Source organism: Miscanthus floridulus, chromosome 5, assembly GCF_019320115.1.
Source record: "Miscanthus floridulus cultivar M001 chromosome 5, ASM1932011v1, whole genome shotgun sequence".
Classification (NCBI taxonomy): domain Eukaryota; kingdom Viridiplantae; phylum Streptophyta; class Magnoliopsida; order Poales; family Poaceae; genus Miscanthus; species Miscanthus floridulus.
In genome coordinates, this window is record NC_089584.1 from 79,513,541 (window position 1) to 79,585,629 (window position 72,089).

Consider the following 72,089-nt stretch of genomic DNA (forward strand, 5'->3'; position numbering starts at 1 on the left):
CAAGGTTGGCAGAGCCGGCGACGCGGAGAGCAGCTCCGAGATCACCGGAACCGAAGCCGGAAGAGCGGGAATGCTGCCGTAGCCGGGCATGCCGTACTGCAGGAGCAGTGGCGCGGAGGACGAGAGGCGGCTCTCGACGGCCGCCAGGCGCATGGAGATGTCCCCCATCTGGCGCTGCATGCCGTAGATGGACGCCGTGAGCGCATTGAGGGCATCGGTGGGAATCGCAGTGAGCGTGGGCGGCGGCGGCGCGGTGAGCGAGGGTTGCGGAGCAGAAAGCGGCGCGGTGGTGACGATGGCGGCGTTGGTGAACGTGGGAGCGGATGGAAACACGGATGGGGCAGCGGCGGTGGTGGGAACGACGATGGCGGCGGTAGATCCAAAACCTGACATGTCTGATACCAGATTGTTGGAGCTTAGGGAACGTAGGGCGTAGGAATGGGAGATGGCTGGCCTGGGCTTGAATCCCCGGCGACGGGCTGGCGGCGCCGTGCTCGGCGCCTGGTGGTGGACGTGAACTGGAGAGGAACAGAGAGCGCAACGCCAAAGAGTGAGAGATAAACTCAATCTCTGGCTAAACTTCTATTAATGAATAGTGTTCCATACTTATAACAAAGTGCTAACAAACCTCTCCTTACTCTAAGGGATAACAAATCCAATGAAACAAACTCCTAAATATTCTGATGGCTAACAACCGAAATGAAACAAACTCCTCATGCGTCGCTGCCCTCCGACTACGACGCCGCACCTGGTCACCGCGCACTGCCGCGTTCCAGCCGCAGTGCACTCGTAGCCACTGGTCTTGTTGCAGCGCCGGTATACCTTGCCCACCATAACAGTAGTAGAGATATAGAATGTGCCTATTGTTGTCTAAACTTGGCCTCAAGTAAATCCTGGATTGATTGGGTTGTTTAAAGTTTGGATTGTACTACTTCTGATCCAAGAAGTATGCTTGGGTGAATGGTCTTGCATAATTAGCTTATATGCTTGGGTGGTTGTCTTCCTTGGTCTCCCACTTCTTATATGAAGCATCTATATGTCGCGATGATTGATAGTCACTCCATAACTTATGTCATGATACCTCAAACAGTATCCAACAAAGGCTTTAGCTCCATTTATGCTCGAGGATTATCGGAAAGTAACGATGGATCAGAGAGGGGAGGAAGAGCAATATAGCTATGAAGATATTCTTAGATGTATGAAGAAAGGTAATCTTTAGTTCTGTTTGGAACTTCTAGTACCTGTCTACTTAGACACTGATGCTGGCGCAGAAGTAAGCTGGTGTCATAATCCTCTTTACTTGTAATACTTGACCTTTCAGTCATACCAATGGACTTGAAGCAGACTGTTCAAGTAGATAAAGACCTAGTGATCCGTGCCTATTATGCTGGACATGTAAGTTTCTTACACTGTTGTTCATTCAACATTCTGCTCAGTGTTCTTAAAGTAATTTGAAGTCAAGTATTGATTTAGTTCTCTACTTTCTAATCTAGTAAAACCGTTGCCAAACTCAAGGTTATAGGGGCTGCCATGATTTATGCAAAAGTTGGGGATGCTGCTATGGTATACACCGGGGATTACAATATGACACCAGATAGACATCTTGGGGCCGCACAAATTGATCGCCTGAAGTTGGATCTCTTGATAACAGAGTATGGTCTAACCTCAAACTCTAAACATATTTTTCTGTTTTGTGGTTGCCTTTACTTGGATTTGTAACCAAGTGTTGTTGTGATTTATGCTACAATGTATCCATAGGTTATTTCTTATGTCTTCACACCACAGGTTTTTATGGTGTGTAGGAGGACCCCGACTATGTAGATGGTAGTCATAATCAGTAGAGGGGCAAGCGTGTTCACCTTGGCACCCTATATTGGGAAGAGAGGGAGGGAGGGAGGGAGGGACGGTGGGTATTTTGCTGCCTAAGTTCCACTGATTACATCTGCTCAGTTGATATTCACCAAGTTCAACAACCTCCTACTTCTAAGCACTAACAAAGCAATCGCTAACAAGTCAAAGCAATCCTGGGACTGACCAAACTAACTGAAACTGAAGACCTTGTAACTTGTCAAGTAGTTGTTGCAGTACTCTTTGGCATGTTACCTCTATGCTCATACCACGCCTGCACCGCTCTTCTTGGAGCATCTGTTGTAGTGCTTGCCCTACATAAAAACAAGGGGCTATTGCGTTCCTTGCCCCCTATTTTGAACCACAATTGTGATTCACCCCCATTTTCTTCCACTTTGTGTTTTTACCCCTGCTTTTCTAAAACGAAGGTTCAATTTACCCCTACTCCGTGAACAGCAGGTAACGGTGTTAAAAAATTTGAAAGATGACGAGTTTGCCCTTCTGAATATTGTGTTTTTGCCCCTATTTCAAACCCCAATTGTGATTTTACCCCCACTTTCTTCCATTTTGTGTTTTTACCCCTACTTTTCCAAAACGAAGGCTCCGTTTACCCCAATTCTTTAACTCAGTTATCTACATCCGGATCAACAGCAATTAAAAATTAACAAAAGCCCTGTGAAAAGATAAACTTACCCCTTATCTCTCGGTCGTCTCTCTCAGGGTCGTCCCTTTCAACGCTAGCAGGCAGCGGGCAGCTGGGTGTGGCGGCCGGTGGCGGCGGAAAGAGCAGAGTCAGGCCTGTCCGGGCGGGCGCGGCGACGTGGGAGCGTGGCGCGGAGGCCAGTGCGGAGGAAGCGGCGCGGGCGCGCGCGGCTTAGCCTGACGTGGGCGCGCAGCCAGGCATGCGGCTCTGCTTGGCACGGGCGCGCGTGGCTTGGCCGGCGTCGCGAGCGCGCGTCTCGTGAAAGCAGACGAGCATGGAGATCTTGTCGGTGAGAGGCGACGGATCCCTGCTCACGAACATCTTGCATATGTTCTCGAACGTCACCTGCAAGCGCATGCGTTAGTTATTCGATTTATGGCTTCAAATAAACGCATTAGCATGCATCACTGTGCGCCGGAATATATAGCTAATTAAGGAGCATGCATGCGTACTTTCTTGATCTCAGTGGCGGCGGAGATGGTGCCCTTTTCTACCCATGACTGCAGCGCCGCCACGAGACGCGGCTGGACGACCTCGGCGATGGCCCGGAGTGAGCCGGGGCGGTTGATGGTGGCGAGGATGAACCCGCGGAGCCTGGCGTGCTGGCTACCCTCGACGTTGACCACGCAGGAGAGGCCCACGAGCTCCGGCGCGGGCCAGCGGATGCCGAAGGTGCCGTCCTGAGAGGACTTGAGGACGAACTTGTTGGCCGCCGGCGAGCAGACGAGGACGGTCGGCGAGCCAAAGAGGTGCGTCCGGTACACGCCACGTCGCCCGCGCGGCCCCCGGCGTAGTAGCGCCTCCTCCTGGCGTGGACGAAGCCGTCGGGGCGGTGCGCGAGCTTTGTAGTACCAGAGCAGCCAGAGGCTCTCACCCACAAATGGGAGGCCCATGTGGCCCGGCGGGAGCCTCGCACGACGGCGCCAACGCTTCAGTGCGAAGAAGGCGCAGTGGCAGACGTCGTTGCTGTGCCACACAGCGAGCGCGAGCAGCGGAACGGGGCCGAGGAGGAGGCCGATCCACCGCGCCCAGTCCACTGCCGTCACCTGTGCGTGCATCGACATTAAGTGGACTCTATCACTCAGCACACTCCATGGTCGGCTGCTTTCACGAGACGCACGCTCGCAACGCCGGCCAAGCCGCGCGCGCCCGCGCCAAGCAGAGCCGCGTGCCTGGCGGCGCGCCCATGTCAGGCTAAGCCGTGCGCGCCCGCTCGCCGCGCCCGCCCGATGGCCCGACGCTGCTCTTCCGCCGCCACCGCCGCCGCACCCAGCCGCCCGCTGCCTGCTAGCGTTGAGAGGGACGACCCTGAGAGAGACGACCGAGAGATAAGGGGTAAGTTTGTCTTTTCACAGGGCTTTTGTTAATTTTTAATTGCTTTGATCCGGATGTAGATAACTGAGTTAAGAATTGGGGTAAACGGAGCCTTCGTTTTGGAAAAGTAGGGGTAAAAACACAAAGTGGAAGAAAGTGGGGGTAAAATCACAATTGGGGTTTGAAATAGGGGCAAAAACGCAATATTCGGAAGGGCAAACTCGTCATCTTTCAACTTTTTTAACACCGTTGCCTGCTGTTCACGGAGTAGGGGTAAACTGAACCTTCGTTTTGGAAAAGCAGGGGTAAAAACACAAAGTGGAAGAAAATGGGGGTGAAATCACAATTGGGGTTCAAAATAGGGGCAAGAACGCAATAGCCCCTAAAAACAAGGTCTAGAGGGTATGTTTTACCTATTTTAATTTTCATTTGTGTGATCCTCTTGGTTGATATCAGATTTTGGGAATATGTTCCAGACCACCTGTGGACCATTGCTTAGCTCTTGTTGTTAGCCAATCTGTTCTCCTGGACATCGTTTGGGTTATATTTGTAAATTATCTATATAGTTTGTTATTACAAATGTACTAGTTTCTAAAGCTGCGATAGTCAATGAACCTGCATTTGTTTTATGGTTGCAGTGGCTTAACATTTTACTGTTATATTTGAATCAAGAGCATCAATTGTTGTGGATGATTTTTTTCCTGTGTACATAACCAATTAACTAATTTTCTTTATGCAGATCAACATACGCTAAAACTATACGTGACTCAAAGCATGCCCGAGAGAGGGAATTCTTAAAAGCGGTATGAAAAAATTGAACTTCCCTGCGGTGTATAGATTTGTAGATTTTCATTGCATGTGTAAACCAATGGTTTTCCAATGGTGCACTACTCTATTTTCTAGGTTTTGGATTGTATGTTCTTAAGATTATTTGGGCACAACACAGTCCACGAAGTGTGTCTACGTTTTTTTTTTTATTCCTGACGTTTTGGTACAAGAAGATGCATTCTGACTGTATTAAACCAAAATCTTGTGAAGTGTACACAGTTGATTTTGCTTCCAAGGCATAACTGAGTATATGTTTCCTAGGTACATAAATGTGTTTCTGGTGGAGGTAAAGTTCTAATTCCAACGTTTGCTCTGGGAAGAGCTCAGGTATTCTTCGTCTCCCTTAATTCTACTTTATGAGACATAAGTGATGATTAAGTGTGATAACTATATAGACTTAAATGAGTAAGTTTCCCTGTGAAGTACCATCACGAAGGCACACTGTTCAAAGGTTTCATAATTTGAGTATCCATTTATGACGCCTGTATTTCAGGAACTATGCATGTTACTGGATGACTATTGGGAGAGGATGGACTTGAAAGTTCCTATTTATTTTTCAGCTGGTATGGGTGGTTTCTTGAATGTTGAAACCTTCTTGTACTTTTCTGCTGCATGTGAAGTTTTACTTGTTGATTTGTGCTATAGGTTTAACCATTCAAGCTAACGTGTACTACAAAATGTTGATTGGATGGACTAGCCAAAAGATCAAGGACAGCCATGCAGTGCATAACCCATTTGACTTCAAGCATGGTATGGTTCAGTTCTTCAAAAGCTAATTGTCCAATCCTACTTTGGGTGAAGACGAAGTGCATATGATTGAGTTCAAAATCTAAATATTCAGTAGAATTTTAACTAAGTAACTAACCCTCCAATTTATCCTTTTATTTTTGCTATATTTTGTAACTGTATGACACCAATTGTTTTTTTTTATATTTCTTTAATGAAAGATTTGTTTATTTAATCAAAATATTGATAATAATTGTTGCTATTTCACTTTTTATGTGGTAACCACAATTGAGATATGAGGTGTTCTGTGTTTTATTTTCAAATATTGAAATAACAGAGACAGTATTTTTCACATTTCAGTTTGCCACTTTGAGCGTTACTTCATTAACAACCCTGGTCCCTGTGTACTTTTTGCAACACCTGGTATGATTAGTGGGGGATTTTCTCTTGAGGCATTTAAGAAATGGGCACCATCAGAGAAGAATTTGATTACACTTCCAGGGTATGCTCCTTACCTTTTTTGTTTATTCCATTTTTTCTAATCTTTTAAATCACTCTTATTCATATAGGCAAGCTTTACCAAACCTTTTATTCTACAGTTATTCTGATGCCGCCTTCTATTTTTCCTGCACAGATATTGTGTTTCTGGAACCATTGGTCATAAGTTAATGTGTGGGAAACCTACAAGGATTGATTACAAGGACACTCATATTGATGTCAGATGTCAGGTCGATTTTCACCTCATTTCATATTTTGCTAAAAAATGTACAATTTTAAATAGTAATGACAAGAACATGGTCAACCAGAAGGAAGCCTTGTAAATCACTAGTGTTTATCTTTACCATATGCTTATATATTGTTGAAGTCTGGCTTTTAAATTCGATCCATATCAATCATTCAATCCCCACTTATTGTTCTGCACGATTAAATTTTACTCACTAAAGGTCGCTTGCTCAAGGCACTTAGTTGTCAGTGTGGTTGGCTGGTTGTGGTCGTTTTTGTTTCTTTTTTTGAGTTTTTTTTTTTTTTGTGAGTAGTATGTGTTGAGGGGCTTTCCTAGTCTCCTCCCTGTTTTTGTACATTTTGTACTTTATCTTGATGAAATGGCACGGAGTTCTCCTGCGTTGTTTGATAGAAAAATAAAAAAAAATCTACTCATTACTATTCATGAAGCATATATGAATGTTAGCACTCAACACAATAGCTCTCACAGGAAACATGTAGTCTATGAATTGGAGCTTTCTCTGAGATTAATCATGATGTTTGAAGTTTCTGACAGAATGCTGCTGTCAGTGTCTAATATCTTACATTTCAGTTTTATCTCTTTTGGCACTCTAGATTTAATCAATCCCTTGCATTTTTTTTTCATTTCTGATATTTTTTGCCCCCTCACACTAAGTTTTTTCTGCCCCCTTTATTTATTTATTTTTTACCAGATTCATCAGCTAGCATTCAGTCCTCATACAGACTCCAAAGGGATTATGGATCTGACAGAATTCCTGTCACCCAAACATGTAATTCTCGTTCATGGTGAAAAGCCTCAGATGGCTTTTCTGAAGGAGAGGATCGAATCTGAATTGGAGATGCCTTGCTATTTCCCAGGGAATAATGAATCCGTCTCCATTCCGACAACCCTGAACCTTAAAATGAGTGCCACAGAAAGGTTCATTACAAGCTGTGCTGTGGAGCAAGGTAAGCGTAGCCTGCACAAGCGGAACCTGATTTGTGGTACAGGTTTGTCAGAAGTGATTGGCAGTGATGAGGAGGCGGCGGAGGGCGTTCTTCTGATGGAGAAACACAAGTCTCCGAAAATTCTTTGCGAGGATGAGGTCGTTGAGGTGCTGGGCATGGAGCGGCATCTTGTCCAGTTTGAACCAATGGTCTCCAGAATTGTAGCCGCTGTTGAATCGGAGTTGCACCGGGCTAAGGCAGCGGATTTAGATAGCGATGGGAAATGAATGCAACAGTATAAGTGTACATTGCCATAATTTGGCCCATTATTCTTTCACCTTTCTTTCCCGAAAATGCGGGGAATGTCACACACACACACCATTTCAGTATTACGGACAAGCCTTTTTTTGGTTCCTTGGGAGTTACCACCAAGTTATATCTAGACTAGAGAGCAGTTACCAAATTTGGTACCTCCGTAGGTACGATTTCCTTGTGCCTTTTAATGAGTAATCCTCTCCGTCCCTAAAAGAATGCAATTCTAGCATATCATCACGTTTTAATACCTTAAATTTGACCAATTATAGATAAAAAATATACATGTTTATGATACTAAATAAATACTATTAGATTAATTACGAAATATATTTTTATAATAAATTAATTTAAAGACATAATTGAGAATATTATTTACTAAAAACTTGATCAAACATTAACCACTTTTCATGGCACGTAACTCATAGTTGCATTCTTTTCAGGACGGATGTAGTACATCCCAAGGGTGTGTATTATATTATTCATTAAAATTCCATGATTACACAGAGTAAAATCTACCGATGGTTGAACTTGTTTGAGTTTTTATTCCCGGTTTAGGTATTTACAATCGTACACACAACTCTAAACTCTCTGGGCTACTTTGGCCGCCCAAATTCCTAGAGGGATCCCTGCGAATTCCTTGGGCCAATCTCCCCCGGGCCAATCTCCCCCGGGGCAAATTTTGGTGCTCTTTGGAAGCCCACCAACCCGAGGTTCGCAGACTGTTTCCCTTCGTTTTTCACGTGGAAATAATCCACGAGCGAGGAGGCCGGGAGGGTTTCCCCGTGCACTCGTGAGTCGCACGTGGCTTCTTCCTCCGCTCGCGACGCCGCCTAATCGCGAGGCCGCCGCCACCACAGCATCCGATCGCTGTCGTGCCGGTATCTAGTCTCTGCCGCCCCTCCGCCTCGCGCCAACGGTTAGCCCGTCTCCGCCGCCGTGACTTCCCTGGTCGGCGTACCCCAGCTCCACTTCGCTCCACCACTGTCATTATCGCCGGTCAGTCCACCTCCATCCACATCTCCTTCCCCACAGAAGCTTCTCGATCTGCTAGGGTTTCATCCACATCTGTTTCTAGTTGATCTTGGAGTTACCAGTCCGCGAGCTCGGACGCCTCTACCGCTAGCCATTGTGCCGTCCGCGAGCAACACCGACATCGCCAGCAACACGACACAACCTCTGCCTCTACAGGTTAGTCTTTTGTCCGCATCTCACACCCCTACTTGTAGATCTAGGCAAAACAGCTACTAGGAAGATCCACCGTGGTGTACCAAGGTTGTTTCAGATCCAATTGCTTCATATAGCTTAAAGAACTTTACTATTCATTAGCAGAGTGATTCTATGATTTCTTGTTTGTGATGTGAAAATAGATGTCATGAATTATGATTCTTCAATAATCGGTAGAGATTGTAATATTCATTGGCGAGCTAACACCATTGCAATAGAATAGGATGGCATACTGTGATGGATTTTTTTCTAGCATTGCACAACAACTATATGCATACTTATAACGGTCCAGACATACACTGGTTGGGACGTTTGATAGTCTTGCTATTTTATAGCATGCAGACTAGTATAGTAACCGGTCACTAAGGTGACTGATGCATTTCTTTTATTCCATTCTGACTTGTTGTGCTTTTTAGTACAGCCTTGCTATTCTCTAGATGTTAATATATTTTTTTTCTAAAAACTGAGCTAGCCAAACTTGACCAATTGGTTTGGAAAAGAGGGAGTAGCGCAATTAAACCTGCAAAGCCAACACTGCACCTAGGTTCTAAATTAGAAGGATCTAAAGGATTATTGTCTACTTTGTGCCATGTTTGTTAACTTTTACTCTCGCTGACACTCACACGAGATCTTAAGCAGAGTGTGCCTTTTTAATTTGATGGCAGCGTGGGATCTTAAGCAGAGTTTGTTTTTTAATTCCAGTGGCATCCATACTCGTCAATTACTCAATCTAATAATCTGCGTTCTAAATCTTGACAAGTGCTTCTGCTACAGTCTCTAATAGCACAAGTCTATTTGCTACTTTTGATGGGCTAGACGTCAAGTGCACACGATGAAGCTCAATCTGCACCTTCCAATCAAGATTCTATGCAAGGAGCTAGTGGTGGGAGAAAGCGTAAGCAAAGTCATATTGGTTCTGCTATTGAGGATTTGTGCAGTATAAAAAGATGCAAACAAGCAAAACCATGGAAGCTCTCAATGAAAAGAAGAAACAAGTGTCTCGATAAAGTGGATGCAATGAATATCTTCAAATCTCATATAGACAGGGAGGTATTCATGAAAATAAAAAACAAAAGTGCTCGCTTGATTTGGCTCAAACAACAGATTAGGTATATTATTTGAATCTGCCCTTCTAATATCTGGGGTATATATGAACTGTAGTCATTAGTTTAGGTACTTCCATTTTTCTTGTCTGAACTGCAGCTCGATTCTAGTCCTGTGTTCTGTTTCAGTTCAGAGCCAGCAACCTACTATTGTTCGTTCAACAATAGCTTGTTCTGCACAAATGCACTTCTTTTTTTTGTGTGTTCTGATCTGAATTCTTGATAGCAACAATGCCTTCCATTATCATTTACATATTACATATTAGTGTAGACTTATTTTGAACATAGTTTTGCTGTTGCACAACTTTTGAACATATTTTTGTTGTTGCACAACGATGGCCAGGTGGTTAAAATACACTTTTGGTCATCATTGTTGGAACAGATTAGTGTACACTTATTTTAGTATTGTTTAAGTTAGTAACTTAGTATGAAGTATAGCATTCCTCTTTTTTTCCTATGCCAGCAGTCTAGCCATGGTTGGTTTCCTAAAGCTGTCCAGACAAGTAGTTGAACCAACTATTTTCACCCTGTTTTGTAGCAAGTTTTAACCGAATATTTCCACCCATACTAACAGAACCTCACAGACGTTGTGTTTTGTTTGTGGCACTTGTATGAATACAGTGGAAGTAATAAGTCAATCCAAGATGTTAGATGGCACTTTGTTGTTTCAATCATATTTCTTTCTTTTTCTTTTGAGAAAGCTAAACTGTCCTTTTTGTACCTAGTGATTCATTATATCGTATAATCATTGAAATAAGCATGGTTCTTTCTTTTTTTTGTGAGAGAGCATGGTCACAATTGAGCTGCAAAATGAACTTGTTCTTGACCATCTTTCTTTGAGCTGCAAATGATAGTCATCAGCACATAGTCCAGGTGGAATGGCTCCCAGCTTGTCTGCAGGCTGCCTCTAGCAGAGCGAGTGCATCCGTCCTTGCCCTAAGCACGAATTCCTAGTTTCTCAGATCATTGATTTTGATTTTGTCTAGTTGTAAATTTGTGTAAGCTATTATACTTTTTCTTTGTGTTACTTGCAGAGGGATCGGTGGAAGCAATACATGATCTGAGAAAAGTGATGCAGACTTGCTCAATATTTGTGTTGTCATCTTGTCTGCAGTCAATCAATGCATGATCTGAGAATTGTCAGTCCATAGTGATCCTATTTTATTTTTCATTACCTCATTAGGTATGTTGATGGAGATGATAGTAGGAAGGCCGTATATTAGCTTTGTTGGAAAAGATGATACTTGAGTAGAGCTTCTGTGTGAATTTAACCTGTTGTGCTTTAATTTATTTATATTATGTTTTCTGCTATTTTGTGTATATATCTTTGTTGGAAAAGTGTGGTATAGTGATAATCTGTAGATCTGTACGCATAGCTTACGTGACAACAGCAAATAGAGAGGCTCCATACATATTTTCTTGTGACCGAAGCAGAGAAATTTCCTTCCGCTTCCAAACGACAGCAGGGAAATTGCCTATGCGTGGATATCTTCCCTGGGATTTGGATGGGGATTCTACTGTCCAAGAAAATCCCTCCCTTCCTATTTGTTCCCAGGGTTAGTCACCCTATGGCTGCCAAAGTAGCCCTAAACTTATCGCACACTTGGCTCTCTGAACCTGCACGCTCAACGGCCACTACTACAGAAGTTAAGTGTAGGGGCGGTTCTAGAGCCTCTGTAGAGGCGGCTGCGCCAGCCGCCCTTCCCAGGATGTTCCTACAGAGGGTGCCTCTGTAGGGGCGGTTTTCTGACCGCCCCTGCAGTGCCCTCTATAGGGGCGGCTGGTGTTTTCAGCTGTCCCTACAGTGCCATCTGTAAGGGCGGCTGATAATATCAGCCGCCCTTGTAGTGGACTTCTGTAAGGGTGGCCGTTTCACCAGCCGCCCCTGCTGTGTATATTTGTATATATATATATATATATATATATATATATATATAATTCAAATTCAAATCTGACCGCCACAAATATACATATATACATCCAAAGTCTGATCCAAACCATACCACAAGTCCACATTGTCATCAACGGCCTAGGGCTAGCCTATCAGTCTCCTGAAGGTGTTGGTATAGAGGATTACTACCTAAGTCGAAAAGAAGATGATGGTAAGTGCCTTTATGGTACACAATCTGGTCCATTATGAAGTTGCAAAGGTCACCGACCATCTCTAAGAGCTCGTCATCCTTGTATGGGTTCCTTCTCGTGTCTTTATCTTTCTCTAACTACAAGAGAACAAATTTATGTTTACTATATCACAACATATGCGAACTCTTCATACTACGAGCGAAGAGGTTCAAACTTACCAGATTAGGGTTTCTGTTGTAGCCACCGATGGTACTCATCATAATACATGTGTAGTATCCACAATGTAGACTCCCAGGCTTCTGCTTGGGGCACTGTGTGTTTTGCATATGGAGATGTTAAGTAATGCTATTGACAGACACGTAATATATGGAGTACCAAAGTAAATGACATTTACCACACATAGAGTTTTGACATACAACTTTTCCTTCCTATTTGGATGATGCCTCCCCTTATGTTCCTAGACATAGTGCCTGAATGCCCTGTTCCAATGGTTTTAGCAAATACAACTTGTTAGTATCCCACATTGAACCTTACAAGTATGTATACAAACATAGTAGCTAAAATGAGGATTGTCAATATGTATACGTCTTGACAATCGCTATGAAGTCTTTGTATGTCTCGACTGGGAAATCTGCTGAATCAAAGACCCATGCCATGCTATGTGAGAGCCAGACGCCTATGCAAATCCAGTGATCGCTGCATGAATTTAGTCATAGAAGGAACACATAAGCTCTTTTGCATCGAACAAAGTATATTGAACAAAGCTAAGTATACAGTCGAACTTACTTGAAGTGGCATGGTATCCATATATTATCATGTTGTTGGAGATTTTTAAAACATAGGGCAATGTATGCCGCAACCTTGAGGGACTCTTCCAATATTTTCTTGTTCCTGATGTCCTCTTTCTCCTTAAGTGTCTTTCCAGCTTCCTAGTTCTTTGCAATCTAGTTTCCACTCTTTAGGGTAATTAAAATTTGTTGATGCTATAGGTGAAGGGTCTATATACCCGTGTTTCAGAGCTGACCTCTTTTTCACAAAGTCCGCTTGCATTCTACAAATCGCGGTGCGGGTTAGTTACAACAAAATTAAAAGATTACATTCATATCATATCGAGAGGGCAAGGACTTACAGGCACCAAATGCGAATTAGATTCATTTCCATTCGTCCGAGGTGGAAGCATGCCTGGATATCCCTAAACTCAACGGCAATTTGCCCACCTGGGGCTCCAAATGTGCCGACAGGGATCCATGCTTGTAAGATTTCTAGTTCTGTTATCTGAGCACGCAAGTACCAATCGTGGAACATTCTCGTTCCACGTGGCAAGCATTGTATGACTCGGTTTGGTAGGAAGTTCTTGCCTTTTTCATATTTATCCGGGCAATCATTTGACCATTTGAGATTATCAACAGCTAGATACATGTTAAACCCTTTGTGCAGTTTGCTAGTGGTGCCCTCCTCAGAAGCTGGTGCTCTGAATTCTTTTACTTGGTTCTTAGGCTTGAACTGGTCATGGGCCATCCACTTGTGCACCGATGAGACGTCATTAATGCCCAGATACAATGGCCTTATCTTGATTGGGATTTTGTTTCGAGCTTCCCATTCAGGCACGTCCTTGTCAACTTGTGCATCACCTGCTCCAGGGGCCACTTGTTCTTCACGTATCGGCTGTTCACGAGGCAATTGCTGTTCATGAGACACTTGTTGTTCATGTATCGGCTACGTTTGTTCAGAAGGATGTTGCATCTCATCATGCCTTTGCTCGATACGAGCTGGAGAAGGACGTGGCATGTCATCATGCCCATGCTCGGTACGAGGTGGAGAAGGACGTGGCATGTCATCATGCCCTTGCTCGGTATGAGGTGGAGAAGTCTCTAGCGTGTGGTGGTCATGGTCATGGGTCGGTGAGTATACCTCCCCGTCCTCGACAGGTCGCTCCAGAGGATGAACTTCAGTCAGAGTTGGCGAAGACTCGGTCAATACAATGTCCCGTCTATGCCAGAGGATGAACTAGTTCATGACGTCTCCGAGTAACACGAGCCCCTCGGGAGTAGGGTGTTCTATCTTCCAAGTCATGAACTCGGGCTTCACGGTATGCACCTCGACCCAAGTGTAGTCCTACGGGATGTCCCTATTGTGCCACGTGTCGCCCGGAGGATGTGCCACGCCCGTTGCCACCTCAATGATCATGTTTTGCCTGCCCATCGGAACCACCAATTTGCAACTGGTTGGCGCCCGTATGCGATCGACGGGGGTTTCGGGTGCATTGGAACCTTGACTGCTGGGAACATCCGGAGGGCTGCCAACTACCGCCAGTTCTCCAAACGGCCCCATTGGTGTCTGTGGTTCCATCGTAGACAGTCCTTTCTCCACCAACATCTTTTCAACTAGAGCCTTCACTTGGCGCTCAAGATTAGACTCTCGGTCTCTGCCATGTTTCTTGTACATGTGCCTCTCCTCTACGAATCCGTGCTTCTAGGACATCCTCTTCCCTAGCCCTCTGGTGCGTCATGTGTGCTCGGGGTTTCCCAAGGCAACGGTAAGCTCATCCCTCTCTCTGGAAGGGTTGAATGCATCCTTCTCCTTGTCTTCAGCAAGTTTTAGTATCTTTGATACTACCTCTCCGGTCTCCGGCTTAGCAAACTTGAGGCTACTACCGGATGAATCGACACTCCTTACGTATATCCACTATTTAAGGCGTGGCTTCAACTTCGGCACTTTCGTATTCCCAGTAGCTTCGGCCTCTATGTCCATCTTCCTAAAGGCCTCTTGCTTGCCAGCGTAGCCACCGGGGCCTAGACGAGGGTAGTGTTGGTTCTTCTTCGCCTGCTCGTTGTTACGGGCACTGAGGGCCAATGATGCCTCTGAAGTCTTCTCAGCCACGAGCTTCTCCCATTGACTAGGAGTTATGTTGCCATACTCGTAGAAAGGAGTTAACTTCTGTTGGATAAAGTTCTTGTTCAGATCCGACCGCCAACGTCGGAAGCTCTGCCCCATTATCTTAAAAGCATTTTGTTGTACCAACTCGTGCGTTCCCTCCGGAAACCTGAAGTTCTGCTTCAGCTTCTCCCATAGGTCTACCTTTTGGCTCATAGGTACAAGATTCCAGCCATGGATGGCTGGGTTCAACTTATCTCTAACTACAAACCCGATGTGATTACGGAATTTCGCCTTGTATGTATATGGCTCAAGGATCTGCCAGTCTGGCCCGACCTCCATTATCACATAACATGCCTTGTCGTGATATTGGTTTGGCTTTCGAATCCTCCCTCATTTCCTCTTTGGCTGGGCAGTCTCAGTCATGGTTGTGTCCTGAGGTTGTGGAGTGGAGGCCTCATTGTGAGTATCTGTGGCTCCTTCCTCTGATCTCCTTTGCCCCGCTACGTATTGTCCACCAAGACGAGCCAGAGGCCGATGTTGTCTTTTCAGAGGTTGAGTAGGGACGACCTGTGTATCCGGTAGGTCAAAAGTGTTAGCAGAGGTAACATAAAGCTATAGCATTAGCCAAATTTACAAGCTACTAAGGCTTTATCCGTACCTCGTCGTTCGGATCAAAATCCTTGTCCAACTCGTCCTCCGTTGGCCTCCGTCTGGGTTCTTGTGGGAAAGGATCCTCAGGACTTACATATCCCCCTGATGAGGTGTCATCATCATCATCCCCTTCTTCGCCTTGGGCATCCTCTCCGCCTTCTCTTCCCTGGGCTCCCCCCACTGGATCCTCATCATCGACAAGGTCCTCCTGAGTAAGCATCACTTCTAGACCCTTTTCTAACTCGTTATCGAACTGCTCCTGAGTAAGCTGGTCATCTAGTTCTTGCTCTCTATGGGATGACTGCTCATCATTCACGGGGCATCGGGATGCACTCTTTGATGTTCGCGACATTTCGTGCCTTGTTCTAAGAGATGCAAGAAAAAAAGTAGTTTAAGTAGTAGAAGTAGTAGTACTAGTGGTAGAAGTAGTAGTACTAGTAGTACAAGTAGTAGTACTAGTAGTAGTAGTACTTGTAGTAGTACTAGTAGTAGTAGTACTCGTAGTAGTAGCACTTGGTGAAGAGACAGAGATGCTTGTCACAAGGGACCTTAGTCTCACCCACTCACAATATATGCCACTGACACATTCCAGCACACACAGTTAAGAATACGCATGTACTATACGTGTACTGTCATGCATGGAATAATAACTACAAACGAGGTGCGCCCACTGCAGCTCTACTGCATGTGTCCATCTTATGATGCGTATATGGATACCTTCAGGAAAGCCAGGCGCAATCATTCTGTAAGCAGTAAGTACGTAGTCACACTATCTAATCTGGGCTCCAGTTGGGACCAAATTAGAGATAACTATATTTACTGGATCACAGAATAGTTGATGACAACATAGTTACATAAGGAAAATCTATAGAGCAAACCACATCTATATTCAGAACACACACCAGCATCTTGTCAATACATTATAACTTTTAAAACAAAGACCGGTTGAGATCTAACTGAACCCCTGCATGCATCTACTATCCATCCAATGAAAGAGGTGTTTGTGGATTACAGAAACAACAAATTAGATGACAAGTTAACGATAATATTGGGGAGATCTATAGGTCAAATCCACAGGTACAGTCACAACACCAACATTTAAGCTTTAAGTTTTCTGTCATATATCAGGTCAAGTCTATACAGTGTCGCTACAAGAAAACCTCTTCAGGTCTAATTGTAATTGGACCTCTACATCACTTATATCTAATATCCATCCAATTCAGAGGTGTTTGGGTCACAGAAACAGCAAATTAGATGACGAGTACTTTACACGGTCAAAAAATTTCAGGTCAAATTGTAATCGGACCTCTAGATCACTTGTATCTAATATCCATCCAATTTACAGGTGTTTGGGTCACAGAAATTGCAAATTCGATGACAAGTACCATACTGGGTCAGAAAACAGTTAATGATAACATAGAGAAGATCTATAGGGCAAATCCACATCTAAAGTAATACTGTCAGAACAAACACCAGCATTTAAGCTATTAATTTCCTTTGTCATACATCTGGTCATTGTCACATCAAGACAAAGGTCATTTGAGATCTTACTGTTAACGGAGCATTTGTTCCAATACCTTGGCAGCACTTGCGGCAGCTTCATCCCCTAAATTAGGGATATTAGTGTTAATTTAAAATTACATAGAGTTAGTAAATCAAAAGGGATATAGGAATCTGAAATAGAAAATTTTCTTGGAAGGTTGAACCCGGTTTCCTAAATTGCTGAATCATTCTCTAATTCCAAGAGTCCATTATGATTAAAGATAAGAGTTCTTATTAATTAGGGTTGAACAAAACTTCCAGCAAATAACCTTTTAGAGATATAAGTTCTTATTAATTAGGGTTAAACAGAACTGCTAGCAAATAACCCTTAGATACAGCCAAGAAAGGTTTGTGTACAGGGCACGGGCAAGAACACGAATGATCCATTTGTAAACATCACGGAAGATCTCATAAGTACATTAAGGCAAAACAATTCAAAGGAGGGAGGCACGCCAACAGGGTCAATAGCACCAATCGAACTGTATTGTTGCATGAGGATGACTCCTACCGGAGAATAGGTGCCAGATTGACATGATTTGACAGAAGTGCAAAGTGCTATTATCAACTAAACACATATGGCCTCATTAATTAACTTTAATGTGAATATCAGTTAGCCTGGCAATTCCTATAGCGTACTACACGGATAGGAGAATCAAACCAAGTAAGTTCAAAATCTGAGAACGTACTCTGAATCAGTGAGTCTATCTTGCAAGCCTGTTAATAATTAAGTTCTCATGAATGCTAAATCCTAAAATAGTTCCATAAGGTTCATCATTTGCCTTTACAATGCTTAGATTCATATACATGTAAATAATGTAATAGGAAATTCAAAAACTACATGGGATTCATAGTTTTCCACCTAGTTTCATCTTCCGCCCAACCTCTGACTTTGAGTGTTTCAACTAGACATCATGCTGATGATAAAAATATTGTTCTTGGATAAAAAGGCAGAATTCTCATCACCAGCAACAAATCACTCTATGCAAACCTAGGACTTCCCATGCAAACAATGAAGTTCCTGTGACAATCACGTTTGATAACACATCAATGTACTATCACTACGATCAGCTAAGCTGATTTTTCATTGCCCTGACAAAAGATCAATACCTTTTTGATGAATGATGAAACCTGGAACTCCTTTTCAAGTCACTATCTAAACTATGGTGATCACGGCAAAGGCCAAGAACAGGCTCCCTCCAATGTATGCTATAATCTGCACAGGGCAATGTTTTGTTTCAGTGAAATTATGTAGACAGACTTTATGAAATGAATGGTCCACATAATTTATCAAAGATTTTATTAGCAAGCCAACAGTTGTTTTCAACACTAAAGTATGTAATTTGTTTAATGGATGGAAAAAAAGGATTCCCTTTCTATTACACGGTTAACTGCCTAAACAATTGTGATGGATCAAACTGACAAACACGGTGAAAGGCAACTTACAAATTTGACGTATTTTAAATTTTTAAAGTGGTCAAACGCTGTAAGATAGGAAATTTCAGTTGCTATGGTACAATTAGTTTCCTAATTTACCTTTTCAGAAAGGAATGTTCCCAGCAAAGAGCCACCAAGAACTGCAATCTGTTGGAAGAAATGTGTTAATCTCAATTTTTCCGGGAAAGCCAAAGAAAGAAATATAAAAAATTGCGGCACAATAACTGATTGGTATGCAATGACACATTTGCTCCTTGTACTCAATCAACAACAGAAATTCTTTTATGGCGAATACTCCAATGGAGCCCAAGTCAGTGCAGAATAGCAAACTTCCTAATTCCCAACATTAGAGAAGACTCTTACAAGAAACAAATACTGAGGGAAAAACAGACCAATGAACTGACCAATGGTGAAAGTGCTAAAAAATTGTCTGCTCGATCGCAATATTATTATGCTCATTGCTCAAGCATGTTAGTCATGAGTGTTCCTGCAAACCAATGTAGTTTGCAGTGCAAAAGTTTGACTTCAGTTATCTGGTTTCAAGTCTCAACTCTCAACCTATTACTATGCTTATCTTACCAATGTTGCAACGGCATGACCAGCAAGTGATCCTGCAATGACACCCAGAGGGGATGAAGCTGCCGCAAGTGCTGCCAAGGTATTGGAACAAATGACCTTTGTCTTGATGGATGGCTCTAAAAGAATGGATGGCTCTAAAAGAAATAAGAACAGGAAAAGAAAACCTTAAGACTAAATTTAACAAAGAGCAAACCAGTCTTCTACCTAATTTAGGTTTATCCACAAATCCACAAATAGGTTTCATGCATGTATTTTTGTAGTGCTACATACACGCTAGAAGTCCTTAGCTCCTACTCAGGATGCAAGTGGGTTTCACAAATCCACAAATAGGTTTTATTTTGTATGTAGGTAACCTGCAAAACTAAATCTAATTGCCGGTTCAAGGACAGTGATAAATTCAGACTTGCGCTCCTCCCCAAGAACGAGATTCAGAAAGCTTCTATATAGACAGATACAAAACAGAAACAGTTCTTCCTCAGTATACAGTTGTTCACCAAAGTCAGCAAGAACATCAGCAAAAAATAGAAGCAACTTCTCCCCACAATCCACACTTCTTCCCATCCCGATCTCCTTTTCCCCTTCTCCCACCTCAATATAATCTCCATATCCAGTACCTGGGCGCAGTAGGCAGCAATTCAAGGGCGGAGTCGACTCTGGGAGCAAAACATGCGTGGCCACGCGACGCATCGGCCGACGACCGGGAAGGAGGAGGGCCTCATTGACTAGGGAAACATAGAGGAGACGAAAAATGGCAGCAAATAGGAGGATGGAGGAGATCTCACCAGGGTTGTCGAGGTCGGGGAGCACCGGCTTCGTCGGAGAAGCACCCGTGGCGGTTGGCCTGCCTGCTGCGGGCGCGCGAAGACCCCTACCCCTGGCCCCCGGCGATCAGGCTCCCAAGCCGCGCGAAGGAGCGATGCGCCGACGACGGACCCTAGCCGTGTGCCGTGGGAGCAGACAGACGGGCCGCGCCGAGGAGCGCTTCGAAACCCTAGCCGCCGTCGCGGCCTGGGGAACGGCGGTGGATGGGGCGGGGGCGGCGGTTGGGGTCAGGGAGACGGTGGAGGAGGCGGTGGAGGGGTCAGGGAGGGGCAGGCGACGGCGGTGCAGGTGCGGCGGTGCAGGCGGCGCCGGCGGTGAAATTAGGCAGCCTGACGGTCCAAGTGTCTGATTTCGCCCAAATCGATTTCGCCCAAAGCGACGGTCATGTAAATACCTCAGAGCCGCTGTAGGGGCGGCTGAGGTTATAAGTCGCCCCTACAGAGTCGTTGTAGGGGCGGCTAAGGTTATAAGCCGCCCCTACAGTTGATTTTTTTTCAAAATACCTCAGAGCCGCTGTAGGGGCGGCTGAGGTTATAAGCCGCCCCTACAGTTGATTTTTTTTTTCAAAATTCTAAATCAAAATTAATTATTCACATGTAAATAATAAATAATACAGTACAAAATTTTATAATTATTTTTATATATATATTTACATATAAAATAACTAAAACAACTACAACAGTTTAAAATTGCAAAATTAAACTTTTAAAAATGGGGAAAAAATTAAATTTTAAAAAATTAAAATCAAAACTACTAAAATAATTTTGAGACACCAAATGATCTCAAATGAAAATTTGATAAACATCAAAGTTGTAGAGGTCATGAAGATCTACAACTTTTATTTTGATCATCTTGTCATTTGACACAATTTGTACGTTTTCAAATTTGAAATTTTAAAAACGACAAGTTCGAACCAAAATTTGAGACCCAAAATGATTTCAACATAAAAAGTGATGAATACCAAAGTCGTTCAACTCATTAATATCTACAACTTTTATTTTAGTCATCTTGTCATTTGACAAAATTTGAACCTTTTAAATTTGAAATTTTGAAAAATGATAAGTTCGAACCAAAATTTGAGACCCAAATTGATTTCAACATAAAAAGTGATGAATACGAAAGTTGTTCAACTCATGAATATCTACAACTTTTATTTTGGTCATTTCTTCATTTGACAAATTTTTAGCACACATTGTTCACTAATCTTACACATATCTCATATAGTTTATAAAACATTATGAGAGATGTGTCATATTTGTGAACAATGTCATTACCACTTTGTCATATGAAGAAATAATCAATACAAAAGTTGTAGATCTTGATGAGTTATTCAACTTTGGTATTTATCACTTTTTCAGCTGAAATCATTTAGGGTACCAAAATCTTGTCTGAAGTTGTATTTTTTTGAAATTCAAAATTTAAATTGCTCAAACTTTTCATATGTATATATTGACAAAACCAACAAAATAAATTGATAGAGAATGATTTTAGAAAATTTTAGGAAAAAAAATCATCAGATTTGGAGTTAGTATGAGGAAGAAAAACTAGTTACAAAGTTGACCCACAGACTAAAAAAAGAAATCACACTGTTCACTATGATCATGTAAGGATCATCTAGAACAGTGTGATTTCTCTTTTTAATCTGTAGGTAAACTTTGTAACTAGTTGTTCTCCCTCATACTAACTCCAAATGTTATGGTTTTTTTCCTAAAAATTTCTAAAATCATGCTTCAGCATTTAAGTTTGATCAAACTTGGATGTGACAATATTTTACACATTTTAAAATTTGAAATTTGACAAGTTCAAACCAAATTTTCAAACCCTAAATGATTTCAGATGTAAAAGTGATGAATACAAAAAGTTGTTCAACTCATCAAGATCTACAAGTTTTATTTTGGTTATCTTGTCATTTGACTAAATTTGAACCTTTCAAATTTTGAAATTTAAAAAAAGACAAGTTGAAACCATAATTTGGACCCCCAAATCATTTCAACTGAAAAAGTAATGAATACCAAAGTTAATAACTCATGGAGATCTACAACTTTTATTTTGGTAATTTCATAATTTGATAAATTCTTAGTACACATTGTTCACACAAACATACGTGAATGTAGTCTCAAACACACACATAAATGTAGTTTCAAACACACATACATAAATGTAGTCTTACATACATGAATGTAGTCTCACACACACATATATAAATGTAGTCTTACGAATATTGACACACTTACATAAACTAGCTAGCCCACCGTGACAACTTTCCCCTTGACACCTTTTTGTTCCCATGGCAATACATCTTTGGGCAGGTTCTTTTCCACAGCCTCGATCTTCTTACAAAAGTCTATGAATAGCGGCATCTCATCACACTTATTGTAAGCTTCAACATCGTCCACGCCATCAACTCCGATGATATGTTGTTTCCCGAAGGCCACCACGTGCTTTGTCTTCTTCTTTGGGAGAAGGTTACTTTGCGGGTCGGGCATATAGAAGACTTGCGCGACACATTCAGCGAGCACCCAAGGGTCATCCTGGTAGCCTACATTCTAGAGGTCGATGACTCTATGTCCGATCTCATTGAATTGATGTTGCTTGATCCAGTGGCATCGAAACAGGACCACCTTTATATCCCTTCCATAGTCAAGTTCCCATATATCTTCAATTATGTCAAAGTACAGGACCTTTCGCCCCACTCCGTCGAGAGCCTCTATTCGGACGCTGCTGTTCTGATTCACAGATTTCCTGTCCTTTGTGTCAGTATAGTATGTGTACCCATTGATGTCATAAGCATTCCAAGACATCACCTGTTTCAATGGCCCGGCCGCCAACCGACTGATGGTAATAGAATCTATGGTTTCTCAGGCTATATGTTCTGGTCCTTCAACCATGATGTCAGGCGTTGCTTATGCTGTTTCATGACCCAATCATCTAAATGGCCATTCCTCTCGGCCATAATGATAGCCATGTGTTCATCAATGTACGATTGCATCACTACCATACTCTGCAAGACACTGTAATGCGCCTGACTCACCTCTCTGTAATCATTGTCGAGGAACACTTTCCTACCACTTGTGCCCTTCCCAGCTAGCCTTCCCTTGTGACGAGAATCGGGATTACCAATCCCTCTCTGTACTTTTAGCCACTCTTGGCAGCACTCGATGACTTCTTCGAAATTGTAACCCTCTATCATGGAGCCCTCTAGGTGTGTTCGGTTATGCACGTATCGGCTTAGAACCAACATGAACCGCTCGTAGGACCATATTTCATGCAAGAAGCTAGGGCCCAGCGCCTCGATCTGATGAACTAGGTGAATCATGAGATGTACCATTATATCAAAAAAAGCGTGAGGTAAACACATCTCTAGCTGGTTCTGGGTCTCCACCATGAATTCATGTAGGTCACTCAGCTCTTGCCTGCGAATCGTCTTCTGTGAGATCTTCGAAAGAAGTAGCACATGCGGGTGATGGCCATCTTTAGGAACTCTGGCTTTATAGCCCTGATTGCAATTGGTAGGAACACTGTCAGCATCACATGACAATCGTGAGTCCTTGCAGTATGTTAATGATAGGTCCTTCATCGACACTAGCTTCTTCGGGTTCACCGAAAACCCAGTCGGCACTCTGACCCCCTAAGGAAATTGCATATAGCTCTCCTCTCCTCTAGGGTTAGGTTGAAGCTAGCCGCGGGAAGACTGTACTTGCCATTATCTTGCTGTACCGGCCAAAGCTCCCTGCATCACGTTCAGCTGCACCATGTCTTTCCATGATCTGAGACCATCCTTTGACTTGCCCGTGTCCATCAAGGTAGCCATGAGACTCTCAAAGACATTCTTCTGCACTGTGCATCGCATCAATGGCATGGGGGACCTCCAAGTCTGGCCAATAAGGCAGGTACTGAAAGAAGATCGATTGCTTCTTGAATGGTACGCCTTCGATGGAGGTGTGCTTCTATCTCTGATCATTCCATCCGGATTCTTCTTTCCATAGATGACGTGTATGTTTTGGACCATTCTGAACACATGTTCTCCATTACGACGTCTCTCTGGAGGGGGTTCATCCTCCGGGATGTTGCCATAGTATCTTAGGTACAATTTGCCATGGTACTTGTGACCTGTCTTTAAGAAGCATCGGTTCCTTATGTAAACTATCTTCCTGGATCCATCTAGGAACACCCATTTAGTACCATCCAAACAGACTAAGCATCCAGTCTTGCCTTTGAACTATTCAGATAGGGCAAACAGCGCGGGGTAATCATTGGTAGTAACAAATATTATTGCTTTGCATATGAAGTCCTCCCACCGGAACGCATCGTACATCGGCTCCCCATACCTCCATAGCCTCTCCATTTCTTGCATCAGAGGCTCCAAGAACACGTCTATATCAATGCCTGGTTGTTTGGGGCCGGAGATAAGAATGGTGAGGAGAAGGTACTTCCTCTTCTGACACAAATACGTTGGGAGGTTGTACATGGTCAAGATGACTGGCCATGTGCTGTGGTCGGTCATCCTCTCATTGAAGGGATTCATTCCATCGGTGCTCAAGCCGAACCGTACATTCCATGGGTCATCACTGAATTCTGCTTTGTACTTGGCATCGAACGCTTGCCACTGGCTACAATCGGCCGGGTGTGCGATCGTATCATCATCCACCTTGCGCTCATCATCCCACCATGTCATCAGTGCGGCTTCCTTAGGGTTTAGGAACATACGCCTCAAGCGGTCGGTCACTGGCAAGTACCACATAACCAGGGCTAGGAATTCTTCTCTTATTTGCATCGTTGCCTAATGGAGTTTCCTCTGGGGGCTGAGATTCTTGCACCACCTTCTTCCCACCCTTCTTCCTCTTTCCTGTGGAGGCTTCCACCCCACTTTGAAGGTCATTGTTCTTGTACCGACTAGCCCCACACCTAGGACATGTATCTAAAGTCTCGAACGATGTGCCACGCCGAAAAAGGATACAGTGGTTGGGGCATGCATGGATTTTTTCAACCCCCAATGTGAGTGGACTTATAACCTTCTTCGCTTGGTATGTGTTGGCGGGAACTGTGTTCGGCCTGTGGGAGCAACCGTGACATGAGGCACAACAGATCATCGAAACTACAGTCCGACCAGCCGTACTTAGCCTTTAGGATGAGTAGCTCAAGCACAAAACGTAGCAGTGTGAAGTATGTCGGACAACCCTTCTCAGCATCATACACAGTCTTCTTCGATGCTTTTGTCACCCTCTTAAGATTTTCTAGACCTCTCTCGCTCTTTTCTAATATTTCTGGTCCAAAGGCCCCAAGCATTTCGTTCAAGTTGTCACCGTCATCTGCATCCCTCTCACATGCTTCGCCATCATTGCTGGCACCACCAGCATCATCACCACCTTGTTCATTGCCAAAGCCACCACCTTATTGATTGCCAAAGCCACCACCTTGTTGATTGCCATAGTCACGATCCATTTGTTGCTCAAGATCGTCTATGAATCGGGAAAGTATGCTTGGGTTTCAACTTCATCAGCTAGATCATCGTCGCTGTCATCAACAACCACTGTTTCACCATGATGAATCCACACTGTGTAGTCCGGAACAAATCCTCTCCTAATCAGATGTTCTTTGATGGTACTCACATCTCGAAATGCAATAAGGTTCTTGCAATCTTTGCAGGGACAAATAATCGTGTCACTATTCTCTTTCAACGTCGCTGCATGCTTCTCTGCGGCTTTGATGAATTTGTCCACCTCATCACGGAAAAGAGCGTCGTGTCTTAACGAACCATACATCCAAGAGTTCCTGTAGTCCATCTTATAGAAACAAAACAACCAAAGAAAGAATATTACTCGAGAATAATTGTATATACCTGAGACACGCACCATGGTAGTAGAGGATAGTTAATTAATTGACTATTAATGCATAAATATTTTAAAATATAAATTAATTGGTTCAAATAAACAATTTCAAAGAAAACAATTAGCAACATTTAATATTTCATCCACTACCTTTCATGCAAACTCCATTCCAATTTCATGGTAGAGGATAATTAATTAATGGCCTATTTATCCATAACTAATTAAAAACACACATTATAGAAAGGAATCAAAATAAATATTAAATGATAATTAGTAGCCATGGTAGAGGATATTTTACACATTAGCAACAATTAAAATCTTACACATTCACCTACATGCAAACCCTAGTCACATAAAGAAAAAATTGAAAAAGAAAAAAAAACAAAATCCTAGATCTAGATCTAGATATAGGGTTTCATGACACATGCATCAAACTTCACTAATACTACACTAAAATCAACAAAGATGTACTAACAAAGGGTGCAATCTTACTTCCCTACCTAATTTACCCTAGTATAGTGAAAATTAGGGTCCAATTTCACTCATAACTAGCTCAAGCTCCATGGAAGAGAGAGAAAACCAAAAATCAAATTACTCACTAACCAACGAATTAAACTTCAAATAAAGAGTTGGAGAAGCATTTCCTTACCTTTTAGAGCCTCTCCACCAAAGGATTTGAGATCAAAACCTCTCCCTTAGTAGAGCAATTTTTAGGAGGAGCACAAGGCCTCCCAACCTTTTTTGTAGAAGAGTGTGTCCCGAGGTGGAAGAAGGGGGTGGCTGCTATTTATTCGTACGCTATCAGTAGGGGCGGCTGGTGATTCAGCCGCCCCTACAATCGAACAGCAGGGGTGGCTGGTGGCAGCCGCCTCTATAAATGGGCACTGTAGAGGCGGCTGGTGATTGAGCCGCCCCTACAGATCAACCCCAACTGTAGGGGCGGCTCAGGTTACCAGCCGCCCCTACAGTGCCATCTGTAGGGGCGGCTGGGCTGCTGGGGCCCGAGGACGCCCATTGTAGGGGCGCCTTCAACTCCAGCCGTCTCTACAGTAAAAAATGCCCCTGTTCTTACTGTGCGAATCTGGCGTAGTGAGCCGTAAAACTGTTTTTAGTTCTCATCCCCATTCTAGTATTGCAACTGCATACTAAGCTTCCTAAGCTGTATTATTGTATCATCCTGGCCCAAACCCTCCTCCGTATTACACTGTCCTCAGTCCTCACCATGCCATGGTCGTGTCGCTGCCCCACACCTGCATGCACTGTGTTGCTAGTGTGGTGCTGCATCCACGTGGTCATACCCCTACCCTTGTCGTAGTTGCAGTCAACACTGAATCCACTACACTCCTCCCTGACGTGTACCGTTACAACATATATATATCCTCATTAACACGATACCACTCCACAACAGACTAAGCCCTTGCTCCATGAGTATATCCTCATTAACATGGTAGGACTCCACAAGCAGAGACTAAGCCCTCGCTCGACTCGGATCAGTCAGACATGGGCTAAGGGCTATACCCACGCGCCTCCGGTGGAAACAACCCATGATGGGTTGAGGATCTCGTTCTCTCTAAGGGCTACTTTGGCAACTCAGGGTGATTAACCCAGGGAAGAAAACCAAGGGAGAGGGATTTTTGTGGACATCGTAATCCCCTCCCCGCCTGGAGGTGAGATTTCACGGGAGGGGCCATTCCCCTGCTGCTATTTGGAAACATTTTTCCCATGGGTGGCCACCAGTGTCGGAGATAAGCATGCGCTGAGGTCTAGCAAGCGGTGTTGTCAGGAGCGTCCGCACGTTGTCTTGGCGCGCTCTGCAGTTCAGACCCCGTACGTTCCACGATAAAATGGAGATGTTATCCATTGATGTATACGACGTCCGACAGACGGTGATCAAGGCCTAGTTGGCCAGGACCGTGGCCCCGCGGACTACTCGACCAGCTCGTGTTTTTGTTGCTGGGAATAGTTCGTCCAGGGCAGCTACTTGTGAAGTTGTGTGGTTCCCTGATAGAATGGCATCATAGGCCCGCTTGGCCCCTGGTGATGGTGCCGCCGTGTTCTGCAGAATCCCCATTTTCCTCATGAGAAGCACTTCCCCACGCTTGGATGTTGGGACGTGCGCCAGCTGCTGCGAGGCGATCCGGCTGCTACTCTACCAATCTTGGCATGAGCAAACCGTCATCACTTCACCAATCAGGCAGTGGGTGATCCATTGTGGCACATATATCCCTCCTCGTGTTAGCAGATCTGATGACAGGTGGGCCTCTTACACCTCTCCCGTGCATAGTGGAACGACAGTAGTGGGGGTAGGCGATGCCAACAAAGGGCCCTGTCTCCGACAGACTTATGGGCCCTAACACCCCTTTGTAACCTCTGCATCCCGGATCCCTCTCTTGGTTATGACCCCTACACCACACATGTTCTCTCACACGCACTTCTTCATTCCTGTTTGTAACATCTACTGTGAAATTTGAGACCTCGTTCTTCGATGTGGAAAAAGACCACATTGCCCCTTAGTAATTAGGATGGAGAGAGTATGTAAGGAAAATGAACCATCGCCACCATTTAGTTTAGGTTTTGGTCAGCAACGAAGCCAGGAATCGACGAAGCCAGGGCTGGCTTCCTCTTCTTCCTCCAGCCCCTCCTTGCCTTCTTCTTCCTCCTCATGGCGGTAGCCCGGGCTAAGCCCGGGCTCCATGTAAATCATGGCCGTAGGGGGGGCTGGAGCACGGGTAGCCCCCCGCTGGCTTCGTCGCTGGTTTTGGTGTTTGGTGATCAACATTACCAAGTTAGACTAGTATGTTTGCAAGTTTTTGTTTTGTACTCCAATAGGATGTACCGTGGACTTAGATTTATTTAGAGCAAGAAGAATTTGATCGTCACCGAAAAGATAACCTTAGAAGATGTGTTGACATTCTAGAAGAGGAGAGAAGAATCCAAGACGCAACGAGGAACCAAGACCAGACGATTGGATAATGAAGAAAGGAAGGAAACCAGGGCTGCACAGGCGTCGGATCACAAGCAGGCACGAGTCGGACCATTATTGGTCCAGTCCGACTCATAGGGTCCACGCGGCGCACTCGCCCTGCACACTCACGAACGTGCAGCCGAACACCCAACGGAGCGCACCTTTCTCCGCTGTTAGCTGGGTGCGCCAACGGCGAAAACGGATCGGTAGAAAACGGCAACGCTCCAGTGCCCCTACCTCTGTGACGGGTCCCATGTCGGGTGGCTGTCTCCCACACGCTTCTTCTGGTTGCCCCCACTCACGGACGCGCATCAGAGCATGCATGCCTGCCCTGTGCTCGTCGCGCCTTGCTCGCCCTGTTGTTGCTTGCTCGCACCCTGCTGTTGCTCGTCTGTTCCCTGTTGCTCGCCCGCGCCATGCTGCGCCCCTGCGTCAGCTCGCCCTGTTTTGCCCCTCGGGTCCGCCCGCCCGCCTCACTACCAGAATCCATAGATTTCATGAGAGTGCAAAACACGTCACGAAATATGATTTTACTTTCACGAAAATAATGCATGAGGGTATATCGTCATGCATCACCTCTTAGGATAATAGACACACGAAAATACCATTTTCATGAGAGTTCACTGTCACGGATTGTTTTCATGGCGGTAGTCCGTGACGGACACCCTCATGAAAATAACATGGCCACCAGATTTGCATTGGTGTTTTCATGACGGTTTTTTATGCGATTTTCGTGAGAGGTCACCCTCATGAAATAATTTCGCAAGAGTTTGGTATTTCGTGAGTCACCGTCATGAAATTGATTTCGTGAGTATCACAAACACACAGAGAATATAGTATTTCATGAGATAACACCACCACGAAAAGAAGTTATTTCGTGAGAGTATAAACCACCATGAAAATTACCCGACATGAGCACCTCAATCCAAATTCCAAATGCACACATATGGACCAAATGTCAATCCAGAACACAAATACAATAAATTCCAATACATGCATATATGCATCTCATTCCAATCCTAATATATTCCAACTTCATCCAAGTGTCCAATCATTACACTAAAAGGCAAAATAAGACCTCAAATTACAAGTCCATCTAAAATTCTACTACCAACATCCTACCACCTGCACATGCTTCCTGAGTTATTCATGTACAGCCATATTACAGGCCACGTCCTGCTTTTAGCTAAGACCATCTAACGTTGTACAAAGTTATCTAAACTCAACCCCATACATGTTCAAAAGACAAAAGACAGCCAACACATAAGCTGTTCAAAAGATAAGTCCTCGTTGTCCATATGTCCTCGCTGTCCATGTCGTCACCATGGGTGTCCTCATCAACATGAGATGGAACTAGTGGGTAGCTGAAAACAGATAGTACTATGTAAATATCAGTTGGACTTTAAAATTTCTACAGATTAAAAGGGTGGCCTACTCATTCTGTAGCATTGCTTATGGAATTGTTCTCTGTAACTGCTTTGACTGAACTAAGTGCTATTTGAGTGATTCTCCATCTAGTAAAAACTATCTGATCTAGTGTATCTATAAAATACTTATCTTCCTTTGGTAAATACTATATAGGTACCTTGATAGGTCACTATATAGGACCTTGATAGGTCAATAAAAAAGTATGAAATGTTACTAAATGAACTTAAATTACAGACAAAGGTAAAGAGCAAATACAGTTGTATCACACTTATCAAGCATGAGAAGGCTACTTAAACAGAATGCATATAATTAGCTTTAATTTAAACTAGAATGAAACTCAACTTACCAACTAATCATTACAAGAACAAGATATGGTAATATAGTAGTAGACTCCAGGTGACATGCTTGGACAACACTAAAAAAAAGGGCGTACCCAGTGCAGAGAGCTCCCGCTCTGTGCGGGGTCTGGGGAAGGGTGTCAGTGGCAAGCCTTACCCTCGCCTGTGCAATGCGAGGAGACCGCGACTCGAACCCGGGACCTTCCGGTCACAGGCGGTAAGACTCTACCGCTTGCACCAGGCCCGCCCTTCATGCTTGGACGATGCTTGGAGTGGGGCGACCTTCTAGACTTTGGGCCTCTTTGGCTGGGCTCCCGCCGGCTCCGGCTTCTTCACTGTAGCCGGGTGTCGGCCGCTGGGTGGCCGACAGGTGCCTGCAGGAGCCGGAGCCGCGGAGCCAGAAAAACGAGCTTCGCCGGCTCCGGTTGTGTCAGTGAGAGAGGAAAGGAGGAGAGAGAAAAACGGCTCCGGTGAACAGTAAGTGGGTGTCGGCCGCTGGGCGGCCGACAGGCCGGAGCTGGAGCCACCGGAGCCCTGCCAAAGAGGCCCTTTGTCCTGTGCGAGCCACAGGGCGTAAGCAAGGGCCTGGTGGCGAAGCGGATCCTTTCGACGATGCTTGGACAACACTACCATACTAAAATTGATCACTTAGCAATAGGTACAGAGAATACAAGTCTTTGAACATAAGAATCAACCAGTCAAAAAAACAACACTACTATAACTTGTCCCAGATTAAAAATCACTAGCATGTTGTATTCGATCAAAACAGAATTATGGCCTAGCATCGAAGTACTTCAGATTCAATTTTGAGCAGATCTGCAAGGACAAGGTCTAAACTAATCTAGTGAAATCGAGACAAAATTCTACACCCACGGATACTACAATATGGAATTTACCAACCAAGCATAGACAGCTGGGGAGGCATGACATTAGGGAAAACTTGCCTGAACTCTCAGTTGCCGCCGCGTTGCCTGAAATCTCCCCAGAGCTGCAACAAGTTGCGCAGCTACCATGCTCGACCTTGCCCAAGAGCATCAACAAGTTGCCTTTTTTCTAGTGTTGCCTTGGGTTATATATCATGTACAGAAATGGTTCGCTTAACAAAAGATTATTAGTCTATTATTTCAGAGCATAGAAATCACAAAAACTAGAAATCACAAAGGCTCTACTAGTTCATATTTACGGTTCATGAATCAGATCAATAATAATAACATTGCTGCCTTCTGTGCTTATTACAAACCTGAAGGCACCTACTTTTATTGAACACTGCAATAGTACCCTTATTCCTACTGAACACTTAAAAGCGATTTGTTGCTGTGGGCATTCACATAACACATATTCCATATGCAAATTACGTATGGTTTAGGCTAAATCCCAGGAAATGAGTATGTACACATCTCATGAGACTACTATTCAACCTACTCTAATCCCTACTACGCAAGTACAGTTCCCAGGATTCAATGGAAACAAATGAATCTTCAGCAAAACAGACACTTGGAGCTGTAGAAGAATATTAGCATAGGATACGACTTTCTTCAACAGAGATGTTGTTTGACTCATAAATTGGTGCGTTTTCAGTCCCGTGGCTGCAAGTGAATCTGCAAGCGAACAGTATATACTCGTAACCAAGGAGAGTTTATTGGGTGCTCCGTTTTGCACAGGAGGAAGGGAAGGGAAGGGAAGAGATGCATACCTTGTGCGTGCTCGTCGCAGGGGCCGACGAAGACCTGGCGTATGGCAGCGGCGGCGTTCGCCCAGAGGCCGCGACGGAGCCCGCGCGCGCCCGCGAGGCCACGGCAGAGCCGCACGTGTGCCCGCGCTTGCGCCCGTCGGTGCCACGCCGCACGACATGGTCATGCCCCGACCTCGACCCGCGCCGGCCGCCTGCTGCTCCTCATTGTCGTCCTGGTGGAGGGGGCGCCGAGCGCAGGATCTGGTGGAGGGAGCGCTGCTACCGCAGGGGGCCGCCGCTGGAGGGAGCACCATGTCCAGCGCCGGGCATGGCTGTGGGGAGGACGCGGTGCGGGGCTGGGGAGAGGGAGCGGCGCGGTGCGGTGCGGGGCTACGGATGCGACGAGGGGCGCGGTGCGGGGCTGTTGGGAGAGAGCTCGGGTTTCCGGCTCCTTTTTATATTCCGTGGGCGCAACGAAGGCCGTTGGATTTTTAATCGATGGTCAGCAATTATGGGCTGAGCATAGTAACGGGTTCATTTTGAGATTTAGGCTCATTACTGTCTTGTGTTATTTTTATTTTTAATTTCTAGTAAAGTTCATAGTTACTATTGCAATTAATTTTGTAAACTATAAATGAATTCAAATGGAAAAATCGTCTGCTACAAAGTTTCAAAAATCATCCACATCTATAACTTTTGTTTTGGTCATCTCTACATCCGACTTTGTTTCAACAATTCAAAAATTTAAACTTCAAAATTGGAAAGCTTTAAACAATATTATGAGAAAGTAAATGATTTCAAATGAAACAGTCATAAAAACAAAGTTGTAAAAACCAACGAGATCTATAACTTTTGTTTTCATCATCTCTTCATTCGACTTTGTTTGAACAATTCAAAATTTGAATTTCAAAAAATGTTAAATTGAAACAACATTTTCAAAGAGTAAATAATTTCAGTTGAAAAAGCCATGAACATAAAAGTTGTACAACTCATCAAGATCTACAATTTTTATTTTGGTCATTTGTTCATCCGATAAAGTGATAGTAACATTGTTCATAAATTTTATATATCTCCCGTATAGTTTCATCCGACAAAGTGATAGGAACATTGTTCATAAATTTTACATATCTCCTGTATAGTTTCATAAACTATATATGAGATATGTAAAATCTATGAACAATGTTAATATCACTTTGTCGGATGAACAAATGACTAAAATAAAAGTTATAGATTTTGATCAGTTCTACAACTTTTATATTCTTGACTTTTTCAGCTGAAATCATTTACTGCTTCCAAATATTGTTTGAAGTTGTTATTTTTTGAAATTCAAATTTTGAATTGATAGAACAAAGTCACATTAAAAATGACAAAAATAATAGCCGTAAGAACACAATAAATTGATAGAGTATGAGTTTAGAAACATTTAGGAAAAAAAATCATCATATTTGGGAGAAAGACTAGTTACAAAATTTCGCTGCAGATTAAAAGGAGAAAACTTTTGTTCATGTTCTTCAATTTCTAGTATTTAAGCAATTATTTTTCTACTGAAAACCAGCAACCCATATTTCGTGGCGGTGGAATTTGACTCTCATGAAAATGACCACTCTCATAAAAATAGACAATTTCGTGGTGGTATAGTTATTTTCATAGGGGTATTTATATACTCTCACGAAAACAACTGATTTTCATGACGGTGTGTGGAGCACTCTCATAAAAAAAAGTTTTCGTGGCGGGATTTACATCACCCTCATGAAAACTATTATTTCCATGAGAGTGTGCTTGCCACTCTCACGAAAAACTATTCCCCTCACCAAATCTCTAGTTTTTGGTAGTGCCTACGTCTTATAAAACACTTGCAACATGAAGTACTTGCTGCAACATACTTCTAAAACTGATGAAACATTTAGAACATATGCTTGCAACATATGTGTGTAGCCGTTGCAACATATGCAACATTCAGATAAAACACTTGCAACATATGTCTGAAAACAACTGAAATATTTGAAACACATACTTGCAATATGCTTCTGAAATACTTGGAAAACCACCTTAAAACACTTAGACCTTTGCAAACATACGTACCATCCAGATAAAACACGTGTAACATATGTGTGAAACATATACAACATCCAGATAAACACACTTGCGACATACATCCGAAAAACACGGATGAAACATGGGTAACAGACATTTACAGCATACGTGTACGACCATTGCAACATATGCAACTTCTCAATCTACTTTTGCAACATCCGTCTGAAACACTTGCAACATAACTCTGAAAACATCTTAAATACTTGAAACATACGCTTGCAACATGCTCTTTTAGGAAAACCTGACAGCCAAGCGGGAGGAGCACTGCACAGCGTGTCATGGTGGAAAAGGAGGATGACAGCGGGGTGTGCGTCGGTGCTGAGGAGTGCGTCAGTGCATGTATCAGAGTGGGGCGATGACAACACGGTGTGGGAGGGGGTTGGACCAGAGATGGTGCAATAATACAAGTTTAGGGAGATAAGTGGACAATTTGCATGTGCCGAGGCAGAAATGAGAAGTCAAGACAAGTTTAGAAAGTCGAGTATGAAATTTGTAAGTACTGGGACACGAATGAGAACACACGGGATAAGTTCAGGGTGGAGTTAAGTGTGCAATTTGTAAGTTCCTTGACCAGGATTAAAAAATCGAGACAAGTTCAAGAACGTACCGGTGAAATTTACTCATTAGATTAAATCTGTGCTCCTTTTATTTGAGTCACCTTTCACGCACGAGGTGTTGTGGTTTATTATCAGATGATGATGAACTAGTCGCTTCTGTATAAATAACATCCACCAACGTCAGATGAAGACTCAAGAGTCAAGATCAAGGTTTTTAAACCGCTGCAGGTTGACGTTCAAGATGTTAGGCCATGCACGGACGGGTCAGTGCGAGTTTCAACAGGTCTAGCAGTCAAGATACGGTACAGGAACACTGCACTCATGCTCCTTCTCAGTGAATACCGTTCATTAACAAGCCACTGCAGTATTTCTCTCTCACAAAACCAATCAGTTTCAATTAAGTCTGACCAGTAAACAGGGCCTAATCCGTACATTCCATATAGGTCGGAGACTTCCAAACTACTCTGTCCGGGATTTTATGCATGGAACAATCAAACAGTCGCCAGTCCACAATTGGAATGTTGAAACTTGGACCTATCCGTGCACTACAAGACAGATGTGAATATGTACCGGGATCTATCCGTGCTTGCATGCACCAGGTTACGTCAGTTTAATCCGTAAAAAACGTGCTGTTTTGGTGAACAAATAGTATTTTTTTCTCGTAATAAATCAACGAACAATAGTCATATCTTTTCAGCAAAACGAACAGGGCAATGTCGTGGAACTTAACATCAACTCTCCGCATGCTATAAGTAGACACCATACACTACGTAAAAAATGATTTTTAGCAATGGAATAAATTTTTTGTAGGGGCGGCTGGTGATAGAGCCGCCCCTACAGTGACGTGCTCGGGAGCCCAGACAATGAGTCTGATTTGTAGGGACGGCTCACTCACCAGCCGCCCCCATCGTTGCTATTTGTAGGGGTGGCTGGTGATTGAGCCGCCCCTACAAATGCCTCTATATAAATACCTCCGATTTATAGGAGCGGCTCAATCATCAGTCGTCCCTATAAATAACCTACATATAAAATAACTGCAGCACCTTCTTTCTCTTCGGGTCACTCACTCCAACCTGTAAAAGAAAGGTGGGAGGCCTTGGACACCTCCCAAAAATTATTCTACTAAGGGTGAAAGGTTTTGGTCTTAAATTCTTTGGTGGAGAGGTTGTAGAAGGTAAGAAAATGTTATTCCATACATTTTTTAAGTTTTAATGGTTGGTTAGTGAGTAATTAAAATTTTGTTTTTCTCTCTCTTCTATGGTGCTTGGGCTACTTATGAAGCAAATTAGACCCAAATTTTAAATGTATTAGGGTAAATTAGGGAGGGGAACAAGATCATACTCTTATTTGGTCCATGTTTCTTGATTTTAGTGAACAATTAGTTAGTTTTATGCATGTTTCATGTGCATGTAGATCTAGATCTAGGGTTTGGTTTTTTTATTAATTTCATTTTTGTAAATTTATGTTTGATAAAATTGTACTAGGGTTTGTATGAAAGATATTGGGTAAAGTATAATTGTTATCTTTGAAATTATTTATTGTAATCAATAAATATGTATTTTAATTATTTATGGATAAATGAGCCATTAATTAATTTTCCTCTACCATGGTGTGTTTGTATGCTTCATGTTATGTAATTATATTAGATTTATATTCATATATATATCTGAAGTATATACAATTATTCTCAAGTAATTATTAATTTGATTTATTTTTATATATATCTAAATAAGTAGTCCTTTAATGTTTATTTTGTTGTTATTGTAAAAGATGGAGTACAGGAACTCTTAGATGTATGGTTCGTTAAGGTTCAAGGCAGATTTCCGTGAAGATGTGGATAAATTTATTGAAGCCGCAAAGAAGCATGCAACGACATTGAAAGAGAATAAGGATACAATTATTTATCCCTGTAAAGATTGCAAGAACCATATGGCATAGATAGATGTGACTATCATCAGATCACATTTGATTATGCGAGGATTTATTGAGGACTACACAGTGTGGATTCATCATGGTGAAACGGTTATTGTTAACGATGAGGATGAGGAGGAATACGATGACGAAACCATAGAATCCATGTCCCAATATTCAGCAGAGCTTGATGCATGAATGGATTTCGAGTTTGGCAATGAAAATGTGGTGATGCTGGTGGTTGGGATGGTAACAATGAAGGTGGTGCCAATAATGATGGTGGAGCACGTGTCGGGGATGAAGATGATTTGGAGGACATGATTCGAGCCCTTAGACTAGAGATTTTACTGAATAGCCCGAAAGGTCTAGAAAATTTGAAAAGGGTGACAAAAGCATCGAAGGAGACTGTGTATGGTGTTGAAAAGGGTTGTCCGACACATTAAACATTGCTACGTTTTGTGCTTGAGCTGCTCATCCTGAAGGCTAAGTACGGCTGGTCAGACTGTAGTTTCAATGATCTATTGCATCTCCTATCATGGGTGCTGCCACAACCAAACTCAGTTCCCGCCAACACATACCAAGCGAAGAAGGTCATAAGTCCATTGACAATGGGGGTTGAAAAAAATCCATGCATGCCCCAACCACTGTATACTTTTTTGTGTCGAAACATTCAAGTCACTGGATAAATGTCCCCAGTGTGGGGCCAGCCGGTACAAGAACAATGACCTTTACGGTGGGAATGAAGCCTCCACGGGGAAAAAGAGGAATAAGAAGGGTACAAAAAAAGGTGGTACAAGAATCTCAGTCCTCAGAGGACACTCTATTAGGCAACAATGCAAAGCAGAGAAGAATTCCTGCCTCGGTAATGTAGTACCTGCCAGTGACCGACCGCTTGAGACGTATCTTCCTAAACCCTAAAGAAGCCGCACTCATGACATGGTGGGATGATGAGCGCAAGGTGGATGATGATAAGATTGCACACCCGACTGATTGTAGTCAGTGGCAAAGGTTTGATGAGAAGCACAAAGAATTCAGCGATGACCCAAGGAATGTACGGTTTGGCTTGAGCACCGATGGAATAAATCCCTTTAATGAGAGGATGAGCGACCATAGCACATGGCCAGTGATCTTGACCATGTACAACATCCCAACATGGTTGTGTCAGAAGAGAAAGTACCTTCTCCTCACTATTCTTATTTCTGGCCCTAAACAACTAGACATTGATATAGACGTGTTCCTTGAGCCTTTGATGCAAGAAATGGAGAGGCTATGGAGGCATGGGGAGCAGATGTACGATGCATTTCGAAAGGAGGACTTCATATATAGAGCAATAATATTTGTTACTACCAATGATTACCCCACGTTGTTTGCTTTGTCTGGATAGATCAAAGGGAAGATGGGATGCTTGGTTTGCTTGGATGGTACTACATGGGTGTACCTAGATGCATCTAAGAAGATAGTTTACCTAAGGAACCGACGCTTCTTAAAGACAAGTCACAAGTACCGCAGCAAATTGTTCTTTAGATTTTATGACAATGCCCCGAAGATTGAACCCCCTCCGGAGAGACGTCATAACGGAGAACACGTGTACAGAATGGTGAAAAACATACGCGTCGTCTATGGAAAGAAGAATCCGGATAGGACGAACAGAGATAGAAGCACACCTCCTGTCGAAGGCGTACCTTTCAAGAAATAATCAATCTTTTTTTAGTATCTGCCGTATTGGCCAGACTTGGAGGTCCCCCATGCCATTGATGCTATGCACATGTAGAAGAATGTCTTTGAGAGTCTTATTGCTACCTTGATGGACACAGGCAAGTCAAAGGATGGTCTGAAAGCACGGAAAGACATGGTGCAGCTAAATGTGATGCCATAGCTTCACCCGGTACCTGAGGCTAATGGAAAATACACTCTGCCCGCGGCGTGCTTCAACCTAACACCAGATGAGAAGAGAGCTATATGCACTTTCCTGAGGGGGGTCAAAGTCCCAATTGGGTTTTCAGCAAATGTGAAGAAGCTAGTGTCGATGAAGGACTTGTCAATAACACACTACAAGGCTCATGATTGCCATGTGATGCTGACAGTGTTTCTACCTATTGCAATTAGGGCTATAAAGCCAGAGTTCTTGAAAATGGCCATCACCCGCATGTGCTACTTCTTTTTGAAGATCTCACAGAAGACGATTGGCAAGCAAGAGCTGAGTGACCTACATGAATTTATGGTGGAGACACAAAACCAATTGGAGATGTGTTTACCTCCTACTTTTTTGATATAATGCCACATCTCATGATTCACATGGTTCATCAGATACAGGCGCTGGGCCCTTGCTACTTGCATGAAATGTGGTCCTACGAGTGGTTCATGTCGGTTCTAAGTCGATACGTGCATAATCGTGCATACCTAGAGGGCTCTATGATAGAGGGTTACAGTACTGAAGAAGTCGTCGAGTGCTGTCAAGAGTACCTAAAAGTATAGAAAGGGATTGGTAAACCCGATTCTCGTCACAAGGGTAGGCTGGCTGGGAAGGGCACCAGTGGTAGAAAAGTGTTCATCGACCATGATTACAAAGAGGTGAGTCGGGCGCATTACAGTGTCTTGTGAGTACACAACTGATGCAACTGTACATTGATGAACACTTGGCTATCAATATGGCGGAGAGAAATAGCCGTTCGAATGATTGGGTCATGAAACAACACAAGCAACGACTAACTACATGGTTGAAGGACCAAAACATACTGCCTAGAGAAACCATAGACTCTATTACCATCAGTAGGTTGGTGGAGGGGCCATCGAGACAAGTGACATCTTGGAATGCTTATGACATCAATGGGTATACGTACTATACCCACGCAAAGGATAGTAAATATGTGAACCAAAACAACGGTGTTCGAATAGAGGCTCTCAATGGATTGGGACGAAAGATCCAATACTTTGGCATTATTGAAGAGATATGGGAACTTGACTATAGAAGGGATATAACAATGGCCCTGTTTCGATGCCACTGGATCAAACAACACCAACTGAATGAGATTGGATTGAGAGTCCTAGACCTCGAGAATCTAGGCTACCAAGATGACCCTTGGGTGCTCACTTCACATGTCGCACAAGTTTTCTATATGTCTGACCCACAAAGTAACCTCCCCCCGAAGAAGAAGACAAAGCATGTGGTTGCCTCCGGGAAACGGCACATTATTGGAGTTGATGACGTGGACGATGTTGAAGCTTACAATAACTACGATGAGATGCCACTATTCACAGGTTTTCCTAAGAAGATCAGTGTTGTGGAAAAGAACCTACCTAAAGATATATTGCCATGGGAACGAAAAGGTGTCAAGGGGAAAGTCGTTACAGCGGGCTAGCTAGTTGTTGAACGTGGAGTGTTTGTGTAAGTGTGTGTTTGTAAGACTTTATTTATGCATGCATGTGAGACTATATATTTATGTATGTGTATAAGACTACATATTTTTGTATGTGTGTGAGACTACATTTATGCATGTGTGTGAGACTACCCTTTGCAACATCCAGATGAATCTATTTGAAATCACTTAACACTTTATGAAATGAAGAAATGACCAAAATAAAAGTAGGAGATCTTGACGAGTTATACAACTTTTATATTCATCACCTTTACAGCTGAAATCATTTAGTGTTTAAAAATCAGGTTTGAAGCTGTCATTTTCTAAAATTTAAAATTTAAATTGTTTAAAATTAGTGACAAAGATAGATGACTAGACTAAAATGATAGAGCATGATTTTAGAAAATTTTAGAAAAAAAACCATCACATTTGGAGTTAGTATGAGGGAGAAAAACTAGTTACAAGTTTCAGCCACAGATTAAAAAGAGAAATCACACTTGTTCATGATTGATCATCATGAATAGTTGTGATTTTTCTTTTTAATCTCTGGGTAAAATTTGTAACTAGTCTTTCTCCCTCATACTAACTCCAAATGTGATGATTTTTCCCTAACATTTTCTAAAATCTTGCCCTATCAAGTTAGTGTGTTGATTTGGTCATTCTTTTCATTTGACAAAGTTTGAGCACTTTAAATTTTCAAATTTAAAAAAATAACAAGTTCGAACGAGATTTTCAACCATTAAAAGATTTCAGCTGAAAAAGTGATGAATACCAAAGTTGTATAACTCATCAAGATCTACAACTTTTATTTTGATCATTTCTTCTTCTGATAAAGTGATAGTAAACATTGTTCACAAATCAACATGTTTCTCGTATAGTTCATGAAACTATGAGTCATATATGAATTTGTGAACAATGTTTACTAATACTTTGTCACATGAAGAAGTGACCAAAATAAAAGTTGTAGATAGTGATGAGTTCAACAACTTTTATGTTCATGACTTTTATTGTTGAAATCATTTAAGGTTTCAAAATCTTGTTTGAAGTTGCAATTTATTGAAATTCAAAATTTCAGCTGTTCAAATTTGGTTAAATGAAAATATGATCAAAATAAAAGTTGTACATATTGATGAGTTCTACAACTTTGGTATTCATGAGTTTTTTTATCTGAAATCATTTACTCTTTCAAAATATTGTTTCAAGTTGAAATTATTTGAATTTCAAATTTTGAATCATTCAAACAAAGTCACACGACAAAATGACCAAAATAAAAGTTGTACATGTTGATGAGTTATATAACTTTTATGTTTACAACATTTTTGTTTTATTTCATTTAATATCATAAAATTGTAGTCGAAGTTTTAAAATTCAAATTTTTAATTTTTGTTTTTTTGTTTTCTATATTGTTTTGACTACAATTATTTTTATATATATTTTTGCATATATAGAATAATACAAAATATTATATTTGTGCATATATACAATTGTTTTTATATTACTTTGTGTTTTTGTGATATAAAAAATACAGAATTAATAATTTTAAAAAAAATATTTGTAGGGGCGGTTGGATAAGGAACCTCCCCTACAAATGCATTTTTAGGGACAGCTGGATCAGGAACCGCCCCTACAAATGCATTTTTGGAGCGGCTGGATCAGGAACCGCCCCTAGAAATTGTCCTCGGTATAAATACGGGCGCATGGGTGAAAACCTGTAGGGCGCTCTCTTCTTCCTCCGACGCCGTCAGGCTGCCCACTTTTTCCCTGGCGCCCCGCCGACACCGCCTCCCGGACCTGTCCTGATGTCCGCGCCCCCTCTCCGCTCCCTCGGACCTCTCCCGACGTAGCGGCCTAGATCCCCGACCCCTCCCCTTCTCATCCTCCTCCCCCGCCCGCCTGCCGACCACGGCGGCCGCTCTCACTACCGCAACCCGCCCAGCCGTGGTTCTCGGCGCGTGGGCCAGCTACGGCGCCCAGCTGCGGGCTCTTCACACTACACCGGCCTATAGGGAGGTGGAGAAGTCTCGGGCTCTTGTCGATCCGTGCCTATAGCTAACCCTAACCGTGAGTCCGGCAAACCTAGATGTGGTCTACTTTGACCTGCACCACCGGCTCTTCGGCGTGAACGTCCCCAAGCGCAGAGTGGTGGACTATGAGGCCAACTAGCACGAGCTCGTGAACGTGCCTGAGGCGCCACTACCGCAGACGAGCTCCAGCCGCTACCTCCTCACTTGGAACCTGCTGCGCCCACACCGAGGAAAGAACTACGTTCCAGCAAACTAAATTCTACTCTGCTTGCTTATTTCTTGCAAATGATTCAATATAAACTATTGATTTTATCATTTTTAAGCTTTAGCATACCTTTCCCTGGGCAAATTTGTAATTGCAAAGTGCTGTCCTGAGCTTCATACTTTTCTCTTAAAAATTTACATATAATGTTTGATTGGTTCAAGGTGTTTAAAAACTTATATAAATATAACAAAGCAAAAGAAAAAGAAAAAGCATATGGATCTGGTTATTTGGATGGGAAAATTGCAAACTGATTGATAACAATGTCCAAATCCCTGATGGAATAAATTTAATGATGAGAAAATTGCCTGGTCATCAGACTTATTGTGACCGAGGTGATGTCTAGTTTTGGAATGAATAATTTGACAAGAAGCTAATAAAAGTGATTTGCTTAAGTGCCACAAATCAAAATAAACTAGAAAAAAAGAACCACATGAATCACTTACTGACAGAATGAGTCCAAACATCAATCTTCACGTTATTCCAATCAACAAGATGAAGATCTGGATGGTGACCTGGAAAAGGCATATCTGTTTGAACATAATGTCATCACATTGTTATAAAAGAAAATTTCGCACCAATTTATTGGATTCTATGTGGATAGCAAAACTTACTACCAGTTTTTGGATGGTTTCACACTTTCACCAAATATGAAACTTTCACAGCATGCTATACATAATTGTCACGTGTAACTATGAAACTAGAGTAAACACCCTGCATAGTACATTTATGCAAAGTAGCTTCGTTCTGACATCTTGTATTTATAAGGGAATAGTATCTCATGAAATGTTTTAGTTTCCTTCATAGGAATTCTAGAATAATTCCCCAAATTTTACTAGAGTAGGGTTCATGGCTCTCCTGTCCATTATGTTGTTTAGATAACAGTCATAGGAGAACAGGTAGTTAGACAACTACATTCTACAGATAAAACGGTTCGAGTTGCAGTTTCTTGGATTGATTCTAATTGTACAATATAAGTGAAAGAGTTGACTATTGGCCAAAGAAATACCTTCTTCCTCAGCGATAGCAGCAACAAGTTGAAAGAACTCAAGTCCCTTAACAAAGTTCTTCACCTTCCATGCTCTATGTAATTTCAGAATACCACCTTCAGTGACCAGTTCCCAACCATTCACCTGTTTGTAGGTATCAACCAATGGAGTAGAAATTAGGATGATATTAACCAAATTTTCAAAAATATACAAGATCAAGACCTGTTCAAGCAACTCATTAGCAGAATCTTCTGACATGGGATGTAAATCCTTAGAGTTGCATGGAACACAACTTTTCATTGCTAATTCTGAAATAATAAAAATACATAGGATTATTTAAAGAGTGTGAGGCGGAGACATACCGTTAAAGAGTTAAAAAAATCTGGTCATAGTCAGAAGAATATGATCCTAAGTTTCTAACATATTTTTTTTCTTATGAAGAATAAAATAAAATGACTTTGGGAGTATAAAAGCTTTGCACCATATGTAATTAACGCTTCACTATTTGTTCACCATGGCCATAAGAAGGTACCCTAATTATAACTCAGGAAGTATGATCATACGTGCATGTTTATGATGTGCTTATCATTGTCTTGGCTCTTTTACATTTCAAAGAATTCATTGAGAAGGATTACTTCAAATCTGAAAACAAAATCACTAAAAGGATAGATAACATGACAAAATATATGACTTTTCCATGTCTTACAATGTCATCAGTGAGTAAGAGGCAAATCTGCGCAAGATGAATTTCAGTCAGTAAGAGGCAACTTTATAGAAACCAATGATATGAAGATGACCTCGACTCTCAGGGGAGCTATGGCACCCTCTTGGAGTCAAAATATTATTTTCATCTTGCCCTGTAGTGTCCATTTGATAGAAAGTGCTGCATAAATAGTGATGTCTACATTTAGTGAACAAAATATAAAAAGCACACACAGGATATGAAATAATACCATTTTCACGGAGCTTGAACATGAGAGTCATAGGCTTCAAGGTGATTTGGCTACTATTAACTTTTCTCAGAGTACGGGGTTAAAACTATTAACAAGTCTCTAAATAAAAGGGATCATCCAAATTTCAACTGTACCAACATAGTTTTGTGATAATCCAATGATACTTGGAAATGCATCATTATACATGAGGTAGCTGTTGCTTGTTACCTGTTTTCAAAAATTGATGCCATGTGGCATTTAGCCGTTGCCAATTGCCTGTATCTGCAATTCTGCATGCAAGATAGGCAATAAAGACAACATTATTATATACAAAGGACAGTAGAACAGTGCATTACCCTTTCATCTGTATAACATATATACTATTGTGCCAATGCTCCTGGCCATCCTCCTGCTTGGGATGCTGCATGCCAACATTTTTAGTGCAGCTATCCACTATCTTAAAATGTCTGTTGTTCAATGAAAGTTGAATGTGTCCTTGTAACTATGAGCTAGCTGCTGCTATTGGCTCATTTCTGCTGGTGGTACCTAGTAGTTGATCGTCTGAATGATCATGATCAGACCTTTTTTTAAAAAAACCAAATGCTATCGTTAATGCATTGGAGCAGTCTCTCTCTCTCTCTCATTTCTTATCTTTTTTTTTGTTTTGTTAGAAAACAGAATGCTGCTGTTAATGCATTGGAACTGCTCTCTCTCATCTCTGATTTTTTTTATTTTAGAAAACAGACATCTCAACACTTCTGAATATAGAGGAAAGAATTCTGGCATTGATATACAAGCTATGGTATTGAGATATTGTTCCTAGGAATATATCTATTCAGTATTCTGTTCTGTTCAGTATATGCTCAGTATAATGTTTTGTTCTTGACCTGCATTACTTGGTATTGAAATGCATCATTATACAAATTTCATAATGTTTTGGTCATCTTTTTAGGTTGCAAGTAGTTTTTATTTATTTATTAGTTGATTTCACTTGCCTAAGCTATATTTGTTGTAGCAGTTTGCGTGCATGTGTGTTGATACTGCTAGCTGCTGGCTACTACTACTGTACTGAACTACTACTACTACTCTACTGAACTACTACTACTACATCTCATTGTAGCAGTTTGCATGCATGTGTATTCACTTGCCTACTGTACTAAACTACTACTACTACTCTACTGAACTACTACTACTACTCTACTCTAGTGAACTACTACTACTCTACTTGCTACTGCTAGCTACTCCTACTCCTACTAACTGGCTGCTACTCTACTCTCTTCCCTAGCCGCTGGCTGCTACTCTACTCACTTTCCTATACTACTAAGTGGCTCACTTCTACTACTCTATCTACGACTACTACTGTATCTAAGTGGCTGTTGCTCTTAACTACTGGCTGCTACACTTCTCTACTCCTCCTCTACTCTACTCCTCTACTATTACTCTATCTACTATTATTCCTCCTCTACTCTAATCCATTATTTACCACATCTAAGTTAACAGATTTTGATCTGCATGGGTCTTCCAACCATGGGGCAGCAGTCAACTATTTTTTGGCTATTTTTCCTATCCTCTATGTTTGGGAAGCAGCAGCTGCTTTTTTTACACCTTTTCCTCTCTATGTTTGTTAAGCAGCTGTTGCTTTTTTTGCCAAATCTCCCCTCTCCTCTCATCTCCTTTGTTTTGCTGATGATGAAATTATCCAAGTCCATACATTATATGGAATATGAGCTGATGATCAAGAACTTGTGAGGAACTTGGCATCATTAGCAGCTGCCCCTACATTACCTTGTCCTCTCTTCTATGTTATGATGCCTTGATGCTTCAAGTTCATGATCAAATGATGATTGATATGTTTCTGAGGCCTCTACTACTGCTACTACTCGTTTTTTATATATTGTTGTTTTATAGGACTACTTTGGTTTATAGACCTTTTTTATTTCTTATACCTTCTCGCGTACCTAACGCACACTTTCTTGCATCTATTAGAACAAAGCGCGAAATAATGTCATGAACACCAGACAGTGCAGCCCGATGCCCCGAGCATGATGAACAGCCAACCTATGAGGCGCAAGCACTAGAGGACTAGCTAACTCAGGAGCAATTCGATAACGAGTTAGAAAAGGATCTAGAAGTGATGCTTACTCAGGAGCAGTGTGATGAGGAGGAAGGGGGAGCAGAAGGAAGAGCAGAAGAGGCTGCTGAAGGCGAAGAAGAAGAGGATGATGATAATGATGACTCAAAAGAGGGATATGTAAGTCCCGAGGATCCTTTCCCGCGTGAAGCCAGAAGGAGGCCAATGGAGGAAGATTTGGACAAGGATTTTGACTCGAACAAGGAGGTAGGGAAAAGCCTTAGCTTGTAAATTTTGCTAAAGCTTTGGCTGTGTTACCTCTGCTAACACTTTGACCTGTCGTATATACAGGTCCCTCCTGAAACTCGAAAAAGACGACGTCGACGTCCGCGACATCTTGCTAGACAAGACGGAGTAGAGGAAAGGAGAGGAGAGGCAATAGCCATAGAGACAGATCATGATGCCTCTGCTCCACAACCTCAAGACACAACCACGACTACCAAGCCTAAGAGGAAATGAGGGGATAGAAAAGGAAATCTACATCTAGATAAGGCATGCTATGTGATAACGGATGTCGGGCCAGCAGGGGAGATCCTTGAGCCAAAGGAATTAAGGGGACAATTCCATAATGCGATCGGGGCCCTAGTAAGAGATAAATGGAGCCCAACAATCCCTAACTGGAAAGAGGTACCAGAGAACAAAAAGAATGAACTATGGGATAGACAGCTGAAGCTCAATTTTAGATTTCTAGAGGGTAAGCACGAACTGGTAAAAAATGCTTTCAGGATGATGGGAGAGTCATTCCGACGTTGGAGGTCGGAGCTCAATATGAAGTATATCCAAAAGGGGTTAACTCCCTTCAACGAGTTTGGCAAAATAACTCCTAGTCATTGGGAGGAGCTCGTGGCTCAAAAAACTTCACCGGAGGCATTGGAGCTCAGTGCCCGTAACACCGAGCTGGCAAAGAGGAACAAACACCACCATCATCTAGGCCTCGGTGGCTACTATGCCAAGGAAGAGCAGTTTAGGAAGATGGACGAAGAGGCCGCAGCTGCTGGGAATATCGATGTGACAAATTAGAAGGTACGCTCAAGGAATTGGATATATGTGAGGAGTACAGAATCATCCGGCGGTAATCTTAAGTTTGATAAGCTGGAGACCCAAGAGACAGTATCAAGGATACTAAAATATGCTAAAGACAAGGAGAAGGGCTCATTCAATCCTTCTAGAGAGAGGGACGAGCTTAGCCTTGGCTTGGGAAACAAGGAGCACATAGGCCACACCAGGGGGCTAGGGAAAAGGATGACCTGGAAGCAAGGATTCGAAGAGGACAGGCACATGTACAAGAAACATGGCAGAGACCGGGAGACTAATCTTGAGCTCCAAGTGATGGCTCTAGTTGTGAAGGCGCTGGAGGAGCAAGGACTGTCTATGGAGCCATAGATATTAGTGATGCCATCGAGAGAACTGGCATTAGTTGGCAGCCCTCCGAATGTTCCTAGCAGCCAAGGTTCCACTGCAGCCACAACCCCCGTCGATCGCATACAGGAGCCAACTAGTTGCACCTTGGTGTTTCTCAGCGGCCAACAGAACACTGTGATGGAGGTGACAACGGGTGTGGCACATCCTCCCGGTGGCTTACACCATAATAATAAGATATCACCAGACTACACTAGGGTCGAGGTGCATACCGTGAAGCCCGAGTTCATGCAGTGGAGGATAGACTACGCAACTCTCGAGGGGCTGGTGTTACTTGGAGACGTTATGGGGCAGTTCATCCTTTGGCACAAATGGGACATTATATTGACTGCTTCTTCGCCGCCTTCCTCTCTCCCAAATTTGGAGCAAGTTGTTGAGGTCGAGGAGATATTTTCACCGTCTTGTAACCACCACATTCCTGAGATGCCACATTCTTCCCTGCCTCCTAGCGAGCATGTGCCTGATGAGATGCCACAACCTTCTCTAGCTCATACCGAGCAAGTGCATGATGAGATGCCATAGTCTTCTCAACAAGCACAGCCGATATATGAACAATGAGTGTCTCCTGAAGAAGGTGATGCACAAGAAGATGAGGACGTGCCTAAATGAGAACTTTGAAAGAAGCATCCAATCACCATAAGGCCAATTTATGTTCTAATGAAAGACGTCTCGTCGGTGTCCAAGTGGTATTCCCATGACCAGTTCAAGCCTAAGAACCAAGTTAAAAAAAGTCCCATCACGGGGTTCTGAGGAGGCTGTCACTAGCAAACTCCACCAAATTGCAAAGCAGTATCCAAATGTTGATACCATCAAATGGTCATAGGATTGCCTGAAAACATATGAAAGAGGCAAGCCCTTCCTACCAAACTAGGACATCCAACACCTACCACTTGGAATGAGAAGGTTCCATGATTGGTACTTGCGTGTTCTCCCAACGAGCATAGACCTCATACAAGCATGCTTCCCCACCGGCACATTTGGAAGCCCAGCCGGGAAAATTGTCTTTGACTTCAATGACATGCACACATGCTTTCACCTAGGAGAAATGGAGATGAATCTAATTCGCACGTGGTGCCTGTAAGTCCTTGTCCTCTCGATATGATATGAATGTAATCTTTGAATTTTGTTGTAACTAACCCACGCTGTGATTTATAGAATGCAAATGCACATTGTCAAACAAATACCAAGTGTGAAAGCCGGGTATCTAGACCCTCAAGCTATAGCCTGAACAAATTTTAATTACCCTAAATAGTGGAAACTGGATGCCAAAGAGCTAGCTGCTACAAAGACTCTTCGGGAGAAAGAGCACATCCGTATGGCAAAACTAAGGGAAGAGTCCCTTAAGGTTGCGACATACATTGCCCTGGCTTTCAAAACTCTCCAACAACACTCTACTATATGGCTACCATACAACTTCGAGTAAGTTCAACTCTATACTTAAAGCTTTGTTTGATATATTTTATTCGATGCAAAAGAGCTTATCTAGTTCTATGATTAAATCCATGCAGCAACCACTGGATTTGTATAGCCGTCGATGTCGGGAGGAGCATGGCATGGGTCTTTGATTCAATAGATAGGGACCCAGTGATATACAAAGACTTCATATCGATTCTCAAGACGTATACATATCGACGATCCTCATTAGCTTATATGTTTGTATACATACTTGTAACGTTCACTTTTGGATACTAACAAGTTGTATTTGCTAAAATAATTCGAACAGGGCATTTAGGTTCTATGTCACTAATCATCATGGAAGGCATGATCCAGCAAGGAAGGAAAAGCTAGATATAAAAATACTAGGTGCGGTAAGTGTAACTTACTTCTTCAGTACTCCATTACATGGCTGTCAAAAGCATTACTTAACATTTTCATATGCAAAACACACAGTGCCCCAAGCAGAAGCCTGTGAGTGTACATTGTGGATACTATATATATTCTATGATGAGTAACATCGGTGCCTACAGGAGACACCCCTTAAGGGTAAGTTTGAACCTCTTCACCCGTAGTATAAAAACTTCATACATGGTATGAAATACTAAACCGAAACTTGTTCTCTTGTAGTGGAAAGAAGAGAAATGAATGAAAAGAGACCCATACAAGGATGACCAACTCTTAGAGCTCATCGGCGACCTTTGCAACTTCATATTGGACCAGATTGTACACATCAAAGGCGCCTACCATGACCGAGAGTCTGACTTAGGTAGAAATCCTTAGTACCAACACCTTCGTGAGACTGAAAGGCTAGCTCTAGGATGTTGATAACAATGTGTATGGAATTTGTATATTTAATGATGGATTGTATATATTCTTGTGAATTGGACTTGTAATTGTAGTTTATATAATACTCTTGTGCTTGTAGTCTAAGGGGTTCGGAATACTGGTCGCGGGGCGTTCGGCAACGCGAACGCGGTTCAGAACGTTGGTCGCGGGGCGTTCGGCAACGCGAACGTGGTTCGGAACGCTAGGTGTTTGGCAACGCAAACACGGTTCGGAACATTGGTCGCGGGGCGTTTGGCAACGCGAATGCTGGATGGAATATGCAGAAACAAACAGTGTTCTGGTCGAATTTGAATTGTAAATTTGAATTTTTTTGGCGGAAAAACGTACTGTAGGGGCGGTTCTAGATTGAACCACCTCTACAAACATGTATTATAGAGGCGGCTAGTACTACAGCCGCCCCTACAAATCGATTTGTAGGGGCGGCTGGTAATACGAGTTGCCCCTACAAATATATTTATAGGGGCGGCTGGTAATACGAGCCGCCCCTACAAATTGATTTGTAGGGGTGGCCTAAGAGCCGCCCCTACAAATGCATGATTTGTAGAGACCATTCGGTAGGGGCAGCTAGCCAAACCGTCCCTACACAGGGTTACGAGCTGCCCCTAAAAATGGTTTCTGTAGTAGTGATAGTTTTGAGCTCTGGACGCACAACAACCCTGTTACTCTGCCAGCTCGATCGAGCCATGGGCTAATCAACAACACTCAAGCACCTCAAGATCTCTAGCTCCCTCGATTGGGTCGAGCTAGCTTGCTTGCTGCACGCACATCCGGATCAAGATGAAGGGAGGAGTGAGAGTAGCAAGAGGTGCGGCTGGAGCGGCCTAGCCACTGCTTGCGCTACTCCTCGTCGCAGCATCGGTGCATGCCGACGCCGTGGCAGCGCCAACGTGGCGCCTGCTAGCTGATGGTGCCACTGTGCAGCCATTGGGCGAGGCACCGCTGCCACCGCTACTGCAGGTATCCGTCAGCAAGGCATCGGCAGGGCCTTCTTGCTGAACGAACGACCCAAACATTTCTTGCCCGCCTCCCCCTTAGGTGCTATAGTGCAAGCTAGATAGCTAGCTATATACACACACGTGCATACACTCTCCTTGGAGTATTTAGTAAGCTTGAAACTTTCTTTGAAAGAATGTTGTTAGCTTGAAGAATTTTAGCATTTCTATGCTGGCATAAGTGACCAGAACAATTTATTAGCAATGCAGAATAATTTGTTCATTTGAATTATACCAGTTGTTTTGTAATAAAAAGGAGCCGGGCAGCTAGCTATTAATTTGTTGGTTTAATACTTGGTTTTATGTGTGTGGACCACGGTTCAAAATTTTGGCTAAAATTTCGCTATTCTTGGTTCTATCACTGACCTCTGGTAAAATGAATACCGGTAATTTCTCATTTTTCATTCAGATGAGATTTCTTCAGTTTTTGAAATTTTTGTCAAAGTTTCACAAGTTATATAAATTTTGGCCAAAATTCTAGTGATTTTTCATTTCTACTCATCCCCTCCGGTTATTTGTATCGGTAGGCCGAGCCCCGGTGTGGATAGGATATGTCTATCATGATATTTTTCCTATATACTTATAGCCTATTTGGCAGGTCTGTATCATCCCAAAATTGTTGTTAGTCTAGTGGAGCAGTTTCTCTAGTTGTAAAATTTTTTGGCATTACGAGAGTACTTTCAAGAGGAGCCGTTGGACGCTAACAATGGTGGCTCCGGATCTTAGTTCAAAACAGCTCGGTAAAAGGACCGAATGGCCCAAGAAAGGAGTGAATTTGGGCTCTAAAATTTTAAGCAACAACATCCTTAACCTATGCAAATATACGTTGCTAAAAAAACCCCCATGCAAATATACCTCACCTAGTTATGTGATTGTACTTAATACTACAAAGAGCACAAATGAATCCTAAGGTCCATCACATTAAGGGAGTGTTTAGCTGGTGGCTCTGGCTCCGGCTCCTCCTGCGCATTCCCTGTGCTGTACTGTGTATCACTGTTTGAACACTGTAGCATCTCCGGCTCCGACTACGCTGAAAGCATCTAGGCCCCTAGTTGGATTTCGGTGATTAATGACAATACATGATTACTATAACTAACGTGTGTTTTGCAGAGACAATTAAGTTAGGTCATAGTAATGGAGATCGATTGGGCTATCATTATTGTCATGCCCCTACGATGGAAATCATTTCAGTTTTCAAAGGATGAACGACAACATTAAGGATGGACTAGTTATAAGTGTCGATTGGAGTGGAAGAGACACTTAGAGTAGTTTAGGACTTTGTTTTTCCTTTGGCCATACTATTAAGGGGGGTATGGATGGGTAGCTTGACCTAGGTGAGTCTAGTGAGTTAGGTGTGGTGCACACTTGCTAAATCTAGCACTAGGTAGCTCCTAAGAAGTCCTTAGATCTATTGGAGCAAACTTCATTCACATATGATCGAGAGTTGGAAGTGAATGGAGGGTCAAATACTGACCAGACGCTGGCTTCGGGGTGGCCGGACGCTGGCACAGAGTCCAGTCAGTTCATTTGATCAAGGTGAAATCGTCTGGTGCGACTGGACGCTGAGAGGTGAAGTGACCGGACGCTGAGTCCCAACGTCCGGTCGACTCCAGTAAGGTTCCAGAGAGGGAAAATCATGACCGAACGTGTTCGGTCAGTGTTGACTAGACGCTGTCCAGCGTCCGGTCACTTCTTAAACACTGAAGTTCAGGGAGAACTGACCGGAGCGTCCGGTCACCCCACAGAGGCACATAACGGTTCATTTTTCAGCCATGGTTATAAATACTTCCTCCATTCATGTGTGGGGTACTTTTGCTCATTCCAATAGCTGAGAAACACCTTTGAGAGTGCCAAGAAGAGCAAGGTCCTAGTGAGGTGATTGAGATTTCAGAATCCCAAAGAGAGTCCTCATTAGTGAGATCAAGAGTAGCAAAGTGTGCATCCACCCTTCTCATTAGGCTTGTCATGGTCAAGTGAGAGTTCGTGCTTGTTACTCTTGGTGATCGCCATCACCTAGATGGCTTGGTGGTGATTGGGAGTTTGGTGATCATCCGACGGAGCTTGTGGATGACCCAACTCAAGTTGTGAGCGGTTGTGGGTGATTCACCACGACGGAGTGTCAAAGAATCAACCCGTAGAGAGCACTTGATCCTTGCACGGATCAAGGGGGAGCTACACCCTTGCGCGGGTGCTCCAACGAGGACTAGTGGGGAGTGGCGACTTTCCGATACCTCGGCAAAACATCGCCGCATTCCTTCTTCTCTATTTACTTTGAGAATTTACTTTGAGCAATTCAATTCTTGTCATTTACATTCATAGAATTGCCATGCTAGAGTAGGATTGGAACATAGGTTGCTAAACTTTTGTGCGGTAGATCAATAGAAACACTTTCTAGGCACAAGGGGTTAATTGGGCTAACCATAGGACTTAATTATTGCAAAGAAATTTAGAATTAACCCAATTCACCCCCTCATGGGCATCTTGATCCTTTCAATTGGTATCGGAGCCTCGTGCTCACGTATTTAGGCTTAACTGCCTAGAGAAAGATGTCTCACAGGGATGGACCTCCTTCTATCTTTGAGGGGGATGATTTTCCATATTGGAAAATCCGCATGGAGGCGTATTTAGAAGCTCTAGATGTTGGAATACTTAGAGCCGCCTCACAAGGCTTCCCAAAACCTCGGGATGCTACACACCTACAAGGCGATGAGGTGAATTACGAAAAATGGAATGCAAAGGCTCAAAACACCATCTTTAGTAGCCTTTGCAGAGATGTGTTCAACCTGGTGAGGAACCACAAAGACACCCATGCACTATGGTCGAACATTTGTGCACTCCATGAGGGAACAAAGAGTGAGCATGAGGAACGCTATCATCTTGTCATGAAAAAGCTTAACTCTTTTGAGATGCTTCCCAAAGAATGTGCTAATGAAATGTATTCACGCTTGAATGTTCTTGTAGAGGAAGTCAATGGGCTTGGACTCACTCAAATGCAACCATCCGATGTTGTAAGAAAGATCTTGAGTGTCCTCCCCATTGACAAATATGGGCATATTGTGATCGTGCTTCATCAAGGTGATCTTTCCACCGCTACACCAACACAAATCTTGGGAAAGATCAATGCTCATGAGATGTACATGCACATCACACCACAAGATGGCTCATCCTCTACTAAGAAGAAAGAAAAAGACTTAGCATTCAAAGCTAGCCAAGAGAAGGGCAAAGCAAGGCTTGAGTATGAGAGCTCAAGTGATGATGAAGTTGATGATCTAAGCCTTGCTCTTATGGTGAAAAGAACCGCCAAGATGCTAAAGAAGCTCAACAAGAGTGGCATCAAGTTCGATGGCAAGAAGAAGTTCTTCACAAGCTCTAGAAGGTAGCCAATCTCCGAGATGGATTGCTACAATTGTGGAGAACTTGGTCATCTAGCACATCAATGCACAAAGCCCAAGAAAGACAAGTACAAGAACAAGTACAAGGGCAAGAAAGATGACTCAAGCAATGAAGAAGAAGATGAGAAGAAGAAAAACAAGCCATACAAGAAGAGAGATGGCAAGGACTTCCACAAGAAGAAGAAAAGTGGAAAGGCATACATCGTTGGTGATTGGCTCATGGACATTGATTCATCTAGTGTCTCATCCGATGGTGATAGTGACAACGAGAAGGTGGCCGCCATTGTTATTGACTCTTCATCATCTTCACCGCCACCACCACCATCATCCCCTACACACCTATGACTTATGGCCAATGGTGATCGCAAGGTATCAAATGATGATAGTAGTGGTGATGAACATGCTAGCAATGATGATAGCGATAGTGATGATGATGAATATGAATCACCTTCTTATGATGATCTTATTAAATTGCTAAATCAATACACTAAGATCATTAGAAAGAGTAGAGCTAAGAATGAAAAACTAGAGGCTAAGAATGATTCACTTTTAGCAAAATATGATATAGCCAAAAAGGCTAGTGTTGAGCTTAGAGAAACAAATGATGCTATATCATCCAAACTCAAGGAGCTCAAATCTTCTAAGAAAGAGCTTAAAGATAAACATGATAAACTTGAGGGAATGCACAAAGAGCTCATCACTAGCCACAACAAGCTAAAAGAAGAATATACTACTCTTAAGATTAATCATGATAATCTTGTCATTACTCAAGAATTTCTATCCAATGAGCCACATGATGCTACTAACAATGTTGTTAAGATTGATATAGCTACATCATGTGATGATTTGATCATTGAGAGCATTGAGAAAAGTTCTAGTAGCAAGGTCAAGCAAGTGGTTGAGGCCGATGATTATGATGAGTTTGTCAAGCTCAAGAATGACAATGAAAAGCTCAAGAAAGATCTTGAAGAGCTCAAGACCACCAACACCATAGTGCTTGAAACTAGTGATCATGATGGTGACTTGATTCTTGAGAATGAGAAGCTCAAAGAAGAGAACAAGAAGCTCAAGCAAGAGAAAAATAATGATGCTCTCAAGGAAGAGAACACGAAGCTCAAGTTGGAGAAAGAGCATCTCAAGATTGGATTGAGCAAGTTCACAAGAGGCAAGCATCTTCAAAGTGAGCTACTAATGAACACCATCATGAAGATGGATAGAAGTGGCATTGGGTACATGGCAAACAAAGAGAAGAAGGCTCAAGCTCAACAACACCAAAAGCCAAAGCCAAAGAAGTGTTTTGAGTATGGACAGGAAGGCCACTTTGCCCATGAGTGCCAAACTCCACCACCACAACCCTTGCCCAAGCATGCTAGACCTTTTGCCTTCAATGCTCATTACATGCTTAGAAAGGATTCTAGTAGAAAGATGAAAGTCATGTTCTTAGGACCTCCAAACAAGAATAGGCCTAAGAAAATTTGGGTTGCAAAGTCACTTGTTGAGAAGGTGAAGGGCCCTCAACAAGTTTGGGTTCCTAAAGCTTGATCTCTTGTGTGTAGGTGAACTACAAGACCGGTGGAAGTCATTGGGTTATTGATAGTGGTTGCACACAACATATGACCAGTGATCCTCGTGTGTTCACCTCACTAGATGAAGAAGTAGATGGACAAGAAAGAATCACATTTGGAGATAATTCTAAGGGCAAGGTTAAAGGATTGGGTAAAGTGGCAATATCAAATGACCATTCTATCTCAAATGTGCTCTATGTTGCTTCATTGAGCTTCAACTTGCTATCCGTTGGACAATTGTGTGATCTTGGCTTCCAATGCTTGTTCACCAAGAAGGAAGTTGTTGTATCTAAGAAGGATGATGATCAAGTGATATTCAAAGGATTTAGATACAACAACCTATACTTAGTGGATTTCACCTTTGAAGATGCTAACTTGAAAACATGCCTATTCACCAAAACAACACTTGGGTGGCTATGACATAGAATACTTGCTTATGTTGGGATGAGCTCACTCAAGAAGCTAATAAAGAATGATTTGGTGAGAGGGTTGAAGGATGTGAAGTTTGAGAAGGACAAGCTTTGTAGTGCATGTCAAGCCGGCAAGCAAGTTGCAAATACTCATCCAACAAAAGCTTTCATGTCAACCACAAGAGTGCTAGAACTCCTTCACATGGTGTCTGTACAAAAAGTGACCAACTAGTAAATATTTGTAGTTTTACTGCACGTTGTGATCGGAGGTGGCCTAGCACTCAATGACACGGGATTTATACTAGTTCAGGCGACGTGCCCTACATCCAGTGTGGGTCGATCGGTGACTTTATTCCTAAGCCCAGGTGCTCGAAGTCTGTAGTGGGGTTACAAATGAGAGAGAGAGAGAGAGGGGGGTGTCCGGTCGGTCCGGTCGGAAGGGCCGAGATCGACAGGAGCTATGCTATGAACGAAGTGTCCTAGCGTATGCTTGAGGGGTTGTGAGCTATCGATCTAATGAACCTGAACTTGAAGAAGTCGACTTGGGTTTACCCTCCTGTGTTTGGAGGGAGCACATCCCCTTTTATAGAAGATGGGGATGGCTTTACAAGTGAGAGGGAGAGAGAGTATGGACGTTTCTAAGCCATGTTGGCCACACCGACGGGGATGGGACAATGGTGGGCGCCCGCAACACTGTTGATGTCACTGTAGAATGTCAGGTACATGTGGGAGGTTGAGCTGCTTTCTTCAAGACTGGAGGACGTCGGTACCTACAAAAATGCTGTCTCGCCGACTGGGGGCATGGCTGTACCACGTTCACCTGGTACGGTGAATTTCGGCGCCCATAATACTGTTGATGCCCAGAGGCACATGGGGGGTCTTACTGTACGGGTGTTTTGACTGGCGCCTACAATACTATAGAGGTAAATGTCGGCGCCTACAATACTATTTGTGGCAGGGTGGTTGTAAAGTACAGTTCCGCAGGGTATGGTCCCTGGTGCCATGGTTTGGCTTGCGAGCCCTGTCTTGCCTTCCTTCATACGTCTCCTAGTTCTTTCCAAGCGGGCGTCCTCGGTCAGATGGCCCTAGTCGGTTCTGGCGTGCCAGTCGGAGAATAGCGATGGGCAAGGATTTCTATGAACCCCGATCAGAGACATGGGGTCGGAGTCGGAGGTGGTCCTCGGGTCAGGCTTTCCGAGTGGAGGCCATGCGAAGGTAGCTAGGGAGTTGGCCTGATGTGGCAGAACCTCCTAAGGAATCGGGCCCACATGCACCTATCGTTGTCTTAACAGACCTCAGATAGCGTACACGAGTTCCCAACAACTCAATAGGTCTGTCGGGCGTCCTCGGGAAACCCGAATCATCCATGTTTCTCTTTTCAAACAGGATCCCGATCATAGTCATTGCAGATTACAACAGTTTATTCAAATATATACCAGAGTAAAAGATAGCGGAAGTCTTAAGATAACATAGTTACAAACCAGTTGTTTTCAAACTTACAATACCAAAAGTGTCATACAACCATAGTAGCGGGATAATATTACATTAACTTTATTTATCAAACAAACTAGTACCTTGTCCAAAGGCCATTCATCACTCCTCATCGTCATTGACTTCAAACACAGACATGCAGCAGGGACCAAAACAAGCCTGCGCATGCGACTCACCTGCAACAAGGGTTAACAAACCCTGAGTACAAAAGTACTCAACAAGACTAACCCGACGTAACGGGGTGTAAGACTTTAGAGATGCAGGGGTTTGGGGCAAGGTAAGGATGAAGCAAGATTCAAAAGTTCTTTGCCAAAAGCTTACTATTCTTCATTCTATTTTCAAGTTTTACCACTAAGTACTTTTTGTTCATTATCTCAAACTAAATGTACATTTCTCGTATTCCTTTCCTTCTCATTCCATTCTTTTCTCATATTTTAGTAATTCACCAGTCCTACATTGCTTCTGTAATGAAACGAGTCTCCATATCCGCGGAGCACCAGCAATTCAAATTGATTCAAGTCCCAGCTGGGGATTCCTTATCACACGACATATGTAGAACTTAATCTTGCATATATCAACCTCGCTACAGGATCATCCTATACTAAGCCGTCTCCACGCCACCTGAGAGCACAGCACACCTCAAATCCGACCACATTCCAGCCACGAGGGTACACGCTACTCCCGCCATCTCTCCACTCCCAGTACGCGGGCATTCGTCTTAGTATCGAATTAGCCGAAGTAGGCTTACCGGAGTATGTGACCAGTACTACAAAGTGTCTCGTTCAGAAGATCCACAATGAGTGGCCTTTAAGCGACATAGTCGGTAACATTACCCAACATTCAAGATAAGTCACCCGGCTAGTCTCTAATTCATTCTACATTCTTTCTTTCTTTGGCCAGTATGCCATCTTTGATTGTATCAAAACTTTTACTTTGAAAGCCTACCATAAAGCATACTAGGCACACTATGCCTTTATAAACGAAAACATCTTCAAGGATGGTAAACAATTATCAAGGTAGGTAATGCATCAAGTAGGTAACATTTGAATTAAACAACTTAATGCAATAAATAACATATGTGATAAACTTTTCAAAGTAAACAAGGTAAGGGCTTAATGCATAAACCGGGGCTTGCCTTCGTTGACGATTTCCGGTTCCGGACTAGTATCACAATTATCAAATCCCGTGACAATCCGGGATTCTTCCAGAACTTGCTCAACTAGAATCGTTTCGTTCTCGGGTTCTACATGAAATGATAACATATGCTTTAACATGATGATAATGTAAACATGATGCTTTCACGGTACATGAAATGTAAAAACACCCGCGAATGATTTTATTTCTCGGTACAGTTGCAAGCCAACAAAACCAACCTGCAACCCTATCATCAAGAACCACACATGTGACTTGACCAAATGGATCTTGGAACCCTACTAGTCACAAAACATGACCAAAACAAGATCCAACACTAATCAACACTTAGGGTTTCGACGAGTTAACTTGTTAATGACTTTTGTTACCACATGAAATGTCATTAAGATTTACTAATTACAAATTAGATATTAGTTCAAATACTAATTAAGGTACTAAGGATCATTATAAGTTAATGACCTAAGGTCAACAATCAATTCTAAAGTCAAACAAATCCTAATTGATTAAACATTAATTAAATGAATAATTAATTAAATAATTAAGTCTACATTAGGTATAAAATAAACTTTGTCCAATTAAGCTCAAATTTTTATGTAGGCTTCCTCATGACAAATTAGTGTACCAAAACAAATTTCATAATTTTTGGAGTTATATAGTGACTTACAAAAATCATGGAAATTGCATTTTTCAATTAATGGTCTGAATATTTGAACATTCAAAATTTATTCAAATTTCAAGTTTCAAATTTTTAAATCATACTAGAACATGTACAGAAGCTACACAAAAATTTTCAGAATTTTTGGAGCTATGATTATTTTTCTACAAATTTCCAAAGATTCAGTACTATTCACAAATTCAGAAAACAAAAATCAGCACTGTTCTTCTTCTCCCTGCTCGCTGACAGACTGACCCCACGCATCAGCGATAGTGAACAAGACACGGCGGCGTGGCCAGCTCCAGCCAGCAAAACGCGCCGATGGTGACTCTCCGGTGAGACGGGCTACTCCTACATGATCTACACCAAGTCGCGCATCTATCCCAAGCCTCAGAACAGAAAAGAGCACACCGGATGGCACTCAACGCCGGCCATGGCGGCTCGGACCCGACGGCGGTCGATGTAACTAGGGATATGGCGTAGTAGAGTCAAAGGAAGAGTGAGCAACACGCTCAGGAGCTCACCGTGATCGCGATGATGTGTTTGGTGCAGGCGGAGACGTACGGAATCGCCCTGGCCACGGTGAGGTGGGTTGCGGCGGAGCTTCAGCCGGCTCCGAAGAAGATGACGTCGCGCGGTGGTGCTGATCGGCTCGAAGCGAGGCGAGCAGGTCAGGAATGAGCAGCAGGGTAAGGCGGAGCTGCTGGCCAACGCAATTGGCTTGAGGTGGTCCGGCGAGGATGAATTGGGCGATCGCGGCAATGTCACCGGCGGCGAACAGTCGACGGGAAAACTCCGATTGACGACGATGTACTCCTATTTATAGCAAGCTTGAGGGCGTACGGTGATGACAGCACACGGGCGAACTCGCCACAGAGGTTTGGGCGTGTCACAACGCGTGAAAGCGGTGAAATCCGATCAGCGGTGAACTCCGCGTGGCGCCGGCGGCAAGCAGTGAGGTGGAGTTAAATTTTTTTGAAATAATTACAGAACTGCCACTGCTTCCATTTATCAAATTACTCCCAAATTTTCTAAAGAAGTTGAAAATCTCCAAAAATGAAAGTTGTTCAATTTTTCAAACTCTACAACTTTGCTTCTAGAAATATTTTCAAATTCTGCCTCCATTGTGAAATTTGAATTTGGGGTGCATTTGAGCATTTGAATCATTTCAAAATTACTCCAAATTTTATATGTAAACTTGAAAAACTTTGAATACCAAAGTTGATCCTTATAAAATAATCTCCAACTTTGCTTTTTGCCTCAACCCCAAATTCCTCATGGATTTTGAATTAGTTAAAAGGGGCAAAAAGGACTTTTATAATTTGAATGTGAATTCAAATTTGATTTGTCTTCCTTTTACTTAGATTTTGATTTTTGACCAGTAACATGGCCCATTAGGATTATTTGAGTCAAAGGACATATGACCTCACATGATCACATGAAATTTAACCCTTGTGGTCATGATCTGTATTTAGGGTTTTTGAAACACATCACATGAAATAACAACATTATAAAATAAACCTTATTTAGTGAATGCATTCAAAACTTTATACTATATGAATGCTTTGCAATGCACATGATGACATGTCAAATTTTAGTATTAGGTCAAAACACCAGAGGTGTTACAACCCTTCCCCCTTAAAGAAATCTCGTCCCGAGATTTAAAACTTAAGGCTAAGTAATGGAAAAGGAAATGTGTCAAGCTAACACATTATAACTTTATTCAAAAGGCTAGTGAGGGGGTTTTCCATTCTGTTAACAACAAGACAGGTTACAATAAAGACAAGGTATTGCAACTAGATAGAAGCGAAGAAGTCAGGAAAGTTCTCTTCTAAGTAATCCTCGGACTCCCAAGTAGCTTCATCTTCCGTGTGTTGATTCCATTGTACTTTGTAGAACTTGATCGTACGTCTCCGAGTGACTCGATCTTTCTGATCTAAGACTCTAATGGGGTACCCGGCATAAGTCAAATCAGGTTCTAGTTCTACACCACCAAAGTCGATCTCCTGGTCAGGTACTTGAAGACACTTCTTTAATTGAGATACATGAAAGATATCATGTACCGCTGACATGTGATCTGGTAACTTGACGCGATAGGCGACTGGTCCACATCGTTGTTGGATCTGAAAAGGACCGACATAACAGGGTGCCAACTTTCCCCGAATTCCAAATCGATGAACTCCTTTCATCGGTGATACCTTGAGGTAGACATAATCTGCCACTTTGAATTCTAGCGGTCTTCTCCTCTTATCAGCATAGCTTTTCTGTCGGGATTGAGCTATCTTCATATTAGCTTGTATGAGTTTAACTTTCTCTTCAGCTTCCTTGACCACATCCGGTCCAAAGAACCAACGTTCTCCAGATTCTGACCAATTTAAAGGTGTTTGGCACCTACGGCCATACAGTGCTTCGAATGGTGCAATTTTAATGCTCTCTTGATGGCTGTTGTTATATGAGAATTCAACTAAGGGAAGGCATTCATCCCATTTAGCACCAAAGGAAAGAACACATGCTCTTAACATATCTTCAAGAATTTGATTTACCCTTTCAGTCTGTCCATCTGTTTGCGGATGATAAGCAGAACTACGGATAAGTTTAGTTCCTAAAGACTCATGTAGACTTTTCCAAAACTTGGATATGAACAATGATCCTCTGTCAGAGACAATGGTCTTGGGTGCCCCATGCAGACTGAAAATTCTATCAAGATAAAGCTTTGCATACTGCTCTGCTCGATATTTATCTCTGACTAGCAAGAAATGAGCTATTTTGGTTAGACGATCAACAATAACCCATATTGAATTGTAGCCTGCAGATGTCCTAGGCAACCCTACTATGAAGTCCATACAAATATCTTCCCACTTCCAAGATGGAACTGGCAACGAATGTAATGGACCTGCAGTCTTCATATGAACTGCTTTGACTCTCTAGCAAATATCACACTTGGCCACATATTGAGCTATTTCTATTTTCATTTTGGTCCACCAATATCTCTTTCTCAGATCATGATACATTTTGTTGCTACCCAGATGAATGGAGTATCTTGTAGAATGAGCTTCATCAAGAATCTGCTTTCGCAGCCTCAGATTTTTGGGTACTACCAACCTATCCTTGAACCATACAACATCTGATTCATCAATCTTGAAACATGTTGGTCTTCCAGATCTGACTTTATCCTTAATATGGGCTATGCCCTTACTTTTTTATTGAGCAGCAATGATCTGATCTTTGATAGTGGACTCAACTACAATATTGGACAGGGAACCTTGTTCTATGATTTGTAAATTCAGATGCTCCATCTCTTGACACAATGTTCGCTGCATTGGTTCTACAATTAGGCAATGACAATGACTCTTACGACTCAGGGCATCGGCAACCACATTAGCCTTGCCCGGATGATAATGCACTTCTAAGTCATAATCTTTAATAAGTTCCAACCATCTTCTTTGCCTCATTGTGTCGGTGGTAATTCTCTTCCGAAGCGATAGCAATGTTGATTGTTTCATGGTAAGTTGCATTACCATAGGCTGCCATCATTGTCTGAAGTTTAGTGTTCAAGCCTCGAAGAAAATGATTCTTTTTCTTCCTGTCCGTGTTCACATACTCAATAGCATACTGAGACAGATGGTTGAAACGCCCAACATAATGCATCACCGGGTGCTCCCCTTGCTTAAGAGCCAAGAACTCTTCCAACTTCATAGTCATCACACCGTCTGGAATATAATGTGCCCTGAAGGCATCTTTGAACTCCCTCCAGTTGATTTGGTGACCAACGGGTTGTACTGCTACTAAATTTGCCCACCAGGCACCAGCAGCTCCTCGGAGTTGCTGTGCCGCAAACCTTGGTTTTTGAACATCAGTACAGTGAATCAGCTCGAACTTTTGCTCTATTGTCCTAAGCCAATCATCAGCTTCTAAAGGTTCATCTGCCTTAGAGAATACAGGCGGACGTGTGTCAGTAAAATCCACATAGGTTGACTCATCGTTTCCGTTATTACGACAGCCACGATTAGGGTATGGTGCCTGCTGGTTCTGCACCAACTCCCTTAACAGCCTGGCATTCTCTGCCGTTGCGTTGACAAGTGCAGCTATGGCATCTGCCATAGTCGAGGGCATTGGTGGAGGATTTGGGCACTCATCATCGTCGTGCGAGCCACTAGCACCAGTTTGGGTGATAGGACGAGGCATCTGTTAGAGAAACACATTTACTTACATTATTCTTTATTGAAAGCTTTTAAAAGGTTGCATACTACAAAGGGTTCTTATTTATATTACATGTCTTGTATCCCACAAGACAACCCTGGTTTTCTAGGAAAGCAGTAAAGGAACTACTACTGCTCCGAGCTTTCAGTCTTCGGCATCCGTGCCTGTATCAGATGAAACCTCATCTTCATCTGAGAAGTACACTAACTCCTCAGGGTCCTCCTCCTCTTCTTCATTCTCGACTTCTCCTGGAGCTACAATCATTTCTTCATCGGTAACTTCACCATCCCCATGAGGAGGATGAAGTTGAGCATATAGCATATGGACATTCTCATGAAGAATGGCATTGTCCATCTCGAGGTCTTCAACGTAGAACTCCAACTCATTGACGCGTTCATTGGCCGCATCTTCTCGTGTCCAGGCTTCATTTCGCAGCTCCATGGTCATGGTGATACCTCTTTGCATTTCCGCCAACTCCTCTTGATCTTTGGCATGAGCTCGACGAAGAGTGTTGAGCTCCTTGTTAAGGTTCTCAACGTTGGCGGGGTTGCTTGAAGAACCTTCCTCTCCTAGGTTCTTGGAACTTCCTTCACCAAGCTCGTGATTTCTTGGTGCCAATTGGTGACGAGGGACTCCATGAGGTCCTGTGGACTTGCGTGCGGTTTTCTTGGTCTTTGCCATAGCCTGTAGAATCTAGAGTAGGACTATAAGAATAGCTTGAGGATAACGGAGGTTAGCAAGAATGGGATTGACATTACTTACCCAACCACTATTAAGGGGAATTATAATGCAAGGTGCTCAAGCATGATGCATGAATCGATCTTACGAATCTATGTACAAAAGATTAATATAATCATAAGTACTAGATTTTCATAATACATGGACAAACCTAATCATATTATCCGCCACAAACTTTTCAAATAAGTCAGGATTGAGTCTAGATCAAAGGTAAGAAGAAAGAAATTGAACTTTCAAAATATCATGTTTACTTTCCTTGATCCAAATCATTTTGAAGGTTTTCCAAAGTAACCTACAATGATCTTAGATGGGAACTTGCTCTGATACCAGCTGTGGCAGAACCTCCTAAGGAATCAGGCCCACATGCACCTATCGTTGTCTTAACAGACCTCAGATAGCGTACATGAGTTCCCAACAACTCAATAGGTCTGTCGGGCGTCCTCGGGAAACCCGAATCATCCATGTTTCTCTTTTCAAACAGGATCCCAATCACAGTCATTGCAGATTACAACAGTTTATTCAAATATATACCAGAGTAAAAGATAGCAGAAGTCTTAAGATAACATAGTTACAAACCAGTTGTTTTCAAACTTACAATACCAAAAGTGTCATACAACCATAGTAGCGGGATAATATTACATTAACTTTATTTATCAAACAAACTAGTACCTTGTCCAAAGGCCATTCATCACTCCTCATCGTCATTGACTTCAAACACAGACATGCAGCAGGGACCAAAACAAGCCTGCGCATGCGACTCACCTGCAACAAGGGTTAACAAACCCTGAGTACAAAAGTACTCAACAAGACTAACCCGACGTAACGGGGTGTAAGACTTTAGAGATGCAGGGGTTTGGGGCAAGGTAAGGATGAAGCAAGATTCAAAAGTTCTTTGCCAAAAGCTTACTATTCTTCATTCTATTTTCAAGTTTTACCACTAAGTACTTTTTGTTCATTATCTCAAACTAAATGTACATTTCTCGTATTCCTTTCCTTCTCATTCCATTCTTTTCTCATATTTTAGTAATTCACCAGTCCTACATTGCTTCTGTAATGAAACGAGTCTCCATATCCGCGGAGCACCGGCAATTCAAATTGATTCAAGTCCCAGCTGGGGATTCCTTATCACACGACATATGTAGAACTTAATCTTGCATATATCAACCTCGCTACAGGATCATCCTATACTAAGCCGTCTCCACGCCACCCGAGAGCACAGCACACCTCAAATCCGACCACATTCCAGCCACGAGGGTACACGCTACTCCCGCCATCTCTCCACTCCCAGTGCGCGGGCATTCGTCTTAGTATCGGATTAGCCGAAGTAGGCTTACCGGAGTATGTGACTAGTACTACAAAGTGTCTCGTTCAGAAGATCCACAATGAGTGGCCTTTAAGCGACATAGTCGGTAACATTACCCAACATTCAAGATAAGTCACCTGGCTAGTCTCTAATTCATTCTACATTCTTTCTTTCTTTGGCCAGTATGCCATCTTTGATTGTATCAAAACTTTTACTTTGAAAGCCTACCATAAAGCATACTAGGCACACTATGCCTTTATAAACGAAAACATCTTCAAGGATGGTAAACAATTATCAAGGTAGGTAATGCATCAAGTAGGTAACATTTGAATTAAACAACTTAATGCAATAAATAACATATGTGATAAACTTTTCAAAGTAAACAAGGTAAGGGCTTAATGCATAAACCAGGGCTTGCCTTCGTTGACGATTTCCGGTTCCGGACTAGTATCACAATTATCAAATCCCGTGACAATCGGGGATTCTTCCAGAACTTGCTCAACTAGAATCGTTTCGTTCTCGGGTTCTACACGAAATGATAACATATGCTTTAACATGATGATAATGTAAACATGATGCTTTCACGGTACATGAAATGTAAAAACACCCGCAAATGATTTTATTTCTCGGTACAGTTGCAAGCCAACAAAACCAACCTGCAACCCTATCATCAAGAACCACACATGTGACTTGACCAAATGGATCTTGGAACCCTACTAGTCACAAAACATGACCAAAACAAGATCCAACACTAATCAACACTTAGGGTTTCGACGAGTTAACTTGTTAATGACTTTTGTTACCACATGAAATGTCATTAAGATTTACTAATTACAAATTAGATATTAGTTCAAATACTAATTAAGGTACTAAGGATCATTATAAGTTAATGACCTAAGGTCAACAATCAATTCTAAAGTCAAACAAATCCTAATTGATTAAACATTAATTAAATGAATAATTAATTAAATAATTAAGTCTACATTAGGTATAAAATAAACTTTGTCCAATTAAGCTCAAATTTTTATGTAGGCTTCCTCATGACAAATTAGTGTACCAAAACAAATTTCATAATTTTTGGAGTTATATAGTGACTTACAAAAATCATGGAAATTGCATTTTTCAATTAATGGTCTGAATATTTGAACATTCAAAATTTATTCAAATTTCAAGTTTCAAATTTTTAAATCATACTAGAACATGTACAGAAGCTACACAAAAATTTTCAGAATTTTTGGAGCTATGATTATTTTTCTACAAATTTCCAAAGATTCAGTACTATTCACAAATTCAGAAAACAAAAATCAGCACTGTTCTTCTTCTCCCTGCTCACTGACAGACTGACCCCACGCGTCAGCGACAGTGAACAAGACACGGCGGCGCGGCCAGCTCTGGCCAGCAAAATGCGCCGATGGTGACTCTCCGGTGAGACAGGCTGCTCCTACTTGATCTACACCAAGTCGCGCATCTATCCCAAGCCTCAGAACAGAAAAGAGCACACTGGATGGCACTCAACGCCGGCCATGGCGGCTCGGACCCGACGGCGGTCGATGTAACTAGGGCTATGGTGCAGTAGAGTCAAAGGAAGAGTGAGCAACACGCTCAGGAGCTCACCGTGATCGCGATGATGTGTTTGGTGCAGGCGGAGACGTACGGAATCGCCCTGGCCACGGTGAGGTGGGTTGCGGCGAAGCTTCGGCCTGCTCCGAAGAAGATGACGTCACGCGGTGGTGCTGATTGGCTCGAAGCGAGGCGAGCAGGTTAGGAATGAGCAGCAGGGTAAGGCGGAGCTGCTGGCCAACGCAATTGGCTTGAGGTGGTCCGACGACGATGAATTGGGCGATCGCGGCAACGTCACCGGCGGCGAACAGTTGACGGGAAAACTCCGATTGACGACGATGTACTCCTATTTATAGCAAGCTTGAGGGCGTACGGTGATGACAGCACACGGGCAAACTCGCCACGGAGGTTTGGGCGTGTCACAGCGCGTGAAAGCGGTGAAATCCGATCGGCGGTGAACTCCACGTGGCGCCGGCGGCAAGCAGTGAGGTGGAGTTAATTTTTTTTGAAATAATTACAGAACTGCCATTGCTTCCATTTATCAAATTACTCCCAAATTTTCTAAAGAAGTTGAAAATCTCCAAAAATGAAAGTTGTTCAATTTTTCAAACTCTACAACTTTGCTTCTAGAAATATTTTCAAATTCTGCCTCCATTGTGAAATTTGAATTTGGGGTGCATTTGAGCATTTGAATCATTTCAAAATTACTCCAAATTTTATATGTAAACTTGAAAAACTTTGAATACCAAAGTTGATCCTTATAAAATAATCTCCAACTTTGCTTTTTGCCTCAACCCCAAATTCCTCATGGATTTTGAATTAGTTAAAAGGGGCAAAAAGGACTTTTATAATTTGAATGTGAATTCAAATTTGATTTGTCTTCCTTTTACTTAGATTTTGATTTTTGACCAGTAACATGGCCCATTAGGATTATTTGAGTCAAAGGACATATGACCTCACATGATCACATGAAATTTAACCCTTGTGGTCATGATCTGTATTTAGGGTTTTTGAAACACATCACATGAAATAACAACATTATAAAATAAACCTTATTTAGTGAATGCATTCAAAACTTTATACTATATGAATGCTTTGCAATGCACATGATGACATGTCAAATTTTAGTATTAGGTCAAAACACCAGAGGTGTTACACCTGAGCCTGAGCTAGTGCTCCAGTTGGAGAGGCCATTCAGAGTTGGCCTGAGCCTGAGCTAGTGCTCCGGTCGGAAAGATGGGCCGAAGGCGGCCAGGGACTGAAGCGAGTGCTCCGGTCTATTGAATTTAGACTCTCGGGCCTGTCTAGAAGAAAAGAAGGCCGTCCTCCTGGGCCAAGCCCTGGCATGGAAGCCGGTCCCCAAGGGACCCTGGGTTTATGAACCCGATAGGAGCCCCTGAGCCCCCGGGCTATGGGGGTATTAACCCCTATACCCTTACGGCTAGGCTTGGGCCGGCCCAGATCAGGGGGTTCAATCCACTAGAAGACGACGCGTGGCCTAGCCAACCTATTTGGAATCCCGCGCAAGGAGTCAAGGCAGATTTGGAGATCAAGCAAGATCTTGGTGGGTTGGAATAGGAATCCTTATTCGGCCGCCTATGGCAATTGTAACTGGCTAGGATTAGTTTCCAGATCTGTAACTCTGCCCCCCAGACTATATAAGGCGGGCAGGGGACCCCTCTAAAAAACATCTCTCATTGACATACAGCAATACAATCAGACGTAGGACGTAGGTATTACGCCTTTACGGCGGTCGAACCTGGATAAAACCTTGTGTCTGTCTTGCGTAACCATCTTGTTTGTTGCTTGCGCATCTGTCTACTGATAATCTACTACCTTGGGCATACCCCTAGGTAGACTGCCGACCATATTTCATCGACAGTGGTGCGCCAGGTAGGGGGTGTGCGTACTGCTCTCCAAGCGAACAAGATGGTCATCATCTCTGGCTCCATGGCTACGTCGAACGGCCTCACGTTCACCGTCGGCCAGATCACTTGGACCACTGGCTCCGATGACTTCATCGCCATGACCACGGAGGAGGCACATATTCAATCTGCGTCGACCACTGCATCACCTGCATCGGCTATGGCTCCGACCACGATGGATCTAGCTCCGACCATGGTGGATCTGGCTCTGACCACGATGGATCTGGCTCTGACCACGATGGATCTGGCTCCGACCACGCCCGCATCATCTTTAGCCACGCCGACAACCCGTTGTCCGCTTCCTCGCTACAAAGGGAAGCAGATCGACAACACCGACCTGCTCGACTCCATCGACCAGGTCAGCACCAAACTTGCTGAAACCCTAGCTCTGGTAAGTTCAATTCAAAGTCAACCTAATGAGCAGGTAACCGCTACCCATAATAGATCTACCCGACCAGCTCGGGCCAGTCATCTTGCATGACTCAGTATGGATCTTGTGGTCACATCTACTCCTGAAGGGTGCTCCGCTCATCGCCGGCCAGCCTCCGCGATGGGTCTCTGGCTCTCTGAGTACGAAGCCTCGATGGAGAACTACCAGGCCTAGCCCTATGGCCTGCGCAACTTTGTCAACATGGTCTGGATTGAGGATTATCGAGAAGGATCCATCCACACAGTTCAAGAGGGTGGCTCCAGCTCTTCGTCTGGTATCGCATCTAATGCCTCTATCCACACCGAACTCCAACATCATGATGATGAAGGCATTGAATACGATCTGGATATCCCAGACCACGCCCCGGGGTTCCCACAATTCCCATCTTTCCCACCAAGGCAAGGGGACTTGATCAATGTTGTCAGTAATGATGAACCACCGGCAGTTGGCGAAACAGAACAAGAAAGGCTTACACACGAAGCACGCAATATTGACCGGTTTAATCTCTGACAAATCAAAGCCAAAGCAGAAGAGGAGGCACGACACATAAGGGTCCAGCCACGCGACCTTAACAATGCCTTTGATAGGGTGGGGGACAAATAGGTCTTCAGGACTCCAAGCGCCAACATAGCTGTTGCTATGGCGACAATGCAACAACTACCCAATACCCTGGAAACACAGGTAGTTCGCGATGATATACAAGCTTATTTGACGGCTGCTATGGCTCAGACCGCAGAGATTGTAAATCAAGCCCGGGCTCCATCCGTCTCAGTCGAGTCAAGCCACAGTCGCCAGTACTCAAGTCGCTCATAGCCACTCAACCAACATGGCTCGCGCAACGATGACCCCTCAGACAACTGTCAAGATGGAAACGGTGGCCATGATGGTGGTCGGGACGACAACCGCCGCAACTACCGGGATGACAACCACCGAGACAACCATGACAATCGCCGTGATATCCACGGTCGCAGGGTTAACTAGGGTGGCAACCGGGATCGCCGTGATGGCAATAACGATCTCCGCCATTACCTCAGAGAACGTGATCTGCGCGATCGCATCAACCAGAGAGCCCATGATCGTGCATCCCACGAAAGTTATCGCTGTATGGAATATGATACTACCCACGGCCCTCCGGGTTTGAAGCAGTTTACTTCTCACCTTCACCAAGTCATATGGCCCAAGAACTTCAAGCTCGACAAGCTTCAGAAGTACGATGGCAAGGAGAACCCTGAATTACGGGTTATGCTATATGAAACCGTGTGTAGATCAGCCATGGCTGATGAGCACGTCATGTCCAATTACTTCCCAGTCGCCGTCGGCCATGCGGGCCACCAATGGCTGGTCAGCTTGCCGGTGAACTACTTCGATTCTTGGCAAGAGCTCAAGCAAGCTTTCATCGACAACTTCATTGCTACTTGCGAGCAACCAGGAAACAAATATGATCTGCAGCGGATTCGAGATCGGAAAGATGAGCCACTGCGCGAGTATGGCCGGCATTTCTCGGAGATGCGCATCAAGGTCCCGTCAATCTCTGACAATGAGGCAATCGAGGCTTTCATCACTAGCCTCTGCTTCCACGACGCCCTAAGGGACAAGCTCCTCCGCAAGAGACCTGAATCAGTCACAGCGCTCCTGGCCACTGTGAAGAAATATGTGGATGCCGACGATGCTAAAAAGATAATTATCGAAGAAGCAGCAAGGGTTCCACGCTCCGACCACCCCCCACACCCGTGGTTGGAACGACAATTTTGATCGCCGCAACAAGTGCAACGACTCCCGCGACCATCGCGACCAGCGTAATCAGTGGCGTAACCGCCGTGACGATTACAGGGGCAAGCGTGCTCGGGAAGACGACGGCGAGGTCAACACCATTAAAAAAGGTGGCAGACATCGTAACTACAAAGAAGACTACGCCAAAGCATTGAAAGGGCCCTGCCAGCTCCATCCCAAGTCAAACCATACCATGGAGAATTGCCGCATTCTCAAGTCTATCTACACGCGTCAATAGGCTCCGGATACATCTGACAAGCCTAACGACGCAGGGGACCAGCACAATGAGGACAACGACGATGAAGATGCAGATCCCCGTCATAAGTACGTCAAGCCAACCGATCACTTCCACACCATCATTGGAGGCAAAGTGTCCATCGAGACCAAACGAGAACGTAAGCTGCTCGCCTGCACCTGCTTGAACGTAGCCAACACCGACAACCTCATCGCTGATCCACGGCTCCCTCCTTGGTCTCACCGCGAGATCTCCTTCAGCAGGAAGGACCAATGGGTGGCAATACCTGAGCCAGGGCGATTTCCCTTGGTCCTCGACCCTTGTATCAACAAGGTTCAGTTCGACAAAGTGCTGATTGATGGC

At 43.1% G+C, this 72,089-nt stretch overlaps 2 protein-coding genes and 2 long non-coding RNA genes across 12 annotated transcripts in view; 1 reads left to right on the forward strand and 3 right to left on the reverse strand.

Moving 5' to 3' along the window:
* The window catches only part of LOC136450115 (cleavage and polyadenylation specificity factor subunit 3-II-like), a 16,086-nt gene extending 8,477 nt beyond the window's left edge, over window positions 1-7,609 (forward strand). Inside the window, exons 4-13 of the mRNA XM_066450404.1 lie at window positions 1,091-1,208; window positions 1,322-1,395; window positions 1,516-1,652; window positions 4,605-4,668; window positions 4,955-5,020; window positions 5,187-5,256; window positions 5,339-5,443; window positions 5,780-5,921; window positions 6,054-6,147; window positions 6,856-7,609. Coding sequence (XP_066306501.1) covers window positions 1,091-1,208; window positions 1,322-1,395; window positions 1,516-1,652; window positions 4,605-4,668; window positions 4,955-5,020; window positions 5,187-5,256; window positions 5,339-5,443; window positions 5,780-5,921; window positions 6,054-6,147; window positions 6,856-7,377 — 1,392 coding nt within the window. The 3' untranslated portion in view covers window positions 7,378-7,609. The remainder of the gene's footprint in view (window positions 1-1,090; window positions 1,209-1,321; window positions 1,396-1,515; window positions 1,653-4,604; window positions 4,669-4,954; window positions 5,021-5,186; window positions 5,257-5,338; window positions 5,444-5,779; window positions 5,922-6,053; window positions 6,148-6,855) is intronic.
* Window positions 7,610-11,693: 4,084 nt separating this feature from the next.
* Window positions 11,694-20,083, reverse strand: LOC136450116 (uncharacterized). Of its 8 annotated transcripts, XM_066450407.1 has the most exons (12): window positions 18,898-19,494; window positions 18,418-18,465; window positions 17,992-18,097; window positions 17,744-17,902; window positions 16,920-16,948; window positions 15,350-15,707; window positions 12,944-15,258; window positions 12,601-12,865; window positions 12,400-12,510; window positions 12,209-12,293; window positions 12,033-12,125; window positions 11,694-11,951 (listed from the first exon to the last, which is right to left on the reverse strand). In XM_066450407.1, the coding sequence occupies exons 5-7, from the start codon at window positions 16,943-16,945 to the stop codon at window positions 15,082-15,084; spliced, it is 561 nt and encodes a 186-aa protein (XP_066306504.1). In that variant the 5' UTR covers window positions 16,946-16,948; window positions 17,744-17,902; window positions 17,992-18,097; window positions 18,418-18,465; window positions 18,898-19,494; the 3' UTR covers window positions 11,694-11,951; window positions 12,033-12,125; window positions 12,209-12,293; window positions 12,400-12,510; window positions 12,601-12,865; window positions 12,944-15,081. The 8 variants fall into 8 exon arrangements, 6 of the variants coding, with proteins under 6 accessions (XP_066306504.1, XP_066306503.1, XP_066306506.1 ...); XM_066450406.1 differs by lacking the exon at window positions 18,898-19,494 and adding an exon at window positions 19,680-20,083 and having other exon boundaries at window positions 12,601-15,258; XM_066450409.1 differs by lacking the exon at window positions 18,898-19,494 and adding an exon at window positions 19,512-19,673 and having other exon boundaries at window positions 12,601-15,258.
* Window positions 20,084-29,524: 9,441 nt separating this feature from the next.
* LOC136452419 (uncharacterized) lies at window positions 29,525-32,391 on the reverse strand. 2 transcript variants are annotated; one of them, XR_010758831.1, is made up of 3 exons: window positions 31,972-32,391; window positions 31,223-31,876; window positions 29,525-29,876 (listed from the first exon to the last, which is right to left on the reverse strand). It is a non-coding gene; the product is annotated as an uncharacterized lncRNA (long non-coding RNA). The 2 variants fall into 2 exon arrangements; XR_010758830.1 differs by having other exon boundaries at window positions 30,374-31,876.
* Window positions 32,392-42,553: 10,162 nt separating this feature from the next.
* Window positions 42,554-43,532, reverse strand: LOC136452420 (uncharacterized). Its single transcript, XR_010758832.1, has 3 exons — window positions 43,366-43,532; window positions 43,164-43,287; window positions 42,554-42,669 (listed from the first exon to the last, which is right to left on the reverse strand). It is a non-coding gene; the product is annotated as an uncharacterized lncRNA (long non-coding RNA).
* Window positions 43,533-72,089: the final 28,557 nt, after the last annotated feature.

What these genes read in the sequence shown, in the direction of transcription:
- LOC136450116 (XM_066450406.1), bottom strand. Translation starts at nt 16,945, where the DNA reads ATGAAGCTGCCGCAAGTGCTGCCAAG. An exon ending in CTGCCGCAAGTGCTGCCAAG is followed by an intron (nt 15,708 to 16,919) that starts GTATTGGAACAA and finishes TGCATCTCTTAG; the next exon opens with AACAAGGCACGAAATGTCGC. An exon ending in ATTTTGATCCGAACGACGAG is followed by an intron (nt 15,259 to 15,349) that starts GTACGGATAAAG and finishes CCGGATACACAG; the next exon opens with GTCGTCCCTACTCAACCTCT.